Genomic DNA, 72,089 nt, shown 5'->3' on the forward strand with positions numbered 1-72,089 from the left:
AGTTCAATTCGAGCATTTTGAGAAGCTCTGTTATCCAACTGAAGTGGCCTATGTTGATCACGCATCCATTTGTCACACATACTTCTGTAACTGCCGTCGTGAAGAACTCCGATTTCCATTTCCTCCAGCACTTTGGCATTCAAAATAAAGAAGTTTGCAAAGTCGACTGCTGGACTCTTGTCGGCATTGTAATTCTTCAACACCACTTTTTTTAGATGGAGTTCAAGGCATTCAATTCGCTCGAGCGGGTCAAATTTCAGCACGTTATTCATAGCATTTTGGGGATGCGACTGGAAATAGCAAAAAATAAACGATATAACGTCAGGTGATAACAAATTAGCAACAAAATACTAGTTCACTAGATCACAAGTCTGAACCACTTTTGAATTTGACATTTGTAGCAACAGATATGAGTACTCACTATGACATGGAGCTTCTCCAAGCAGGGGAAGCACTTGAGAAAATCAATAACTGCATCCAGATTAGGGCCAATTGAGTCAAGAGCCAAAATCTTCAACGTGTACATCTTGGTTGTCAAGCTGACAGCAAACATTTTCTGGAGAAAAAACAAAACAAGTGTGTGATATATAAGAAATCATAGACTGCATATAGCATGTTGAATGCATGATTGTGCTGGCTGCTACCTGAAAGACTGTGGTTCCAAATTGGAGTGTGGATATGCCTTCCGACAAAAACCCCAATATCTGCAGTTTAGGAGCCCGGATCACTCGTATAGTCGCCGGACCATCATCTGGATAAACTGGTAGCAATCTATCTAGGCAAGGAGCATCCTCGATGACCAGCTCCCGGAAAGTGGTGACACCTTGCGTGCGAGGAGCATAGAAGCCGATGCTCCTGAGGGTCGGCGACCTGATGCAAAGGCGACCAAAGCCCATGTTGTGCAGCGAGACGCTTTGCAGAACGCGGCAGCCGGAGATGACGCTCTGCAGAGAGCCCTCCGAGATGCCGACATCGTATAGGATGAGCTGCTTGAGGTGCGGGAAGCTCGGCGGCCGGGCCAGGTCAGGGAATCGGCAGCCGCCGAGGCTGAGCACGCGCAGCGTCGGCGCGAAGCGGACCAGGGCGTGCTGCGGAAGCGGGTAGTGGTTATTACACAGGTTGGTGGCCTCGAGCTGGTGGAGGCCGGCGAGGGTCCCGGAGCGGAACCAGCCGTCGACCTCGTCGAGGCTCTCGGGGAGGAACATGAGCTGGATCGAGAAGCGGCGGGCCGGGCCGGGGTGATCGGCGAGGATCCTGGAGACCAGCGCGGCGCGCGAGTCCTTTTCGGAGAGGTGGTAGTCGGCGATGAGGTTGAGCGGCGCCATGGAGGAGCGCCAGAGTGGGCGCCAGCGGCGGGAGACGGCCTGCGTGCGCGCGCCGTCCTTGGTGGGGAGGAGCGAGACGACGGTGCCGAGCAGCTCGTCCGGGAGGCGGCTGATGAGGTCGAGGTGGGGATCGAGATCTTCGGCGCCGTCGCCTGGTGGCCCCTGTCGGTCGTCCTCCATGGCCGGCTGTCGGCGCGCGCGAGGGTTTCGGGGCCGAGGACTGTGGGGAATAGACTCGGATCGTCTTCGGGAGAGACGGAGGGCGTAAACGGACGGCAAGATGTGGCCCAGCACCGGCCCACTCCTCTCCTCCTTTCGCGCAAGGGGGACGATCGCCTTACCATGGCCCAGTGGCGTCGGCCCGTACGAGAATGCGGCCTTTTTTGCACTCTCTTGATCTTGTTTTTTCTTTCTTTTTCTACCTAGCACTCCAAGACGAGGGCTCCGAATCAGTTGCCAAATTCAGTTTCCAGCATTTTGGCACCGATGCCCTACATTGCCCAGCCGGTGCCGCAAAAGAAATTCTGGGCATCGAAGCAAGTAGGTGCTTCGATCCCAAATTCTTCAAAACAGGCACAAAGCACCTGGCAGCTAGATCAATTGGACTTTTTTATCAATTGTTTTGTACCGAGCAGTGCCTTCCACTGTGAAGTTGGTGACATTACTTTTTCTTTAGGCACCAGTGGTGATGTGGCATGTTTTTGATCAATATGGAACCGGTAACATAGGGGAAGGACTTATGTGTCAGAATCCCACGGGGTGCTCACGTGACGCTCGCTTCAGTCGATAGACTCGATCCTTCAACATACTCGATCGATAGTTCGGTCGTTCATTCAGCCTTTAACCTTTGACCTTTAACCACTTATCGATGACTCCGTTAACTGTTCTGAAGAAACTTCCAGAATTTCAAAAGTCCACGGGTTTCAAAAACATCACAAACATACAAAAGTTTGAAAATTCAAATAAAAAGTTCATCAATATGAAAAAAGTTCATGTATTCAAAAAGTTCACTAATTCAAAAAAAGTTACACAAAAAATGGAAAAAATTTGGAAGTCCATGTAACTTGGAAAAAATTCACAAATTTGAGAAAAGTTCACGAGACTTAGAAAAGTTTATAATTTGAAAATTGTTCACAACAATAAAAAATAATGAATTTTTTAAAAAAAATATCAAAAATACTGTAATTTGGAAAGAAAAAATCATGAAATTTTAAAAATGATCAAGAATTTGAGAAAATTTCACGCATTTCCAAAATATTTTGGATATGAAAAAAGTTCACACATTTGGAAAAATGGAAATAGAAATAAAAAAAGTGAAAAATAAAAAACAAAAACAAAAAGAAGAAACAAGAAAAAGGGAATGAAAAAAGTTCGTGAATTAAAAAAACTAGAAAACAGATCAAAAAAGTAACAAAAATAAAAAGGGAAGATGAAAAAGGAAAACCCAAGGAAAACACAAAGGAAAAAACTGAAAACACCGGGCCAAAAACTTGTAAAACTTTCTAAGAACGAGGCTCGAAAGAGCAAAACCGAGCAAAAAGTTATGAAATCTTATGGAAAACGAGAGCGTGCGAGACCTTTATATAGGTCAGCCCATACGAGACGTTCCATTGGCGTCGTGTACAATTAATTCATTATTTGGCGGATCCCGTGGCAGCCTCTACCTGGCGCGCTGCTTTAGGCGAGCCTTGGCGACGACGGCGTTGCCGGACGCATCCCCACCGGTGGCGGCGGCCTGTGGCGGCACAAGCGGACCAGCTGCTTCGGCTTGGTGCCACTGTCGGCGGGAACCACGGCAGGGACCGCTATGGGTTCGACGGGAGGAGTAGTGAGGCCGGCTAGCGAATCGGCGGCGTGTGGGATGTGGACGGGGGGCGGAAAACTTCTGCGGGGGCGGCTGGGTCTGCGCGTGGCCGAGTTTAGTTTTTGTGGCAGCTGCATGGTTGCTGAGAATATGCAGCAACGGGAGCATTTTTTGGGCATCATGGAAAAGAACTGAAAGATCCAGCTGATGGCTGGCTTGTAACTTGTAAGAGATACATGCAATCGAGAGACAAATAGTTTCATTCTTTTGATACAAGGAGAGAAACAAGAAATCAGGAGAGAGATAATTTCCTCTTTTTGGAGGGATACAAAGATAATTATGAGGATGTAGAAGAAATGCACCTTACATTGTGGAATTTTATCAAAAAACAAATACACCTTATATAAAGGAACGAAGGGAGTATTTGATTGATAAGCAGGGAGCAGGTGGGAAAAACACATGATGGAGCCCTGATCCAAGGATCAGGGACAAAAGACTAAAGAAAAAAGATACATGCAGTTTCTGCTAGTGGAGATAACTGCAGAAAACACACTCAAAACGTTGAACTGACTACTCCCTACTGTCCCCCATGGGGTGCTCAATACAGATCGCTCCAGCTTGCCTCCAGAGCTCAACACCTCTCTTAATAGCAACTAGTATATCTTCATGGCTGGCGACAGCAGTTCTAAAAGTGCATGCGTTTCTCTGCTTCCAAATTTCCCAGAGTATGATCAAGATCATAGTCCGGATCCCTTCCCTATGTTCAGGTTTGGTGGTCTCGATCATCTCTGTCACAATCTCCGTTGTGATTTTCTTTGTATTCCATCTGGCCGGTTCAAGGGCCTCGCATCCAACCCAAGCCGATGTTGCTCGCCATATAGCAAGGGAACCCAAGCCGATGTTACATTCCCAGAACAAGTAAGCCGAACTCTCCAAGTTTCTGAAACAGAAATGGCAGAAGTAGTTGTTGGGCCATCCCCTCCTTTGAAGGCGGTCATTGCACCATAGCCTGTTCCTGTGATGCAGTCAGGCGAAAATCTTGATGTGCCCTGGCGCCCATGCTTTCCAGAAGATGTGCCTGTAGTCCGACAAGCTGAGGCCCTGAAACTGTATCTTGTATGCAGATGTTGTGGAGTACTGCCCCATGGACTGGTGTTTTTGCCCGTAGGCGCCTAAACGACAGTTTTTATAACACAAAGGTGTTTTTTCATGACCGCGGTGGTGCTTTTCATCACCTGTTGGAGATGCTCTGACTGCTCGACGTTGCCAAACAGGGGCAACAAGCCAACAATGACACTCCACACCGGTGCGGTGTTGGCAAGGAAGGAATCGCAGGTGGACATATGATCGATTGACCGATCGTTTGCTTGAGCCTTGCACGCACCATTTTCGTTTCGGACGATTCCAGATCAATTCGCAGGCATGCATGCGCCGATCGAGCGCAGTTGGTTATGAGCCGTCGGTGAGTTGCGTGCCGCCGGAGAAAACAAGGACATGCGTACAAACGACGTAGTACGTGCAACTCACTGATGCTGATCAAGTGATAGAGCTGGAAAAACGTACGTACTCCGGCTCAAGATCATCAAGAGCTGGAAAAACGTACGTACTCCGGCTCAGATATCATCAAGAGCTGGAAAAACGTTCCGCCAGAACAGTTCCTTGGCGTAGCAGCAACGTGCACATGCATGCATGTTCGTTCATGGCAAATTGGCAATCGCACGTACGGTGGAGCGGACCGGAGCTCCTGCTGGCACAGTTCCTTGGCGTAGCAACAACGTGCATGCATGTTCGTTCATGGCAGTGGCACGTACGTACGGTGGAGCGGACCGGAGTTCCTGCAGGCAGGCACCGACTGACCATCTTCCCGGTCGAGGAGCTTCTGTCGTCCACGCTTCAACTTGTCAGATTCATGTTGTGTCAGAAGAGATATCGGCCTTTATCATTTTTCCGGAGAAAAGGGATCAAGAAAGGACTGGACGGGATCGGGCTGATCTGAGGCCAGCCAAGCAGCGCCGTTCATTGAGAAAGCGTCTGTGATCTTTTGCCGGAACCAAGTCGACGGTCACTCGACGGCACCGCTCTTGGATCGCTCAGGGCCTCCCACTTTCGGTGGATCTCCCAACAGTGCTACTCTTGGCCGAAAATGCGACCAAGTGCGCGCAGCGGTAGAAACTAAGGCCTAGCGAAAGGACGAGGAGAGCGACGAGACGTCGCATTGTATAGATGGCTTGGGAAGAGGCGGCTAAGAAAAAGCATGCAGGGACGCGATGTTTCTCAGCCCCAGCTCAAATCTCAGGTGAACAGTAAATTCGAAAAAAATGGAAAATAAATCAGAAATTTCTGATTTTTTTATAGAAAACATTAGCAAATTTTATGGACGCTTGCAAAATTTCATCATGAAACAACATTTGTGGAAATCGCGGCAAAAAAAAACAATCCTCCAAAAGTGCTGTTTTCAAAAGCATTTTGGAGTGATGATTGTGTTATTTTTGCCACGACTTTCATGAATGTTCTTTTATGAGGAAATTTTGCAAGCATGCAGAAAAATTGTCAATGTTTGCCACCCAAAAAAAATTGGAATCTTTTGAATATGTTTTTTAATTTACTGTTCATCCCAAGGTCATTTGAGCTGGGGAGTAGAATAGGACTTTCGGTTTGCGAAGATCTGTTTATATTTGACAAAACTTATATATGTACTGGTTTCTTTGACACCCTATATATGCATAAGTTCTCTATATGGGTAAATGTAAAAAATGTCATCCGAGAATTGAGAATCACTCCCGCATCTATTAATTAAGGAGAAAAGAGTTATTCGTTTTTTTGTGGAAAACTAGATGAAAACCATCACAAACTTTGTCAGGAAAGACAACCAAGCCACAACCCATGATGCAAACGGACTACTCCAAATTATGAGGCCACACGACACATCGATAGACAGACAAACGCCCCCAACACGCTACCCCTATAACCCGCCTGCGCATGAGACTCGACTTCGCAAGTGAGCCCACACAAACTGGTGGTAACTCGAGAAACAAACATCGGCAAAGGCAACGGACACAAGCATAACACGACGACGGGCCAAATACGAATTGTCATCTATCAAAAAACTGCGGACACCTTTCTTATATTGTCGCCTTCTTGCTGTTGCACTTGTCTGATTTCTACTTCTAAATGATGCCAGGAGGGCTACCACCACCTCTCTTCTTATCCTTGATGGCCTTGTCCTTCACGAGACAATCGATCATCTTGCTAGATCCAGGGTGTTAGTTTGCCATACGTGCGATAGAATTCCCACTCGTCATTTGGGATGATAGCATGTTGGATGCTTAAAAATAGAACTCATTTGGGATGACCGGACAAGGGTACAGCGATTAAGTTCCTGCTGTGTGAACCATCTATAGCTCAGTTGATTAGGTTCCTTCCTGTGCAATTTGTCGGCTTAGATTCTAATCCTAGACTTGACAGAAGTGTTTGTTCCTAGATTTTGTGGCAGAGGTATGGCCTGACAAAGATTGGAAGATCGGGTGGGAAAATAAAGATTAAATTTGTTTACTTAGTTGTTGTTTTTTCAGATCTTTGTTATCCTTTTAATTGCACACAACATTTTTTTGGAATACTAGTAATACTTCTAGTACAAAAGATGTAGTTCTTTTCCTGAGGAAGTACTACTGTGCAAGAAACTTAAATATGTTTGCTTGGATGGGCACCCACGACTACAGGTGACTGTTGTGACCTAAGTCTCGAGATTTATTGGATTAGTCTCTCAGAGGTGCTCATATAGGATGTTTGTACGTTAGTTCATAATGCGATAGTGTATGCGTGTGTGTAAATATTTATGTGCGTCTGTAACTTGTTTTTTAGTGAGGGAAAAAATACCCTTCATGAAAGAACATCATTTTCCGTTAGAAACAACAACAACAACAACAACAACAACAACAACAACAACAGATTCGCAAAACAAAAATAAAACAATAACAACAACAACAAGACCTATTTTACGGCTCTAGACAAGGCTCGAAACCTAAAACTCTTGCTCTCAGCGTTTGAGCAAATGTCGGGTCTCAAAATTAACTTCCATAAAAGTGAACTTTTCTGCTTTGGAGAAGCTGTTGAGGCGGCTGCCGATTATGCTGACCTCTTTGGTTGCGCACATGGCCAATTCCTGATTAAATATTTGGGAATACCGATCCACTATCGGCGTCTCACCATTGCGGAGTGGAAGCATGTAGAGGAGCGTCTAGAGAAACGATTGAGCAGTTGGAAAGGCAAGCTGCTCTCAGTTGGAGGACGGCTGGTTTTGATTAACTCCGTTCTCACAAATATGGTTCTCTATATGCTTTCTTTCTTCCAACTCCCAAAAGGGGTCCTGCAAAGATTGGATTATTTTAGATCCAGATTTTTTTGGCAAGGAGATGGAGAAAAGAAAAAATATCGGTTGGCCAAATGGAGCATGGTTTGTAGGCCAAAAGACCAAGGCGGCCTTGGAATTCATGACCTACAGGCCAAGAATGAGGCCTTGCTCAGTAAATGGTTGTTCAAACTTCTTACTGAGGATGGTGTTTGGCAAACCATGTTGCGCAACAAGTATCTAGGCCAAAAGGCGGTGTCTCAGGCATATTGGAAACCTGGTGACTCGCACTTCTGGGCTGGCCTAATGGCGGCAAAGAAACATCTCTTTCGCTTTGGGTCTTTCGTGATAAAAGACGGGTCGGAGATTCGATTCTGGGAAGACATCTGGCTAGGCAATGCCAGTCTCAGAGAACAATATCCAGCCTTATATAACATTGCTCGCGATAAGAACAACACTATTGGCACGTGCTCAGTTCATCCCCGCCGAACATTTCGTTTAGGCGGGATTTGATTGGCCCCAGACTTCTGTCATGGCATAATCTTTTGTCCCGGTTGGATTCGATTAACCTGACACAAGGTCGGGATGTGTTTCGCTGGAACCTTACTACATCAGGGTCTTTTACAGTAGACTCTATGTACCGTGCGCTCACACATTCTGAGGTGCCAGTGAGTAATAACAAAAAAATTGGAAGTCCAAGATTCCACTAAAAGTGAAAATTTTCATGTGGTATCTTCGTAAGGGAGTTGTGTTGACCAAAAACAACCTCGCACGACGCAACTGGCCAGGGAGTAAGAAGTGTTGTTTTTGTACTCATGATGAGACAATCAAACACCTCTTTTTCTAATGCAAGTTTGCACGTTCTACGTGGTCAATCATCCAAATAGCGTCAAATTTATATCCGCCCACAAGTGTTGCCAATATATTTGGTCACTGGTTGGACAGTATTCCAAATAGGTTTAAAGCGCTTATAAGGGTGGGAGCGTACGCCTTAATTTGGTCGCTCTGGCTATGTAGAAACGATTTGGTTTTTAATGGAAAAAATGCTTCTCCTTTGCAGGTTATTTTCCGTTGTACGCAATCGCTTCATACGTGGTTTATGCTACAATGATCGGAGCACCAATCGCTGTTCAAGGCGGTGTGTACGCGGTTGAAGCAGGTGGCTACGGAGGTTTTTCCAAACATGGGTGGCAGCATAACCTCCGGATCGATCCACCACCACCTTCGACATAGGCATAGTGTCGGTCTATAGGACTTTACTGTTGCCAATATGTCGGTTTATATTTCATGTTTTTTGTCAGACTTTTGGATTTGGCTGTGTGCATCCCAGTTATGCAGAGGCCGGGTGTTACTCATAATGTTTTGTATCCCCTTGATGCTACATTCTGAGATAATAAAATCGCCCTTTATCGAAAAAAAACCTAATTTACGAGAAACACAAGAGGATTAGCTACAAGTTGACTTCTCTGTCTTCCATCCTCCAATAAAAAGAGGAAACAACGTTTGTTTTCTGTAACACCACATCCGCGCTCGTTGCATAGATAAATCGTCGGTGTGTGACACGGTCAACATTATCTTTTAGCAATCGTCGGTGTGCGACAAGATAATCCAAGAAGATGCAGGGAGGGATAATTTTTCTGCCCGCCTTATCTGCCCAACAAAGCACAACAATATTTACATAAGTTGGTCAATTGTTGGATCTGTCCACAAGTTGCTGCGCGCATGCATGCTTCTTCCTTGTGCTAACCGTGGGGTTAATTTCACGGAAGAGCCTGTGCCATTTGGCAGCGGAAAGATTAATTAATCAAACAAAATGCACGCAGTTGCTGCAACCTCGCTTATTTTTTTTTTTTGGTTGCTCTGGATCGTGCGTAGGGCATTCCACTTTGGCGTCGCACCAGCGGCCTGGGCCGGAAACACGACAAGTGCCCAGGCGCCGCAGAAGATGGGCTGGAAGCTAGCGTTGCTGTCGTACGTACACCGTCGATGGCTACGTGGTGCATCGATGATGAGCGGAAAACAACAGCCGAACAAGTGGACGGCGAGGAGGGCAACGCGACGGATTTGCTTTGATCGTGACCGGCCTGTCGATGGGGGTAAAATGGGAAGAGATGCTCTTTATTCACGTGATGTGATAGGCATGTGTACGAGCCATCCTACGGTGCAGAATTCAGATGTGGTACTGGTACTTTTTATTTAGGGGAGATGAGGTACTGGTACTTTGAGTCGAAGCATTCTTCTACTTTTTTTTCTTTTTTTTTGGGTGGAGTCGAAGCATTCGGATAAATAATCCGAATTTCTTTGGTTTCAAAAAAAATAAAAATTCTTTGCGTGGCGAGCATTCAGATAATCAATGCTATTGTGTTTTCTTCGAAGGGGACAAAGTATATTCCACTCTGATTCGCAGCTTGTATATCATATTTGTATACTAGTTGGAGGGGCGTGCACGGGTATTTGAATATCAGCTCCTACAAGTTGACTCTCGCCTAGCCTTTATCCAATGCGAGAGAGCGTCCGGCTTCTATAACATGGTGCTTGTATTTTTCTACCACTAGTATATTGGCTGCTACTCCTGCATAGTTAACGCTGATTCTTTGGTTCATCCGGAAAATTTATAAAAACAAGTGTGGATTCATTTGGTGTGCGAATGTGCGATAAAGATATTGAGGAGGGAGCACGCATGATTTGGCCACCTTATCTTCTATCTGCTCAAACAAAGTACGCCCACTAACTAGTAGTATAATAATATAATAACACAAAAAAAAAATCGAGTCTAATCCATCAGCTGGTCAATTATTCGATGCCTTGCTTGTCCTCTCTGCCTTCCTTTCCTCCCCGTCCCCGGGTTCACACCGCGATGGCCGACCGTCACTCACCGCAGATTCTCGGACGTGCTATCTGTGCCTGCCGGATGAGCACGACGGGGTAGCCTTCTGGCGTGCACGCGAGCGACGGGGTGCGCGGAGCAGAAAGCCCGCCCCAAGCAGCAACGTATCTCCATCTCACTCCGCGCACACGCCATCGTGCCTCCTCATCCTCGCTTGAAAGTTGAAACGGTGCGGCTGCAGGTCCCTGGCGGGTGGGGCCGGCAGCCCACCTGGGGCCAGGAGCGACTCGCGTCTGGCTCGGACGAGGAGGCTCCCACTTCCACGAGCTGCTCATGTGCACGCCATATCTACGAGCTGCTCGGATGCAAGCCACATCAATCATCCATCACCGTGACTCCGTGAGATAGTGATTGATTGTGCACATTGCTCTCTCATTCCATTTTCCCATTTTTGCTATCACGTTCCCACGAACGAATGCGAAAGTCGTGGAGGCTAATGGTTGCGTCAAGGAGACGGCCGGGCCTTGAGAAAATGCGTACATCCGGTTGTACGTATCTCTACAAACTGCGTGGCCATGGTGCGCCATGAGCCTAACTCGATGCCGCGCTTATGTTTTACAACGGTGGGTTAATTAAATTGTCTTAACCGGGACCAACAAGTCATTAGATGTCACGAGAGGACGCCATCGACGACAATTTGAAACATCGAGAGGTCAACCTAGAGAAAATAGATGAAAGGAAATACAAGTAGCCCCTTCGGTGTTGATGCCTAAAGCGATTGTCGCGTGATCTTTGTCAGTTAGACCACAACACCGTCGTGTGCCGAGATGGAAGCAACATTCTCGTCGACTCCTCCTACAAATCAACATATAGCATCTTGCGAAACCAACGCCTGCGCTTCCGACGGACACAGAAGCAACTCCGCCGCGAGGCAAAGGGCACAAGGGCATTAAAGAAAAAACCTAACAAACTAGGCCAAGGCTTTCCAATAATACGTACAGTATTGATGCCTCCTCACCCCTTAACCCTGGTCGAAACTGGCGAAATCGACCGGGAAATATGAGGAGGGGCATGGCATTTTTCTCATGGGTGAGAGTCACTTCATGGTTCTTGATAGGAATAATCACTTGACTTTGTGTGGATAAACCTATCACCGACCACTACACATCCTCCTACTATCGGTCCAGGTGAACCATGGAAACCAGCAAACCAACAATATATAAAGCAGAGTAGATGCAACTTCCAACATATAGTAGTACCGATCTATGCCGAAGGCAATGGTCCTTGCAAAAGGAATTATGGAACCAAATTACTTACTTGGACGCAAAGCAACCCAGCAGGCGAATTCCTTCGCCGTTGCCGTCCCTGTCACAGGGCAATTCAGAATTGGGAATTCAGAGATCACCTGCAACAAGCTTCAAAATAAAATAAAATAAAAGAGATCACCCGCAACAAGAAAGTCTCACCGCACGCCACGTATCCCCCTCCTCGGTGCTCGCCTCCCTCACGCACGCACCACTTCCCGGGGTAAAGCTAGCGGTTTCGCTTTCGCGTCCCTATCCTCATCCGACGGCGATCCGCGCACCGACCAGCCATCCGACGGCCCGGGCGAGCGCGCAGCGCCTCCCGACGGCCCGAACCGCTTTATATATACGGCTCGCATCGGGTCCGTGGTGCCGCACACGTCACTTGGCTCGGCTCCGCTCTCTCTCCTTCATCCTCCTCCGGTTTCTGGTGAGCTCTCCCCTCTCCCCCAGTGCGCTTCTCGTGGACTCCGCTCCACTGTGTTCTCAAATTTAGAGGTGTGATTCTCGTGTGCGGGTTTGGCGGTCGCTGGGTCGCGGTATGGATCTGCTTCCTCCCGTGCGTTCGAGGACTCGATCTGGCCTTTTTCGCCGATTTCATTTGTCTCTTCTAAGCGGCGGTTCTGGTCTGGATTGTGCTCGTTACTGGCGGTTAGATTTCGTTTTTGTTTGTGCAGGCAGTGGATTCTACTACGTTGCTTCTCGTGTTATGTGGCCTTATCTGCCTCCGATTTCGCTGGAATTTTTCGATTTCGTCCGTTCCCCTCTCAGTCGCTCAGAACCCTCGATTTAGTCCTCGCTAGTAGGTTTCTGTGGGATTTCCGCGCCTAAATTCCCACTCGGCTGTGGTTTTTGTGGGATTCAGTTGCGGTAGTACTATCAGTCAACTAGTAGTAGTTGGGAGCGTGCTCTGCTACTTTCCCCACTAGGATTTACCCTCTTCCATTCGACTAAACCCTGCGATTCGCCGCAGATCGCGACCATGGGAACCCGCGGGCTCGCCCTGCTGCTCCTCGCGGCGGTGCTGCTGCAGACCCTCCTCCCGGCGTCCCACGCGGAGGGCCTGGTGCGGATCGCGCTGAAGAAGCGCCCCATCGACCGGAACAGCCGCGTCGCCACGAGCCTCTCCGACCGCGAGGACCTCCTCGGCGGCGGCGGCGCCAACACCCTCCGCTCCGAGGAGGAGGGCGACATCGTGTCCCTCAAGAACTACATGAACGCGCAGTACTTCGGGGAGATCGGCGTCGGCACGCCGCCCCAGAAGTTCACCGTCATCTTCGACACCGGCAGCTCCAACCTCTGGGTGCCCTCCGCCAAGTGCTACTTCTCGGTGCGTCTGTGACGCCGTTTTTGTTTTTAGGATTAGGAGGATTTGGCTGTCTCTGTGCAGGGGATTGACTTTTTTTTCCGGGTGCTTTGTTGGTGCAGATTGCGTGCTACCTCCACGCACGCTACAAGGCCGGGGCGTCCAGCACCTACAAGAAGAATGGTTAGCGTCTGGAAGCTTCTCTCACCACCATGCTAGTGCTTGTGCTTTATACTAGTTGATTGATAGACATGCTCTGTTCCTGTCTGTTTTGCTTGCTGTCAAAGATAGTGTGTGTTGTACACCCCCCTCTGTGATTTGTGCACTTCACATGCATTTTCCCCATCACCCACCAACCGTAACATGCTAGTTGTATGTGCTGCAGTCATTCTCATGCTTGATTTCATATCGGCCTAGTTCCAGGTAGTGCCTTAGCTTACCCCATGTGTCAAGTTTCAGGTACCAGGTAGTGTCTTAGCTTATCCAGGTAGTGCCTAGTTCCAGGTAGTGTCTTTGCTTATCCCATGTGTCAAGTTCCAGATACAGGTAGTGTTTTAGTGAATCCAGGTAGTGTCTCAGTGAATCCAGGTAGTGCCTAGTTCCAGGCAGTCTTGAGATATTCCTGTCTGTTAAGCCAAAATTGAAGAGTTGTGTGCTAAGGTTTCTTTCCAAAAATATTTTCTGTGGAAGTCAGATGTGTATTGATGAACAATCGTAGACCGTTCATGGTTGAACGTGATGATGTTCAGTTCATGTTAGGTGCAACATCCTTGAAAAGGATGCAGCAAAATAACTGATGTTGATGTAGTGCCCATTGGTGTAGTCAGACATAGTGATGGAGATGTTGGAACAGTAGCTGTCTTCGTTGAGCATATTAAATAGCATTTGCAAGTTGCAACTTCAGTCACATGTTATGAAGGAAATGATCATGTTAAGTTTTTCAGTTTTTTGTTCTACAAGAAACGATTCATGTTCAGTCTTCTTTTTTTTTGTGCTATCAAACCTTTCAATCTTTTTTTGCTCATTTTTCCTGTTCTTTTGCTTTGGAAAATTCATCTCTCTGTTAGGTGGCCTTGTTCTTTTGTGACAATGTTGTTTTCTCTTGTTATCTCACCAGGAAAGCCTGCTGCCATTCAGTACGGCACTGGTTCAATTGCTGGATATTTCAGTGAGGATAGTGTTACAGTGGGTGATCTAGTTGTGAAAGATCAGGTTTGTGTCTCTTTTTAATTTTCTGAGTTGATTTTGTTGATTATCTCTGATTGTATGCATCACATTATTATTTTTTCTTGTTATTATCTTATTTGGTTACCATATTAGGAGTTCATTGAAGCTACAAAGGAGCCAGGTGTTACTTTCTTGGTTGCAAAGTTCGATGGTATTCTTGGGCTTGGGTTTAAGGAAATATCTGTTGGCAAAGCAGTACCTGTGTGGTAAGATAATCTGACCATTAGGATTATCTTTATTCATCTCTTACGCATAGTTCAATTGCTGTAAGAACAATATGTTATTTTGCATATAGTGCTTTCGGTCATGCAGTGCTATTACAATTCTTTCACTGGTAGCTGCAAGGGCATTGGCTCTTAGTAGTTCATATGTGCAGAACATAGCATATATAATTGTCAGTATCCTAAATATTGACCTGATGAGGAAATTAATAACCTCCCTTTATTTAGTTGTAGCAGTTTAAATGATACTCTGCTGGGCTTCTTGTTGTGTGTTCATGTTTGCTGCATCGGTCATGGTAGCTTTGCTTCTAGCAAAACAAATACTGTATATACTTAAGTATTTCCGTTCATGACTTAATGTATGTGGAACTGTCCTACAGTTTGGTTCATGCATTTACTTGTTCTGTTTCTCTCATACATGTCACAATTAGCCTTGCACACTCTTACGGATTGTAGCATACTATTCATGATCCCTAATGATACATAAACATTGCAGGTATAATATGGTAGAGCAAGGTCTGATCAGTGATCCTGTTTTCTCATTCTGGTTGAACCGACATGCTGATGATGAAGGAGAGGGTGGTGAAATTATTTTTGGAGGAATGGATCCTAAACACTACGTGGGTGAACACACATATGTCCCAGTCACCCAGAAGGGATATTGGCAGGTTAGTTTTGTTCTTGTGTAATTTGAGTAATATTTGATCGTCTAGCTTATAAATGCACACTTACTTGCTGCAGTTTGACATGGGTGATGTCCTGGTTGGAGGGAAGTCCACAGGTACTGAGCGGTTATCTTCGTGTTGAAATCTTAATGTGTTTAAATCTGGATTATCTTATGCGTGTTCACACCTATGTCATTATCAGGATTCTGTGCTGGCGGTTGTGCTGCAATTGCTGATTCTGGAACTTCACTGCTTGCTGGCCCCACGGTATGTTGTGATCTTCATATTATTGTTTATCTTCAGAGTGGCGAGTGACATCCACTTTTTCAGTTGAAATTGCTGTTATGTATGGCATTATCTACTAAATATTGCAACATTTTTATCTAATTGATTTATTATTTTGGGGCAATTATCTTAGTAATGATCAAATTCACAATATTTTTGTCTGATCTTCCAGATTTGTAGGCTAGACACAGGCTATGTGCTTAAGAAATGTGATGATATAGCACCTGCACCTTTTACTTGCAAATCACAATATCGGAAGAACATTTTGCTTGATTCCAGTAGTATCATTGTACAAACTTTAAGCTTACATTAGTCAGACACATGGGAAGGGTCGATTTCAGAAATCTTTTAGATTCCAAGCTTAATTTTAAGAACTAGAGCTTACACTAGGATGGTTTATTGTTAATCTTTGTGCAAGATTCAATCTGGATCACACTGTTTATCACTGGTTCTCTCTTCTTTGCTCCATGTTGACACGTTCCTATTCACCAATGTAGGCCATCATTACTGAAATTAACGAGAAGATTGGTGCTGCTGGGGTAGTCAGCCAAGAGTGCAAAACAATTGTTTCTCAGTATGGACAACAGATCCTCGACCTGTTGCTAGCAGAGGTTTGTATGTTCCCATACTGCCTGGTGAATTATATTATCTCTTAAAGGAGAGGACTAAACCTGCTCTGGTTTCATGTTACAGACACAGCCCAAAAAGGTCTGCTCCCAGGTTGGTCTGTGCACCTTTGATGGGACTCGTGGTGTTAGGTGAGAACTGCAAATTCCATTTCTGAATTTACGGAACAGAGTATCTACTATTTGTCTATTAGCTAGTTGTGATGTTAGTTGTTACTAAATACAAGTATTGATTAACTACTGCGACTGAGTTCGTTACAGTTGACTGATACGTGGAACATTCCCAAGGCATTCTTTCATTATGCTGTTATCGCAGCTCGCATTGTTCTTCTTACTTCCATGGCTCATTTTCCCATTGTTCATTTATGTGAACACAGTGCTGGAATTCGGAGCGTGGTCGATGATGAGCCTGTGAAATCGAATGGCCTCCGTACCGATCCCATGTGCAGTGCCTGTGAGATGGCTGTTGTGTGGATGCAGAACCAACTTGCACAGAACAAGACCCAGGATCTCATACTAGATTACGTTAACCAGGTGAGCTTAGTGACATTCGGTGAAGTTCGTTCGACACTTCTGTGGTGGCACTCTGCTTAACTGTATAAATTTTGCAGCTGTGCAACCGTCTCCCAAGTCCCATGGGAGAGTCAGCCGTGGACTGTGCGAGCCTTGGATCCATGCCTGACATTGAGTTCACCATTGGTGGCAAGAAGTTTGCGCTGAAACCAGAAGAGGTGCGACTTCTTGTTCATGGTTTTCCTCTTCTATTTGGTTCCTTCTGTGCAATCAGATTTCCTAACAAACCTACCGACCATCTGTTTTTCTTCTTCCTTGCACACCGAATTAGCTTACCTGCTGAGCTTTTAGCCTCGTGGTTGATTTTTGTTCTCTTTGATTGTGCAGTATATCCTGAAGGTCGGTGAAGGAGCCGCTGCCCAGTGCATCAGTGGATTCACAGCCATGGACATCCCCCCTCCCCGTGGTCCTCTCTGGTAAATCTATCTACGCGCTCCTGATTCTCGTTCCAGCACATATCAGTTATCCTGCACCTGACCAAATCCTACCGAGGATGCATGCTAGAAACAAGTTCACCAGTTACCTTCTTGCCGCTTGACCTCTGCTTCTGGCGCTGATACATACATCTCTCAACTGCAGGATCCTGGGAGACGTCTTCATGGGCCCCTACCACACCGTCTTCGACTACGGCAAGCTGCGGGTCGGCTTCGCCAAGGCGGCCTGAAGGGGTGATCGAGCGAGCGCCCCATCGTGGAGGCGAACACTTGCGCCGGGAAAGAGCTTAGCTTTTTTACTCTGAATTTGACCGGTGATGTGTGTGTATATATGCTACATGCTGCTTTTCAAAAGACCCTGACATGACTAAGGGTGGTTCCTAAGATGGCTGAGACTGTTTCTGGATGTTTGTTCCGACAATGTTGTTGAATTAGTATGTGATAAACAACGTTTACCTTCTACTAGTAACCTGTGGTTTATCACGCCAGAAGCTTAGCGGCTTGTCATATTTGGTCTCCGTGCTATGAAATCTTTGGTCCCGGAGCAGCCGTACTTGGATGAACTGAGATAATTTGACCCAGAATCTTTGGTCCCGGCTAGGCTGAATCAAATCGGACTGAAAATGTTTGACCCAGAAAGACATACCGGGCCCAAACGAGATGGCCGAATTTTGGCCTGAAATTTACTTCTCTAGCAGAGATTCAGAACCTTGTGGTTGAGGCCGCCGGCCGCCGAGGTGACGGCGAGTGCTGAAAAACCTCCCACAAGTGATAAAACTCCTTGATGTCGCACAGTAAGGCCATGCCGCATGTCAATCCATCTACCCATCTGTCATTGATGCAAGACCTCTCTCATCGATTTAGATGTCTTGAACGAAACAGAATATGTTTGGGGCCAAGTCCTTCACTCTAATACCCTCAAGCCAAGGGGAGTTCTAGTACCTTGCCTTCTGCCAATGGGGACTGAGGTAGCCGCTACGAACATGTGTCTACCTTTGTCGTTGCAGGGGTTGCCAAGGCCAATCCAAGAATTGGTATCGTCTGTCCATGCAAACGAAAGCCATCGTATTCAAAGCGTGGTGGCAAAATTTTGCAAGTTAAGAATTTTAAGGCATTTAAGGTCCTTAGGCTGGCAAACCTTTTCCCAGTTGATCTTGCATTTGGCACTTGAAGCCTTGTCACTAGCCACATAGCATGTCACTTGATCCCATTTCGGAAAAGCTTGACAGAATTTGGTAAGCAGTGGTTGGGAGCTAACCCTCAAGCATATTAAATTCTACCAGGCTAGCCGTTCAACTATAAAGCTGGCATTTTTAGGATCTTGTAAGGCACCCAACCTGAAGAGTATCTTGTTGTAAGAATGTTTTTACAATGGCATCTTTTTTGAGACAGTTCTTTTTTTGTTTATAGTGGCATTAAACTGGTTGCACACACTACCCAGAACTTCCAAGCATTCGAGGACATGAGAGCGACCTATTTTTCACCAAGGGCGCTTTTATTAAATTGTAATGTAGCATCAAGGGATAAAAAGCATAACACGCGTACACCTAGTCTTTGTATAACTAGAATGCACACAACCAATACATACTTACACACACAACGATAAAAGGACGACAACACCGTTTATACTCTAGGAAACACAAAATGTCAAGAGCGAGAAAGATATATATAGATAGAGGGCCCACATGTCAAGTGACATGGTTTCCTAGTCGGTATCATGTGGGTCTGATTTTTATTTTAATCATGGAGATGGGATTTTTTTTTATCATCATGCAACACCCGCGTAGAAATCCTGAATTGTAATCCGAGCTGCAACTGGAATCCTCACTGCTTGTCGGTCGTTCTGCCAAGTAACACTGCCAAACGTGTAGTCCCCTTGCAAGTTCCACATAGGTGACAACTTCACGTCATATTTCCGGACTTTGTTCGCATCATCGAACACAAGAACAGGCGGGCAAACCTCCATCTTGACACCGGCAGGGCTCTGGACTACAACATGATACATAGAATGGACCTCGCCGACATTGGTCACCGTCCTCGTGACGGTGATCGGACCCCTCAAATCAGGAACCGAGATGGACGACATGTTGAGGTTATATGCTGGTAGCATAGCAGTGTTGTTGCATATCGCAAGCGTCGATGGCCCCTTCTTGATGATGGCGCATCGGAAGAATTTGTTATAATCTTGTGGCTCGATGTCGTAAATTAGGCCTGGATGAGCTGCCCCGCCAGGGTTGATGTTCCCACCTCCATAGTCGAACGGGTCGGCGACCTTCCGCGGCAGTCCTTCCGCCGATATGGGCATGCCACGTTCATCGGTTATATGGGCTTCATTGTACCATGGAAGCAAAACCAACAAAACACAAGTAAGTAAACATCACAAGAGGATGATCTAGTCTATCTAGGAATTGCATGTTCTACCGGTGGTGATGATGGCTGATTTTATTGCAGCAGGAGACCAATCTGAATGGAGAGCTTTGAGCAGCGCGACGATTCCTGCTACGTGTGGGGTTGCCATGGACGTCCCTGACATAGTTGCATAGGAATCTCCCACTGCTGCTAAGATGTTGGCTCCGGGCGCAGCTATGTCAGGCTTGATGAAGTCCGGGTAATCAGTCAACGGGCCTCTGGAGGAGAATGACGCCACTTTAGGGGCCAACACCTTCTTGCCAGTGACGGTGCTTGATGGTTCAATCTTTGCCTGTGGAGAGCTGGTTATTGCAAAAAAAAAAGAACAAAAGAATCATATCAAGAGGTTCAGGCGGTCCAGTTCGTTAAATTTTGTAAAATGAAATTCAATGTCGGGTACGCTGTAGGTACCTTGAGTCGCGGGTGTACTGGCATATCCTCCTGGATATGTAGGCGTCAACGATAACGCAGGCGATGCCCGAGCAGTAATCCACCGTCGAACTGATCGTGTCTGTTGTGTACTGCGCGAAGATGAGCCCGGATCCCCCGGCTTGCTCCACGTTCTGCGCCGTAAGGGCGAAATCCTCCGCCCGATCGCTTGAGCACACGACGATAGCCCCTTTCACGTCCATGCCATCAAATTCGCCATGGATCGGCGCACAACTAAATCCACAAAAGAAAAAGCAAGTTCAAGCATGAGTAAGATTGTAAAACGTAGGTTTTGGGGGAACTGGCTCAACCCTCAAAGGGGTGGCCTATCACACACACACACACACATATAAGTTTGAGGCACCTAGGTGTCCAGGCTCCTTGCCTTTCCACCACTCGATCACATTTAGATGTGTGCTGTTGTAACGGGTATTGTTGTTAACGGGTTATTCCATTACAAATTTCCGATCAAATTAATTGTGGCATAAATATTTATTGAATGCCATAAATATACCCTGCAAAAAGAAGAGCCATAAATATGACTCCATGCACCATACATGGCAAGAGTCCTTTCGTGGGAAAGAAAAAAGTAGCATGCATGGCAACATTGCATGTTGATAGACATAACAGGAGATAGAAATTAGAAATTAATATGATACTCCGTAGGAATGTAGGAAAAATTATTCGTAGTTAGTACGGTATGCACGATTCGTATTTTGACTGAATTACCAAAATGTACACAAGCGTATCTTAAGTATGTGTATATTTTTATTGGATGAATACCCGGCTATGTGTACATTTTGATTAGGTATAACACCCATACATGAATATTTTCGTTAGGTATAATACTCAACTGCATACTTCAAATATCTATGGATACACAAAATTGAAAGTACTCGATATTTTTTAGGTATGGGCGTACTCATCGTATTTTCCTATAACTACATACCCCGACGTGAAATGCATGAGTACATACCCCAAAAATACGTAGGTATTATAACTACTTATTTTTGAAGTACATAGGCGCAAATAATTGTATATGATACCCAATAATTGGTATCGTCTAATAATATGTACCCAACACATAAATATTTTCATTAGGTATACCAACACCCATAAATATTTTCATTAGGTATAATACCCAACAATTGGTATAATACCCACCAACTGGTATATTATCATTAGGTATATTCCGGAATATTATTGTTAGGTATAATACCACGAGTACGTGTGTATTTTTTGTTACATAAAATATTGTAGGTATGCGTATATTTTTATTAAGTATAATACTAACACCAACTTGTACATATTTTAATTAGATACCCATCAACTGGTATCACGGTCTAATAATATGTACACATGGGTATCAGGTATGTGTGTATGAACAAATATTTTTATTACGTAAAAGGAAATTAGGAACACGTACATGTACATGTCTTAAGTTCAAGTAGAAAAAATGATTCAAAATTGATCAGATGGTTGCCGAATCTAATTTATTTGAATTGTATGCGTAGAAAGTGTCACTGTAGAAAGAATGCGAGTAAACTAGGAAAAAAATCAAACGCTTAATGCTATCTCGTATATATGGAAAGTCTTGCATGGAGTAAATTAGGAAACAAATCAATAATGATGCACGTCACTTACATCCAAATGCTTAACGGGTTGACCCAAACAAGGTGCCCCAGTTAATATACATATATATATATATATATATATATATATATATATATATATATATATATATATATATATATATATATATATATATATAATTGGGGCACCTAGGTGCCTGGGCACCTTGTTCGGGTCCAACCCGCTAATGCATTTCCTGCTTAGAAATAATCACTACTACCCTTCCAAATAATTTGCTTTCCTTTTCTATGTGCATGCACTTGTATCCTCCACGATCATCAATTGTAGATGATTCCTGCATGATTTATTCTACATATTGGAACATATACCTACAAATGTACATACCCTACGATTCATTGAAGGTATTTTTATATACCCTACAATTTATTCCAAATAATTTGCATGCACGTATATATCCTATGATTTATTCTAGGTATTAGATACATGCAGATATATATACCCTATAATTTATTCCAAATAATTTGCATGCACGTATATACCCTATAATTTATTCTATGTATTAGAAACCTACATACGTAGTTCGATATATTTGTAAGTGGATACTTAAGTTTTTTTAAAATAACAGTGCATCTCAACATTTTTGTGTGAATACCTCGACGTGAAATTTATTGGTACATACTCGTAAATGTCATTACCATTTTATAAGTGGATACAAATACGTAAACTAAATACCTCGACAAATGATATGCTATGTTCATATAAATGAATACCTATACAACATACCACGATAGACATGTATCAAATGTGATGATACTGATGAATGATACCAAAAAATACATATTATCCTCACATAATTTCTGGGTATATACCCTAAAAACAACTAGGTAGAGTACAAGGAGAAACAAGTTTTTTCTTATACCATAGCGGAGGCAGAAAATCACAATATCCACTATACGCACACCTAAATCTGTTTAAAAGGCATGTTAGTAATACTACTATTATGCACAAAAAACATTAGGCAATTTTTAATAATTTCCTTCTATGCATTAATTACTACAGAAATTTTTTCTTGTTTCACACGTACATTCATGAATAAATTAGGCAGTTTCTTGTTTTCTAAGCAAGTATTTGGTGTGTGCATGCTAATTAATACCTCCGTCCAAATTAGAGTAAGTGGCCGCTAATTAACATGCATTTAATTGAAATTAATTAGTAAAATGCAATAACTCTCCGCCTTTAATACTGCAAACGGGTATACCCGTTAGTGTCTATACCCAACACAATGGCACACATCTTAAAGTAATCCGAAGATAGAGAAGTAAGGAGCCTGGGCACCTAGGTGTCCCAAACAGCCCATATATATATATATATATATATATATATATATATATATATATATATATATATAAATATAAAAATAATGATGACATACAAGTCCAATACCAATAAGGTATGGTTTACACAGTAGGGCTACAATACGAAGTCTAACACCCTCCCTCAATCTCAACTCACTCCTGAAGTATCTGTTGGAAATATGCCCTAGAGGCAATAATAAAAATGGTTATTATTATATTTCCTTGTTCATGATAATTGTCTATCGTTCATGCTATAATTGTGTTATCCGGAAATCGTAATACATGTGTGAACACATAGACCATAACATGTCCCTAGTGAGCCTCTAGTTGACTAGCTCGTTGATCAATAGATGGTTACGGTTTCCTGACCATGGACATTGGATGTCATTGATAACGGGATCACATCATTAGGAGAATGATGTGATGGACAAGACCCAATCCTAAGCATAGCACTAGATCGTGTAGTTCGTTTGCTGAGGCTTTTCTAATGTCAAGTATCATTTCCTTAGACCATGAGATCGTGCAACTCCCGGATACCGTAGGAATGCTTTGGGTGTGCCAAACGTCACAACGTAACTGGGTGGCTATAAAGGTGCACTACAGGTATCTCCGAAAGTGTCTGTTGGGTTGGCTCGGATCGAGACTGGGATTTGTCACTCCGTATGACGGAGAGATATCTCTGGGCCCACTCGGTATTGCATCATCATAATGAGCTCAATGTGACTAAGTAGTTAGTCACGGGATCATGCATTACGGAACGAGTAAAGTGACTTGCCGGTAACGAGATTGAACGAGGTATTGGGATATCGACGATCGAATCTCGGGCAAGTAATGTACCGATTGACAAAGGGAATTGTATACGGGATTACTTGAATCCTTGACATCGTGGTTCATCCGATGAGATCATCGAGGAGCATGTGGGAGCCAACATGGGTATCCAGATCCCGCTGTTGGTTATTGACCGGAGAGTCGTCTCGGTCATGTCTGCGTGTCTCCCGAACCCGTAGGGTCTACACACTTAAGGTTCGGTAACGCTAGGGTTGTAGAGATATTAGTATGCGGTAACCCGAAAGTTGTTCGGAGTCCCGGATGAGATCCCGGACATCACGAGGAGTTCCGGAATGGCCCGGAGGTGAAGATATGTATATAGGAAGTCCAGTTTCGGCCACCGGGAAAGTTTCGGGGTCACCGGTATTGTACCGGGACCACCGGAAGGGTCCCGGGGGTCCACCGGGTGGGGCCACCTATCCCGGAGGGCCCCATGGGCTGAAGTGGGAAGGGAACCAGCCCCTGGTGGGCTGGTGCGCCCCCCATGGGCCTCCCCCTGCGCCTAGGGTTGGAAACCCTGGGGGTGGGGGGCGCCCCACCTGACTTGGGGGGCAAGTCCCCCCTTGGCCGCCGCCCCCCCTTTGAGATGGGATCTCCAGGGGCCGGCGCCCCCCAGGGCCCCTATATAAAGGGGGGGGAGGGAGGGCTGTGCACGCAAGCCCCTGGAGACTCCCTCTCCCTCTCGCTGAGCTTGGCGAAGCCCTGCCGAGATCCCTGCTGCTTCCACCACCACGCCGTCGTGCTGCTGGATCTCCATCAACCTCTCCTTCCCCCTTGCTGGATCAAGGAGGAGACGTCTCTCCCAACCGTACGTGTGTTGAACGCGGAGGTGCCGTCCGTTCGGCACTAGGATCATCGGTGATTTGGATCACGACGAGTACGACTCCATCAACCCCGTTCTCTTGAACGCTTCCACTCGCGATCTACAAGGGTATGTAGATGCACTCATATCTCTCGTTGCTAGATGACTCCATAGATTGATCTTGGTGATGCGTAGAAAATTTTAAATTTCTGCTACGATCCCCAACAGTGGCATCATGAGCTAGGTCTATGCGTAGTTTCTATGCACGAGTAGAACACAAGTTGTTGTGGGCGTTGATTTTGTCAATTTACTTACCGTTACTAGTCTTATCTTGATTCGGCGACATCGTGGGATGAAGCGGCCCGGACCGACCTTACACGTACGCTTACGCGAGACAGGTTCCACCGACTGACATGCACTAGTTGCATAAGGTGGCTAGCGGTCGTCTGTCTCTCCCACTTTAGTCGGATCAGATTCGATGAAAAGGGTCCTTATGAAGGGTAAATAGAAATTGGCATATCACGTTGTGGTTTTGGTGTAGGTAAGAATCGTTCCTGCTAGAAACCTATAGCAGCCACATAAAAGTTTGCAGCAACAATTAGAGGACGTCTAACTTGTTTTTGCAGCAAGTGTCATGTGATGTGATATGACCAGAAGGATGTGATGAATGATATATGTGATGTATGAGATTGATCATGTTCTTGTAATAGGAATCACGACTTGCATGTCGATGAGTATGACAACCGGCAGGAGCCTAGGAGTTGTCTTAATTTATTTATGACCTGCGTGTCAACTGAAACGCCATGTAATTACTTTACTTTATTGCTAACCGTTAGCCATAGTAGTAGAAGTAATAATTGGCGAGACAACTTCATGAAGACACGATGATGGAGATCATGATGATGGAGATCATGGTGTCATGCCGGTGACGATGATGAACATGGCGCCCCGAAGATGGAGATCAAAAGGAGCAAAATGATATTGGCCATATCATGTCACTATTTGATTGCATGTGATGTTTATCATGTTTTACATCTTATTTGCTTAGAACGACGGTAGCATAAATAAGATGATTCCTCGCTAAAATTTCAAGAAAGTGTTCCCCCTAACTGTGCACCGTTGCGAAGGTTCGTTGTTCCGAAGCACCACGTGATGATCGGGTGTGATAGGTTCTAACGTTCGCATACAACGGGTGTAAGCCAGATTTACACACGCAATACACTTAGGTTGACTTGACGAGCCTAGCATGTACAAACATGGCCTCGGAACACAAGAGACCGAAAGGTCGAGCATGAGTCGTATAGCAGATACGATCAACATAAAGATGTTCACCGATGATGACTAGTCCGTCTCACGTGATGATCGGACACGGCCTAGTTGACCCGGATCATGTAACACTTAGATGACTAGAGGGATGTCTGTCTGAGTGAGAGTTCGTTAATAATTTGATTAGATGAACTTTATTATCATGAACTTAGTCTAAAAATCTTTACAATATGTCTTGTAGATCAAATGGCCCACGCTAATGTTGCCCTCAACTTCAACGCGTTCCTAGAGAAAACCAAGCTGAAAGACGATGGCAGCAACTACACGGATTGGGTCCGTAACCTGAGGATTATCCTCATAGCTGCCAAGAAAGCATATGTCCTTGAAGCACCGCTAGGTGATGCACCTGTTTTCCCAGCAACTCAAGACGTTCTGAACGCCTGGCAGTCGCGTAGTGATGATTACTCCCTGGTTAAGTGCGGCATGCTTTACAGCTTAGAACTGGGGCTCCAAAAGCGTTTTGAGCAGCACGGAGCATATGAGATGTTCCAAGAGCTGAAAATGGTTTTCCAAGCTCATGCCCGGGTCGAGAGATATGAAGTCTCCGACAAGTTCTATAGTTGTAAGATGGAGGAGAATAGTTCCGTCAGCGAACACATACTCAAAATGTCTGGGTTGCATAACCGCTTGTCTCAGCTGGGAGTTAATCTTCCGGATGACGCGGTCATTGACAGAATCCTTCAGTCACGCCCACCTAGCTACAAGAGCTTTGTGATGAACTTCAATATGCAGGGGATGGAAAAGACCATTCCTGAGGTATATTCAATGCTGAAATCAGCGGAGGTGGAGATCAAAAAGGAACATCAAGTGTTGATGGTGAATAAAACCACTAAGTTCAAGAAAGACAAGGGTAAGAAGAACTTCAAGAAAGACGGCAAGGGAGTTGCCGCACCCGGTAAGCAAGCTGCTGGGAAGAAGACAAAGAATGGACCTAAGCCCGAGACTGAGTGCTTTTATTGCAAGGGAAACGGTCACTGGAAGCGGAACTGCCCTAAATACTTAGCGGATAAGAAGGCCGGCAATACCAAAGGTATATGTGATATACATGTTATTGATGTGTACCTAACCAACGCTCGTAGTAGCTCCTGGGTATTTGATATCGGTGCGGTTGCTCATATTTGTAACTCAAAGCAGGAGCTGCGGAATAAGCGGAGACTGGCGAAGGACGAGGTGACGATGCGCGTCGGGAATGGTTCCAAGGTCGATGTGATCGCCGTCGGCACGCTACCTCTACATTTACCTACGGGATTAGTTTTAAACCTCAATAATTGTTATTTAGTGCCAGCTTTGAGCATGAACATTGTATCTGGATCTCGTTTAATGCGAGATGGCTACTCATTTAAATCCGAGAATAATGGTTGTTCTATTTATATGAGAGATATGTTTTATGGTCATGCCCCACTGGTCAATGGTTTATTCTTAATGAATCTCGAACGTGACGTTACACATATTCATAGTGTGAATGCCAAGAAATGTAAGGTTGATAATGATAGTCCCACATACTTGTGGCACTGCCGCCTTGGTCACATTGGTGTTAAACGCATGAAGAAACTCCATGCAGATGGACTTTTGGAGTCTCTTGATTATGAATCATTTGACACGTTCGAACCATGCCTCATGGGCAAAATGACCAAGACTCCGTTCTCCGAACAATGGAGCGAGCAACCAACTTATTGGAAATCATACATACTGATGTGTGCGGTCCAATGAGCGTTGAGGCTCGCGGTGGCTATCGTTATGTTCTCACCCTCACTGATGACTTGAGTAGATATGGGTATGTCTACTTAATGAAACACAATTCTGAGACCTTTGAAAAGTTCAAGGAATTTCAGAGTGAGGTTGAGAATCAACGTGACAGGAAAATAAAGTTCTTACGATCAGATCGTGGAGGGGAATATTTGAGTCACGAATTTGGCACACACTTAAGGAAATGTGGAATTGTTTCACAACTCAAGCCGCCTGGAACACCTCAGCGTAATGGTGTGTCCGAACGTCGTAATCGCACTCTATTGGATATGGTGCGATCTATGATGTCTCTTACCGATCTACCGTTATCATTCTGGGGTTATGCTTTAGAGACTGCCGCATTCACTTTAAATAGGGCTACGTCGAAATCCGTTGAGACGACACCGTATGAATTATGGTTTGGAAAGAAACCTAAGCTGTCGTTTCTTAAAGTTTGGGGATGCGATGCTTATGTCAAGAAACTTCAACCTGAAAAGCTCGAACCCAAGTCGGAAAAATGCGTCTTCATAGGATACCCTAAGGAAACCATTGGGTATACCTTCTACCTCAGATCCGAAGGCAAGATCTTCGTTGCCAAGAACGGGTCCTTTCTAGAGAAAGAGTTTCTCTCGAAAGAAGTAAGTGGGAGGAAAGTGGAACTTGATGAGATGACCCCTCTCGAACCGGAAAGTAGCGCAGCACAAGAAAATGTTTCTGTGGTGCCTGCACCGACTAGAGAGGAAGTTAATGACAACGATCATGATCAAGTTACCACTGAACTTCGTAGGTCCACAAGGACACGTTCCGCACCAGAGTGGTACGGCAACCCTGTCTTGGAAATCATGTTGTTGGACAACGGTGAACCTTCGAACTATGAAGAAGCAATGGCGGGTCCAGATTCCAACAAATGGCTTGAATCCATGCAATCCGAGATAGGATCCATGTATGAAAACAAAGTGTGGACTTTGACAGACTTGCCCGATGATCGACGAGCGATAGAAAATAAATGGATCTTTAAGAAGAAGACGGACGCGGATGGAAATGTTACCATCTATAAAGCTCGACTTGTCGCTAAGGGTTATCGACAAGTTCAAGGAGTTGACTATGATGAGACCTTCTCACCCGTAGCGAAGCAGAAGTCCGTCCGAATCATGTTAGCAATTGCCGCATTCTACGATTATGAAATATGGCAAATGGACGTCAAAACGGCATTCCTTAACGGCTTCCTTAAGGAAGAATTGTATATGATGCAGCCGGAAGGTTTTGTCGATCCTAAGAATGCTGACAAAGTATGCAAGCTCCAACGCTCAATCTATGGGTTGGTGCAGGCATCTCAGAGTTGGAACATTCGCTTTGATGAGATGATCAAAGCGTTTGGGTTTACACAGACTTATGGAGAAGCCTGTGTTTACAAGAAAGTGAGTGGGAGCTCTGTAGCATTTCTCATATTATATGTGGATGACATACTATTGATGGGAAATGATATAGAATTCTTGGAAAGTATAAAGGCCTACTTGAATAAGTGTTTTTCAATGAAGGATCTTGGAGAAGCTGCTTGCATATTAGGCATCAAGATCTATAGAGATAGATCGAGACGCCTCATAGGTCTTTCACAAAGCACATACCTTGACAAGATATTGAAGAAGTTCAATATGGATCAGTCCAAGAAGGGGTTCTTGCCTGTATTGCAAGGTGTGAGATTGAGCACGGCTCAATGCCCGACCACGGCAGAAGATAGAGAAAAGATGAGTGTCGTCCCCTATGCCTCGGCCATAGGGTCTATTATGTATGCCATGCTGTGTACCAGACCTGATGTAAACCTTGCCCTGAGTTTGGTAGGAAGGTACCAAAGTAATCTCGGCATGGAACACTGGACAGCGGTCAAGAACATCCTGAAGTACCTGAAAAGGACTAAGGATATGTTTCTCGTTTATGGAGGTGACGAAGAGCTCGTCGTAAAGGGTTACGTCGATGCTAGCTTCGACACAGGTCTGGATGACTCTAAGTCACAAACAGGATACATGTATATTTTGAATGGTGGGGCAGTCAGCTGGTGCAGTTGCAAGCAAAGCGTCGTGGCGGGATCTACATGTGAAGCGGAGTACATGGCAGCCTCGGAGGCAGCACATGAAGCAATCTGGATGAAGGAGTTCATTGCCGACCTAGGAGTTATTCCCAATGCATCGGGGCCGATGACTCTCTTCTGTGACAACACTGGAGCTATTGCCCTTGCCAAGGAGCCCAGGTTTCACAAGAAGACCAGGCACATCAAGCGTCGCTTCAACTCCATTCGTGAAAATGTTCAAAATGGAGACATAGATATTTGTAAAGTACATACGGATTTGAATGTCGCAGATCCGTTGACTAAACCTCTTCCACGGGCAAAACATGATCAACACCAGAACTCTATGGGTGTACGATTCATCACAATGTAACTAGATTATTGACTCTAGTGCAAGTGGGAGACTGTTGGAAATATGCCCTAGAGGTAATAATAAAAATGGTTATTATTATATTTCCTTGTTCATGATAATTGTCTATCGTTCATGCTATAATTGTGTTATCCGGAAATCGTAATACATGTGTGAACACATAGACCATAACATGTCCCTAGTGAGCCTCTAGTTGACTAGCTCGTTGATCAATAGATGGTTACGGTTTCCTGACCATGGACATTGGATGTCATTGATAACGGGATCACATCATTAGGAGAATGATGTGATGGACAAGACCCAATCCTAAGCATAGCACTAGATCGTGTAGTTCGTTTGCTGAGGCTTTTCTAATGTCAAGTATCATTTCCTTAGACCATGAGATCGTGCAACTCCCGGATACCGTAGGAATGCTTTGGGTGTGCCAAACGTCACAACGTAACTGGGTGGCTATAAAGGTGCACTACAGGTATCTCCGAAAGTGTCTGTTGGGTTGGCTCGGATCGAGACTGAGATTTGTCACTCCGTATGACGGAGAGGTATCTCTGGGCCCACTCGGTATTGCATCATCATAATGAGCTCAATGTGACTAAGTAGTTAGTCACGGGATCATGCATTACGGAACGAGTAAAGTGACTTGCCGGTAACGAGATTGAACGAGGTATTGGGATACCGACGATCGAATCTCGGGCAAGTAACGTACCGATTGACAAAAGGGAATTGTATACGGGATTACTTGAATCCTTGACATCGTGGTTCATCCGATGAGATCATCGAGGAGCATGTGGGGGCCAACATGGGTATCCAGATCCCGCTGTTGGTTATTGACCGGAGAGTCGTCTCGGTCATGTCTGCGTGTCTCCCGAACCCGTAGGGTCTACACACTTAAGGTTCGGTAACGCTAGGGTTGTAGAGATATTAGTATGCGGTAACCCGAAAGTTGTTCGGAGTCCCGGATGAGATCCCGGACATCACGAGGAGTTCCGGAATGGTCCGGAGGTGAAGATTTGTATATAGGAAGTCTAGTTTCGGCCACCGGGAAAGTTTCGGGGTCACCGGTATTGTACCGGGACCACCGGAAGGGTCCCGGGGGTCCACCGGGTGGGGCCACCTATCCCGGAGGGCCCCATGGGCTGAAGTGGGAAGGGAACCAGCCCCTGGTGGGCTGGTGTGCCCCCCCATGGCCCCCCCTGCGCCTAGGGTTGGAAACCCTGGGGGTGGGGGGCGCCCCACCTGACTTGGGGGGCAAGTCCCCCCTTGGCCGCCGCCCCCCCTTTGAGATGGGATCTCCAGGGGCCGGCGCCCCCCAGGGCCCCTATATAAAGGGGGGGGGGAGGGAGGGCTGTGCACCCAAGCCCCTGGCGCCTCCCTCTCCCCCCGTAACACCTCTCCCTCTCGCTGAGCTTGGCGAAGCCCTGCCGAGATCCCCGCTGCTTCCACCACCACGCCGTCGTGCTGCTGGATCTCCATCAACCTCTCCTTCCCCCTTGCTGGATCAAGAAGGAGGAGACGTCTCTCCCAACCGTACGTGTGTTGAACGCGGAGGTGCCATCCGTTCGGCGCTAGGATCATCGGTGATTTGGATCACGACGAGTACGACTCCATCAACCCCGTTCTCTTGAACGCTTCCGCTCGCGATCTACAAGGGTATGTAGATGCACTCATCTCTCTCGTTGCTAGATGACTCCATAGATTTATCTTGGTGATGCGTAGAAAATTTTAAATTTCTGCTACGATCCCCAACAGTATCTATGAGGTTGAGATTGCGCCTACAAACCTCAAACATGGGAGAAGGTAGAGGCTTGGTGAAGATGTCCGCAAGTTGATCTTTTGAAGAGATAAACCTGACTTGTAGTAGCTTCTGTGCAACACGTTCCCTCACAAAATGATAGTCAATCTCAATGTGTTTGGTCCGTGCATGGAACACCGGGTTTGACGACAGAAACATAGCACCGATGTTGTCACACCAAAGGACCGAAGGATGTGGCTGAGCAACTCCTAGCTCTTGAAGTAGGGACTCAATCCATATAAGTTCAGCAGTTGCATTGGCAACCGACTTGTACTCAGCTTCTGTGCTGATGCGGGAAACAGTGGCTTGCTTGCGTGCACTCCAGGCGATCAGATTAGGACCCAAGAACACAACATGTCCCCCCGTGGATCGCCTGTCATCTGGACACCCAACCCAATCAGCATCAGAGAATGCAGAAAGAACTCCGGAGGAACTAGGGCGCAGGTGAAGACCAAAGGAGACAGTGAGATGCACATAACGCAGTATGCGCTTCATAGCAGACCAGTGTACATCAGTGGGAGCATGAAGATACTGGCACACCCTGTTAACCGCAAAGGAGAGATCAGGACGCGTGATCGTCAGATACTACAGGCCACCAACAATACTCCTGTACTCAGTAGCATCCTCAGGAGAGAGAAGAGCACCATCAGCAGCAGAAAGGGTGTCAGTGGAGGACATGGGCGTAGGCGATGGCTTGCACTTGAGCATACCAGCACGGCGCAAGAGATCAAGAGAGTACTTCTTCTGGGTGAGAGCCAAACTGCCACGAGACTGATGAGCGACCTCAATACCCAGGAAGAAATGAAGCTGTCCCAAATCCTTAACTGCAAAATCACGACCAAGTGCAGTCACAAGAGCATCAGCAGCCGTCGGAGATGAGCTCACCAGGACAATATCATCCACATACACAAGGAGGTACATGGTCACACTCGGTCGCTGAAACAAGAACAGTGAAGTATCAGCCGTCGAAGGAATGAACCCATGAGTGCGTAGAGCTGAAGCCAGGCGAGCATGCCAGGCACGGGGAGCCTGCTTCAGTCCATATATGGCCTTCGTCAGATGACAGAGATGATGAGGCTGAGTGTGATCAACAAATCCAGGTGGCTGCCGCATGTAAACCTCTTCTTCAAGCAATCCATGAAGAAAAGCGTTCTGCACATCAAGCTGGCGGAGAGACCATCCGCGAGAAACTGCCAGAGACAGAAGAAGTCGAATAGTGGTAGGCTTGACAACTGGGCTGAATGTATCCTCATAGTCCAGGCCCTGACGCTGTTTAAAGCCCTTAGCCACGAGGCGCGCTTTGTAGCGCTCAATGGAACCATCTGCATGTTTCTTCACCTTGAACACCCACTTCGAATCAATGATGTTGACGCGAGACGGAGGGGGAACAAGTGTCCAGGTCTTATTCTTCATAAGAGCATGATATTCTTGTTCCATAGCAGCCCTCCGGTGTGGAATACTCATAGCGGCTTGATAACTGCGTGGTTCGGCGGTTGGATCATCCACAGCATGAGCCAGGCAAGCAGCAAGATAGGTGACCGTGCCATCGGTGCGCTCCTTGGGACGAACAATGCCACTGCGGCTGCGAGTGTGTGGACGCCGCGGGGGAGCAAACACCGAGGCCGGCGGGATGTCCGGAGCAGGTGAGGCTGGTCCAGGGGACTCCAGCGAAGAAGGACCGGGTGACGTCGGGCCGGGCGACGACGGACCAGGCGACAGCAGGCCAGGCGACGTAGGCCCCGGCGGCGTGTGAGCCGCTGTAGACCCGGGCGAAGTAGGCACCAAGGACGCCCGCGCGGATGGCGAGGGCGATGATGGAGGGGAGTCCGGGCAAGGAGGTGGCGACGGAGACTGCTCAGAGGAGGCCGTCGCAGGCTCTGGCCCGGTCGCAGTAGCCAGCATGGGCTCCGGCCCAGGCGCGGTTGGAGATGGGGCGCCCGGTGCGGGGTCGAGGGCGGGAGGCGGTGCATGTACCGGCCGATCGGCGTGCACCATAGGCGACGTAGCGGGTCCGTCAGGGAGGAGTTCCAGCCGAGCTCCACGTCCAATTCCTGCACCATGATTAGGTAACAACACAGGCGAATATGCAACATCTTCAAATTGGCCAGGCATAAGAGGAGATGAATGCATAGAAGGTGTTGTGGTGGATGCCTGAGGCATGGCTGAGGCATGGCAGAAAAGGGGAAGACGGTCTCATCAAAAACAACATCCCGAGATATGTAGACTCGATTGGTTGGGACATGGAGACACTTGTAGCCTTTATGGAGAGAACTATACCCTAAGAACACACACTTTTTGGAGCGAAACTCAAGTTTGCGATCATTATAAGGACGAAGATGAGGCCAGCAGGCACACCCGAACACCTTAAAAAAGGTATAGTCAGGAGTTTCACCTAAGAGAAGCTCAATCGGAGTTTTCATATTAAGAACACGCGTAGGTAATCTGTTAATGAGAAAACACGCGGTAGCAAAAGCATCACTCCAAAAACGAAAGGGTACAGAAGCATGAGCAAGAAGTGTGAGGCCGGTCTCAACTATATGGCGATGTTTGCGCTCAACAGCGCCATTCTGCTGATGTGTATGCGGGCATGATAAACGATGAGAGATCCCAAGCTTATTAAAGAAGGTGTTGAGGTTGCGATATTCGCCCCCCCAATCTGATTGAACATGGATAATTTTATGCTTGAGTAGACGTTCAACATGCAATTGAAACTGTATGAATATATCAAACACATCAGATTTGCGCTTAAGAAGATAAAGCCAAGTGAAGCGACTATAGGCATCAACAAAACTGACATAATAGTTGTGACCACTAACAGATGTTTGTGCCGGACCCCACACATCAGAAAACACAATTTCAAGAGGGTTCTTTACTTCTCTAGTAGATGAAACAAAAGGTAGCTGATGACTCTTGCCTTGCTGACAGGCATCACACACGGACATCTCTTTATTGCTAGACACTAATGGCAGCTCATGACGGTGGATTATGTGGCGAACGATGGGTGTGGCGGGGTGACCAAAGCGAGAGTGCCACTTGGAAGGCGACACATGAACACCGCTGAAGACGCACGGGGCAGATGGATCCTCCAAACAGTACAAGCCTTGGCTCAACCGACCACTAAGCAGAACGTCCCGGGTTGCTCGATCCTTAACAAAAGATTAAAAGGGTGAAATTCACATAGGACATGATTATCAAGGGTGAGCTTAGGGACAGATAAAAGATTACGAGTTACCGAGGGTACCCGTAAAACATTACGAAGATGGAGCTGCCTAGAGGGATGACTAGTTAAAAGAGATGCTTGGACAATATGAGAGATGGGCATACCTACACCATTGGCTGTGTGAACCTGATCGTGCCCGTAGTAGGGCTGGTAGGTGGAGAGTTTGTTGAGCTCGTTCGTCATGTGATCCGTGGCGCCGGTGTCCATGTACCAGGCTGGATCAACAGGGTAGGATGGTGTGTATCCCTGCTCGACGCGCGGGTCCTTGCCCTTGGCAGCGATGTGGGCAGACGGAGCGGCAACGATGTGGGCAGCCGGGGCGGCGGCGGGAGGACCAAAGTCTGCCATGGCAAACTGGCGCTCGTTGCCCTTGCCGTCGTTGCCGATGCCAAGGAAGCTCCTCTGAAAGCGGCGGTGACACTTGGAGGCGACATGGCGTTCACGACCACATAGCTGGCACACCACCCTAGTGTTAGAGCCCCCACCCAGGGTCGATCCAGGGGGCGGGGCTGCCTTGCCAGGTGACGGGGCAGGTGGGCGCTGGCCACGAGAGGCCCAGAAGGTCGCCGGCTGGGCGGTGATGGTGGCGGAGGAGCGACGAGCCTCGACGCGTTGCTCGGTGAAGAGGAGGCGTGAGTAGAGCTCGTGAGGAGGCATCGCTGGCTTGGCGTAGTGGACGGTCTCGGCGAGATTGTCGTAGTCGGCGTCGAGGCCTTTGATGACGAAGCCGGCGAACTCCTCGTCGCTAAGCGGCCGATCAATAGAGGTGAGCGTGTCCGCCAGCACCTTCATCTTGTTGAAGTAGGTCGTAGCGGAGGAGTCCAGCTTCTTGATGTCGGCGAGTTCGCTGCGAAGGGCCATCGAGCGGGAGGTAGAGACCTGGGCAAAGGCGTGCTCCAGGGTCGTCCAGGCATCCATGGAGGTGGTGGCGAAGAGACAAAGGCCAGCGACCCCGTCGCCGAGGGAACCCTGGATGGCAGAGAGGATCGCCTGGTCCTGCTGCACCCACATACGGTGTTCCGGGTTGATGGCCGGGCCGTGGACGGTAGGGATGACCTGCGGAGGACACGGTAGCGAACCATCAACAAACCCGAGGAGAGACCGGCTGCGTAGCAGCGGTAGGACCTTGGCGCGCCAGAACAAGTAGTTGTCCGGCGTGAGTCGGATGGCGATCAAGTTGTCGAAGTGGAACGGCCCGGTGGGCGTGATTGCGCCAGCAGCAGGGACGATTGGCGGCGGAGCCGCGACAGGATCCACGACCGCGACCGATGCCGCGGGTGGCGGCGCGGGGACGATCGGGATCACGGCCGCGGGTGGCTCCGCGGGCAGCGTCTCCCCCGAGGTCGCCGGGATGACGGCGAGTGTCGAGGAGGATCCAGAGGAGGCCACGCGGGCGGCGGCGACGCGATTGGTGCTGAGGCCGTCCCTGGCGGTGACGGTGGGATCAGCGCTGAAAACAGGGAGCCGACGGCGGTGGTGCCGAAGAACTGAGGCACGGACGGAGCTAGGGGGCGAGGTGGGAGGTTGAGAAGGGCGGCAAGCGACGCGGGGATAGACCCGGAGTTGGCGGCGCCCGAAGCGGAAACGGTCATGGCGCCGGCGGTGGCAGCCCTAGGGTTTAGGGTTTTGGTGTGGCGGTGGCGGTGGGTGGGGTGGAGGTGGAGGACCTAGGTTAGACTCGATACCATGTAAAACGTAGGTTTTGGGGGAACTGGATATATATAATGATGACATACAAGTCCAATATCAATAAGGTATGGTTTACACAGTAGGGTTACAATACGAAGCCTAACAAAGATATTCATGGATGGTGCAAAGATCGGGAGTTTTTACTTACGATGGTACACATTTAAGCTCTTTGAAACTGCTGGTCCTTGATGACACGAGTTGTTGTTCTTTACTTGGTAATAGAGAGATTGTCCCACCATCTGCTGCTTGTTTCCCCATGTGATCACCGTCGGGAACGAGCGGTCGATCTTGCTTGCCGCCACGGTGATGACCCATGGTGCAGTGTTCTTGACGGTCTGTGGCCTGGGCCCTTCGTTTGAGGCGGCGTACACCACGGTAATCCCTTTTTGGACAGCGTGCAAGGCGCCGAATGAGTTCTCGTCCGATTCACCGAGGGACAGCGACAATACGTCCACCCCGTCGTGGATCGCGTCGTCCATGGCGGCCAGAAGGAGTGCCGTGGAGCTGGCGCCATCATCACGCCAGATGATCTTGTACATCGCGATGCGAGCGCGCGGCGCACCTCCCTGTGCGACCCCCGCGGCGAGGCCATGGAAGCTTGCCGCCTCCTCCTCGACGCCTACGGCTGAGCCCGCTGCGATGGACGCACAATGTGTGCCATGGTCGGTGTGGTCACGTGGCGACAGCGAGTCAGGTCCGGAGGCCTCCCCAGCAATGTAGAAAAAATGATCTTTCGGCTGCAGTTATTGATGCCCCAGTCCGGCCCTGTCTGGCACTCCCCTTTCCACCTTGATGGCACCGGCCCATACCCTACATCGCTGAAGCTCCTCGACTCCGGCCAGATCCCTAAATCCATTAACCAATTAGCATTGTTTCAACGGCCGACAGACCCAAATTAAGTTGAAATGAGAACAGTTAAAATGTACTCCTTTCATTTCATATTACTTGTCCTTGATTTACTACAAAGTTATATCAAATTAGCGATAATTAATATGAAACGGAGGGAGTAGTTTAAAAAGAAAGAGAAAACAACCCTTGACCTTTGCACAGAGTGATGCACCCAACCACATTCATAACCAATTAAAATATACGGACCGGAGTCAACCACACCGATGATTACATCCTCTCCGCAGTTGCTCATGTGGAGCAGCTCACTGGGCGGCGCGTGTGAGTGGGAGGACGAGCAGTTGAGCCCAAGGAAGTCCCAGCTCCGCGTGGTGGTCGTCCTGATCCTCCTGCTCGGCTCCACGCTGATAACTCCAGGAAACTCTGCACGCCGGCGTACATGGATCTTAGTCTCTTAGAGCAAACCGTACATTGATCTTAGAGCAAACCAGTATCTTTGATAGCAACCAGTGAGCTAGCTAGGAACTAAAGCAAATGTGTGATGACCTGCAAGTCTTTTGGCTTGGTCTCGGGTGAGCATGGCGGCGAAGCCCGAGAAGCCGTGCTTGTAGTGGAGGACCATGGAGGCCACAGATTCCTCCTTGCTAGAAAAGCTCAAAGTAGTGGGTGAGTGGTACTAGCACGAATTAACCAAAGGCCGTTTAATTTAATTGATTTCGTTGTTTCCACAAAGTAGCTATGATAATAATCAAGGTACCTTTGGAGGACACTAGAGACTGGGGCGCCACCTGGTGGCGCCACCTGGGCGGGTTGGGCGCACTTATCTTACCTTCGTACATTCAACTGTCATGTTTGGTACTCGGTATCACTCAGGTATATCAATATGGAGGTATATGATATAACATTAGGATCTATTAGTAGCACATCGATCAAACATGCATGTTAGTTGTTAATGTGTTGACCAATGTTTTAAATAGCCGGCTATAGCTCCGCTATATAGCCTTTTCAGCAGGGTGCTGCTAAATGGTCCGATGTACAAATAGCCCGCTATAGCCTGCTATAGCCCGCTATAGCTGATTTTGAGGTCTGTCGCTATTTGACAATAGCCCGCTATTTAAAACATTGATGTTGACAGTGCAGATAAGAGACCGTTTTGAACCTACCACCACCTCTGGGTATAGAAATATACACATCACGCAACCAAAATGACCATTACATAATTTAACAAACGTTGGACATGTAATAGTATTATATCTAAAGATCTTCTAGATATTTCTGAAGTAGAGAGAGCATTATATATATTGGATTGGAAGCCCGCAAAACACCAATGTCATGAACAATGAGGCTGTGCATCCTGATGTGCCAGCAATTAGAAGGAACCACACTGAGATGGCTGGAGCAAAGGCGTTCATGTGCAGACTTATCTAGCTTACGCACGTCCATGGGTGTAGGTTGATCCTTGATGGTACTTATATACAACAAAAGTGATTTCCAAACATGTGAATATTCTATCTTTGCTGACTTTAACCCATTACCATTGGTAAACACGAATGCTGAATAGAATTTGTACTTTGTCATAATTAAGCTATACAAATGAACAAGAAGCAGTACAAAGTTCAGTAATGAACCCAAATAACTGAATCAAAGGCTAATGGTATACAAAAATGGATAGTGTGAGCTGATGCAACATAAATATTTCAAACTTAAATGCAAATATTTTGAATAAGAAAGCTTTGACTGTCTATTTACAAGAAGGTCTAAGATACTTCGAATAAGACCCTGACCGGTTCAGTTGTAACACTAACCAGTAGAAGAAAGGCTCCCTGCTTTCGCATCTCGGCCCTTCTGACCTGAAATCACACAAACTATTAGCCCTATTTCACAAATGAATATGGCATGAGAGAATTTCTCGAAGAACAAAAGAATTTCTGCAGGAAACATCCATTTTCTAATTAGAAAGTCATAGAATGGTCAACAAAATGATACATCCCATACAAAAATTACAAAATTGGCAAACAATCAAACATACTTGGTAATCAAATACTGTGACAGCCTAATCATGATATAGAAGTGCGAGCAAATCTTTACTTATGCATAGATAAACCAGTGTATCGTGAGCCCCCAAAATCGAAATGCATACCTGTACAGTTAATAGCTTACCTTCTCATAGTTGTCGGCTCACTGGGACAACTTCGAGTAGAAGGGAGATGCTATTTACAAATGCTCAGACATTTGCAGCCGAACTCCAAGCCATTCATCAGATTGGATACTGAAAATTGATCAAGTGAATTTGACCATGAGCTAAAAGGCAAGATATACATAAATGTAGTAAATCATGTATATGTAAGGAAAGTAGATACTAAAAAAGTTTTTAGTAATACTAGTAAATATGCCCGTGCGTTGCAATGGGAGAAACATATCTCTGCATGCCTTCTATCTGTTGGGAATCGTAGCATAATTTTAAAATTTTCCTACGTTCACCAAGATGCATCTATGGAGTATACTAGCAACGAGGGAAAGGAGTGCATCTACATACCCTTGTAGATCGCGAGCGGAAGCATTCCAATGAACGTGGATGACGGAGTCGTACTCGCCGTGATCCAAATCACCGATGACCGAGTGCCGAACGGACGGCACCTCCGCGTTCAACACACGTACGGTGCAGCGACGTCTCCTCCTTCTTGATCCAGCAAGGGGGAAGGAGAGGTTGATGGAGATCCAGCAGCACGACGGCGTGGTGGTGGATGTAGCGGGTCTCGTGCAGGGCTTCGCCGAGCTTCTACGAGAGAGAGAGAGGTGTTGCAGGGGAGGAGGGAGGCGCCCAAGACTGTTGTATGCTGCCCTCCCTCCCCCCCTTTATATAGGCCCCCTGGGGGGGGGGGGGGCGCCGGCCCTGGAGATCAGATCCAAGGGGGGGGGGCAAGTGGGGGGGAAGGGGTGCCTTGCCCCCCAAGGCAAGGGGGAACTCCCCCCTAGGGTTCCCAACCCTAGGCGCATGGGGGGAGGCCCAAGGGGGGCGCCCCAGCCCACTAGGGGCTGGTTCCCTTCCACTTTCAGCCCACGGGGCCCTCCGGGACAGGTGGCCCCACCCGGTGGACCCCCGGGACCCTTCCGGTGGTCCCGGTACAATACCGATAACCCCCGAAACTTTCCCGGTGGCCGAAACTGGACTTCCTATATATAATTCTTCACCTCCGGACCATTCCGGAACCTCTCGTGACGTCCGGGATCTCATCCGGGACTCCAAACAACTTTCGGGTTTCCGCATACATATATCTCTACAACCCTAGCGTCACCGGACCTTAAGTGTGTAGACCCTACGGGTTCGGGAGCATGCAGACATGACCGAGACGCCTCTCCGGTCAATAACCAACAGCGGGATCTGGATACCCATGTTGGCTCCCACATGTTCCACGATGATCTCATCGGATGAACCACGGTGTCGAGGATTCAATCAATCCCGTATACAATTCCCTTTGTCAATCGGTATGTTACTTGCCCGAGATTCGATCGTCGGTATCCCAATACCTTGTTCAATCTCGTTACCGGCAAGTCTCTTTACTCGTACCGCAATGCATGATCCCGTGACTAACGCCTTAGTCACATTGAGCTCATTATGATGATGCATTACCGAGTGGGCCCAGAGATACCTCTCCGTCATACGGAGTGACAAATCCCAGTCTCGATCCGTGCCAACCCAACAGACACTTTCGGAGATACCCGTAGTGCACCTTTATAGTCACCCAGTTACGTTGTGACGTTTGGCACACCCAAAGCACTCCTACGGTATCCGGGAGTTGCACGATCTCATGGTCTAAGGAAAAGATACTTGACATTGGAAAAGCTCTAGCAAACGAAACTACACGATCTTTTATGCTATGCTTAGGATTGGGTCTTGTCCATCACATCATTCTCCTAATGATGTGATCCCGTTATCAATGACATCCAATGTCCATAGTCAGGAAACCGTGACTATCTGTTGATCAACGAGCTAGTCAACTAGAGGCTTACTAGGGACAGGTTGTGGTCTATGTATTCACACATGTATCACGATTTCCGGACAATACAATTATAGCATGAATAATAGACAATTACCATGAACAAAGAAATATAATAATAACCATTTATTATTGCCTCTAGGGCATATTTCCAACAGTCTCCCACTTGCACTAGAGTCAATAATCTAGTTACATTGTGATGAATCGAACACCCATTGCGTCCTGGTGTTGATCATGTTTTGCCCTAGGGAGAGGTTTAGTCAACGGATCTGCTACATTCAGGTCCGTGTGTACTTTACAAATATCTATGTCTCCATTTTGAACACTTTCACGAATGGAGTTGAAGCGACGCTTGATATGCCTGGTCTTCCTGTGAAACCTGGGCTCCTTCGCAAGGGCAATAGCTCCAGTGTTGTCACAGAAGAGAGTCATTGGGCCCGACGCATTGGGAATCACCCCTAGGTCGGTAATGAACTCCTTCATCCAGACTGCTTCCTGTGCTGCCTCTGAGGCTGCCATGTACTCCGCTTCACATGTAGATCCCGCCACGACGCTTTGCTTGCAACTGCACCAGCTTACTGCTCCTCTATTCAAAATATACACGTATCCGGTCTGTGACTTCGAGTCATCCAGATCTATGTCGAAGCTAGCGTCGACGTAACCCTTTACGACGAGCTCTTCGTCACCTCCATAAACGAGAAACATATCCTTAGTCCTATTCAGGTACTTCAGGATATTCTTGACCGCTGTCCAGTGTTCCTTGCCGGGATTACTTTGGTACCTTCCTACCAAACTTACGACAAGGTTTATATCAGGTCTGGTACACAGCATGGCATACATTATAGACCCTATGGACGAGGCATAGGGGATGACACTCATCTGTTCTATATCTTCTGCCGTGGTCGGGCATTGAGCCGTGCTCAATTGCACACCTTGCAATACAGGCAAGAACCCCTTCTTGGACTGATCCATACTGAACTTCTTCAATATCTTGTCAAGGTATGTACTCTGTGAAAGACCAATGAGGCGTCTTGATCTATCTCTATAGATCTTGATGCCTAATATATAAGCAGCTTCTCCAAGGTCCTTCATTGAAAAACACTTATTCAAATAGGCCTTTATACTTTCCAAGAATTCTATATCATTTCCCATCAATAATATGTCATCCACATATAATATGAGAAATGCTACAGAGCTCCCACTCACTTTCTTGTAAACACAGGCTTCTCCATAAGTCTGTGTAAACCCAAACGCTTTGATCATCTCATCAAAGCGAATGTTCCAACTCCGAGATGCTTGCACCAGCCCATAGATTGAGCGCTGGAGCTTGCACACTTTGTTAGCATTCTTAGGATCGACAAAACCTTCCGGCTGCATCATATACAACTCTTCCTTAAGGAAGCCATTAAGGAATGCCGTTTTGACGTCCATCTGCCATATCTCATAATCATAGTATGCGGCAATTGCTAACATGATTCGGACGGACTTCAGCTTCGCTACGGGTGAGAAAGTCTCATCGTAGTCAACCCCTTGAACTTGTCGATAACCCTTAGCGACAAGTCGAGCTTTGTAGATGGTCACATTACCATCTGCGTCCGTCTTCTTCTTAAAGATCCATTTGTTTTCTATGGCTCGCCGCTCATCGGGCAAGTCAGTCAAAGTCCATACTTTGTTCTCATACATGGATTCTATCTCGGATTTCATGGCTTCTAGCCATTTGTCGGAATCCGGGCCCGCCATCGCTTCTTCATAGTTCGAAGGTTCACCGTTGTCTAACAACATGATTTCCAGGACAGGGTTGCCGTACCACTCTGGTGCGGAACGTGTCCTTGTGGACCTACGAAGTTCATCAACTTGATCTGAAGCTTCATGATCATCATCATTAACTTCCTCCCCAGTCGGTGTAGGCACCAAAGGAACATTTTCCCGCGCTGCGCTACTTTCCGGTTCGGAAGGGGTAACTATCACCTCATCAAGTTCCACTTTCCTCCCACTCAATTCTTTCGAGAGAAACTCCTTCTCTAGAAAGGACCCGTTCTTGGCAACGAAGATCTTGCCTTCGGATCTGAGGTAGAAGGTATACCCAATAGTTTCCTTAGGGTATCCTATGAAGACGCATTTTTTCCGATTTGGGTTCGAGCTTTTCAGGTTGAAGTTTCTTGACATAAGCATCGCATCCCCAAACTTTTAGAAACGGCAGCTTAGGTTTCTTCCCAAACCATAATTCATACGGTGTCGTCTCAACGGATTTAGACGGTGCCTTATTTAAAGTGAATGCGGCAGTCTCTAAAGCATAACCCCAAAATGAGAGCGGTAAATCGGTAAGAGACATCATAGATCGCACCATATCCAATAGAGTGCGATTACGACGTTCGGACACACCATTTCTCTGAGGTGTTCCAGGCGGCGTGAGTTGTGAAACTATTCCACATTTCCTTAAGTGTGTACCAAATTCGTGACTTAAATATTCTCCACCACGATCTGATCGTACGAATTTTATTTTCCTATCACGTTGATTCTCAACCTCACTCTGAAATTCCTTGAACTTTTCAAAGGTTTCAGACTTGTGTTTCATTAGGTAGACATACCCATATCTACTTAAATCATCAGTGAGAGTGAGAACATAACGATATCCTCCGCGAGCCCCAACACTCATTGGACCGCACACATCGGTATGTATGATTTCCAATAAGTTGGTTGCTCGCTCCATTGTTCCGGAGAACGGAGTCTTGGTCATCTTACCCATGAGACATGGTTCGCACGTGTCAAATGATTCCTAATCAAGAGACTCCAAAAGTCCATCTGCATGGAGCTTCTTCATGCGCTTGACACCAATGTGACCAAGGCGGCAGTGCCACAAGTATGTGGGACTATCGTTATCAACTTTACATCTTTTGGTATTCACACTATGAACATGTGTAACATCACGTTCGAGATTCATCAAAAATAAACCATTGACCAGCGGGGCATGACCATAAAACACATCTCTCAAATAAATAGAACAACCATTATTCTCAGATTTAAATGAGTAGCCATCTCGAATTAAACGAGATCCAGATACAATGTTCATGCTCAAAGCTGGCACTAAATAACAATTATTGAGGTTTAAAACTAATCCCGTGGGTAGATGCAGAGGTAGCGTGCCAACGGCGATCACATCGACCTTGGAACCATTCCCGACGCGCATCATCACCTCGTCCTTTGCCAGTCTCCGTTTATTCCGTAGTTCCTGCTTTGAGTTACAAATATGAGCAACTGCACCGGTATCAAATACCCAGGAGCTACTACGAGTACTGGTAAGGTACACATCAATTACTTGTATATCACATATACCTTGGGTGTTGCCGGCCTTCTTCTTGTCTGCTAAATATTTGGGGCAGTTTCGCTTCCAGTGACCACTTCCCTTGCAATAAAAGCACTCAGTCTCGGGCTTGGGTCCATTCTTTGACTTCTTCCCGGTAACTGGCTTACCGGGCGCGGCAACTCCCTTGCCGTCCTTCTTGAAGTTCTTCTTACCCTTGCCCTTCTTGAACTTAGTGGTTTTATTCACCATCAACACTTGATGTTCTTTTCTGATCTCTACCTCAGCTGATTTCAGCATTGAATATACCTCGGGAATGGTCTTTTCCATCCCCTGCATATTGTAGTTCATCACAAAGCTCTTGTAGCTTGGTGGAAGCGACTTGAGGATTCTGTCAATGACCGCGTCATCCGGGAGATTAACTCCCAGCTGAGACAAGCGGTTGTGCAACCCAGACATTCTGAGTATGTGCTCACTAACAGAACTGTTCTCCTCCATTTTACAGCTGAAGAACTTGTCGGAGACATCATATCTCTCGACCCGGGCATGAGCTTGAAAAACCAGTTTCAGCTCCTCGAACATCTCATATGCTCCATGTTTCTCAAAACGCTTTTGGAGACCCGGTTCTAAGCTGTAAAGCATGCCGCACTGAACGAGGGAATAATCATCAGCACGCTGCTGCCAAGCGTTCATAACGTCTTGGTTCTCAGGGATTGGTGCTTCACCTAGCGGTGCTTCTAAGACATAATCTTTCTTGGCTGCTATGAGGATGATCCTCAGGTTCCGGACCCAGTCCGTATAGTTGCTGCCATCATCTTTCAGCTTGGTTTTCTCTAGGAACGCGTTGAAATTGAGGACAACGTGGGCCATTTGATCTACAATACATAGTGTAAAGATTTAGACTAAGTTCATGATAATTAAGTTCATATAATAAAATTATTTAATGAACTCCCACTCAGATAGACATCCCTCTAGTCATCTAAGTGAAACATGATCCGAATTCGACTAGGCCGTGTCCGATCATCACGTGAGACGGACTAGTCAAGATCGGTGAACATCTCCATGTTGATCGTATCTTCTATACGACTCATGCTCGACCTTTCGGTCCTCCGTGTTCCGAGGCCATGTCTGTACATGCTAGGCTCGTCAAGTGAACCTAAGTGTATTGCGTGTGTTTCGAGGCCATGTCTGTACATGCTAGGCTCGTCAACACCCGTTGTATTCGAACGTTAGAATCTATCACACCCGATCATCACGTGGTGCTTCGAAACAACGAACCTTCGCAACGGTGGTTAGGGTGAACACTTTCTTGAAATTATTATAAGGGATCATCCTATTTGCTACCGTCGTTCTAAGCAAATAAGATGCAAAAACATGATAAACATCACATGCAATCAAATAGTGACATGATATGGCCAATATCATCATGCTCCTTTGATCTCCATCTTCGGGGCACCATGATCATCTTTGTCACCGGCATGACACCATGATCTCCATCATCATGGTCTCCATCATTGTGTCTTCATGAAGTCGTCACGCCAACGATTACTTCTACTTCTATGGCTAACACGTTTAGCAACAAAGTAAAGTAAATTACATGGCGTTATTCAATGACACGCAGGTCATGCAAAATAATAAAGACAACTCCTATGGCTCCTGCCGGTTGTCATACTCATCGACATGCAAGTCGTGATTCCTATTACAAGAATATGATCAATCTCATACATCACATATATCATTCATCACATCTTCTAGCCATATCACATCACATAGCACTTGCTGCAAAAACAAGTTAGACGTCCTCTAATTGTTGTTGCAAGTTTTTACGTGGTTTGTAGGTTTCTAGCAAGAACGTTTTCTTACCTACGTATGACCACAACGTGATTTGCCAATTTCTATTTACCCTTCATAAGGACCCTTTTCATCGAATCCGTTCCGACTAAAGTAGGAGAGACAGACACCCGCTAGCCACCTTATGCAACTACTGCATGTCAGTCGGTGGAACCTGTCTCACGTAAGCGTACGTGTAAGGTCGGTCTGGGCCGCTTCATCCTACAATGCCGCCGAAACAAGAAACGACTAGTAGCGGCAAGAAGAATTGGCAAACTCAACGCCCACAACTGCTTTGTGTTCTACTCGTGCATAGTAACTACGCATAGACCTGGCTCATGATGCCACTGTTGGGAATCGTAGCATAATTTTAAAATTTTCCTACATTCACCAAGATGCATCTATGGAGTATACTAGCAACGAGGGAAAGGAGTGCATCTACATACCCTTGTAGATCGCGAGCGGAAGCGTTCCAATGAACGTGAATGACGGAGTCGTACTCGCCGTGATCCAAATCACCGATGACCGAGTGCCGAACGGACGGCACCTCCGCGTTCAACACACGTACGGTGCAGCGACGTCTCCTCCTTCTTGATCCAGCAAGGGGGAAGGAGAGGTTGATGGAGATCCAGCAGCACGACGGCGTGGTGGTGGATGTAGCGGGTCTCGTGCAGGGCTTCGCCGAGCTTCTACGAGAGAGAGAGAGAGAGAGAGGTGTTGCAGGGGAGGAGGGAGGCGCCCAAGACTGTTGTATGCTGCCCTCCCTCCCCCCCTTTATATAGGCCCCCTGGGGGGGGGGGGCGCCGGCCCTGGAGATCAGATCCAAGGGGGGGGGGGGGGGGGGCGGCGGCCAAGTGGGGGGGAAGGGGTGCCTTGCCCCCAAGGCAAGGGGGAACTCCCCCCCTAGGGTTCCCAACCCTAGGCGCATGGGGGGAGGCCCAAGGGGGGTGCCCCAGCCCACTAGGGGCTGGTTCCCTTCCACTTTCAGCCCACGGGGCCGTCCGGGACAGGTGGCCCCACCCGGTGGACCCCCGGGACCCTTTCGGTGGTCCCGGTACAATACCGATAACCCCCGAAACTTTCCCGGTGGCCGAAACTGGACTTCCTATATATAATTCTTCACCTCCGGACCATTCCGGAACCTCTCGTGACGTCCGGGATCTCATCCGGGACTCCGAACAACTTTCGGGTTTCCGCATACATATATCTCTACAACCCTAGCGTCACCGGACCTTAAGTGTGTAGACCCTACGGGTTCGGGAGGCATGCAGACATGACCGAGACGCCTCTCCGGTCAATAACCAACAGCGGGATCTGGATACCCATGTTGGCTCCCACATGTTCCACGATGATCTCATCGGATGAACCACGGTGTCAAGGATTCAATCAATCCCGTATACAATTCCCTTTGTCAATCGGTATGTTACTTGCCCGAGATTCGATCGTCGGTATCCCAATACCTTGTTCAATCTCGTTACCGGCAAGTCTCTTTACTCGTACCGCAATGCATGATCCCGTGACTAACGCCTTAGTCACATTGAGCTCATTATGATGATGCATTACCGAGTGGGCCCAGAGATACCTCTCCGTCATACGGAGTGACAAATCCCAGTCTCGATCCGTGCCAACCCAACAGACACTTTCGGAGATACCCGTAGTGCACCTTTATAGTCACCCAGTTACGTTGTGACGTTTGGCACACCCAAAGCACTCCTACGGTATCCGGGAGTTGCACGATCTCATGGTCTAAGGAAAAGATAATTGACATTGGAAAAGCTCTAGCAGACGAAACTACACGATCTTTTATGCTATGCTTAGGATTGGGTCTTGTCCATCACATCATTCTCCTAATGATGTGATCCCGTTATCAATGACATCCAATGTCCATAGTCAGGAAACCGTGACTATCTGTTGATCAACGAGCTAGTCAACTAGAGGCTTACTAGGGACAGGTTGTGGTCTATGTATTCACACATGTATCACGATTTCCGGACAATACAATTATAGCATGAATAATAGACAATTACCATGAACAAAGAAATATAATAATAACCATTTATTATTGCCTCTAGGGCATATTTCCAACACTATCCTCCTAGCGACCCATTCATGTTACCACTTGAATCCCGAGGCGATGAGCTTGATCATCATAATTTAGCATGCCGCTTAGCGAACCCCTTCTGAACTTGCTTAAAAAACATAGCATGAAGGGCAACTTAGCAAACATAAACATAAATTTGTGCGAAAACGATACTTAAGCATACATGTTAAATATAGCAGTTGCAACATACTGCACATCTTTGGACCTTGCTTCATGTCTTTAATCACCATCGGGTCAGAGCAATATATAAGTATGGTAGTGCACATGTTACCTTGTAAATGCTGGATTAAAATGAACCAACTATATCACCGATCCTGCCGCACAGTGGTGAGTGAGTGTGATATGTCGTTATAGTATGCAAGTACACTCAAGCGTCTACATTGAGTGTTGTAGGCTACAGGATAGGCTTTTAGTAAAGAACAGATCTTGCTGGTATAAAAGAAGCACATACTTCATTATCTGCTTCTTTATTAGTACCGAAATGCAAGAACACGAGTTACCGATTCAATTGGCTTATTCAACATGAGGAAAATAAGAGCACAAGCTATGCAACGTGTTCTTATATCCATGCTGTCCCTTGCCCTTACAGATACCTCAAGTCACGTTGTTGTGTCCATTGACAGGCCCATGCCAATAAATTTTCAAAGCATGTCTATGCTGAAAAAACAAATATTTTCAAATCAAAAGAATTGATAAAATGGAAAAAAATAATTACACATTTATTGTTCCAGGGCAACTCCTTGTTTCTGAATTAAGTACCGGTCCAATTGCCAAAAGTTAACTTTCGTAATTATTTGTATAATAATGAGAAGTAAACAAATGATATTTTTTTGAGGACTGTCACTTAAAATGTAAAATACCCCAATAAAAAGAACTCACACCAAAGTTTCAGTGGAGTGCAATTGAAAAAATAGTGAAATTACTAAAATTACTACCAAAAAATTGTGCTAGGTCGATTGCCATAAATCATTATCCGATTCACCTAGCCGATGAATGGTTCGTTTCATCAGATCAAATTATTTCCACATACTTTCAAGTGTGTAGGACACCATAAGTTTTTTCCTGTTAATTAAAGTGCACAACGGCTGAATGCATAATTGAACATATATTAAAGCCTAGAAGGTCCTTGATGGGTCATAATCAGACTAATCTACACGGACTGGAAACATAATTACTGCAGATAATAGAACATCTCCAGGCAAGACCAGAGGATCTCAATCTATTCCCTATCGGCTAAAATCTCAAAGGGTGAGATTATTGCAGAAAAGACAACAAAAAGGAAGCGTACCATCATGACACATGGGTTATGTCAGAAGTACATAACATTGTGCATCACGTCCATCTTTCTGTTGAAGTAAGAGAAAATTGACAGAAGAACTTAACATTACACGGGCAACACGGTTCCTGACTTTATCTGCACAGATTTCTCATATGAGTAAAATTTATCTGATTCCAAACCATGTATTCAACAGAGCAGAGCACAGATCATGGATTTAAGGAATGGAGTTACAACATGATGTAATCATGCATAAATATAGGAAAGCCCACATTTGTACTCCTTGAAAAAATTAATTAACAATTGCATTTGACCATGTCTATATACAAGTCTATTTTTCTTGAAACGGGTGTACAAATCATATTACAATGTCAAGTACAGCAATTACCTTTAGAATAGCAACCATGTCCTCTCTGTACTGTAGTTCTTCTGTAAATAGCGACAACAAATACACTACGATGACAATAGCCATGTCACGCTTAGCGCTAAGTGCTACTACAACTAATTGACTCATGCCCAAACACCTGTCATGTATAAACATACATACAGGACTCACCGCTGCAACTGAATGCTTGCCACTAATCACAAATAGTCTTCGGCCTTAATGCAGATGGAGGTACATCATTAATTGTTCTCTCACTAAATCAAAGCTTACTTCCAATAAGATGGAGGTGCAGCATGCCGAGAGGGAGGGGAGGAGAGGAAGCGCTAGTCACCTGGTCAGTAAAGTTGGGTATGCACTTACTTCTTGTTCCAGGTTGCATGGTCTCTGTCCTGTTGGTGAATTGCACACCTTGGGAGCAGAAATATTATAGAGCAGCTATGTAGTAATTCAATAAAAAATAAAAAATATGTGCCATAACGAGAATAATAATCATACAACAATCAATAATATTCTCAAAACTCCTCAAAACTAACTACTGTCAGCGGCTTGTATCGAGTTGCAGAAGGCCCGTTTTAGAATTGCTGGAAGATGAAACATATCAAGTCTTATACATTAAAACATGGAACCATAAACATCATTTACTCAGGTATGTTGGCTAGAAGTTTTCTCCACACACTCAAACACAACCCTTGCAAGCTCGTGTATCCTTTCTTGAGATTCAGTATCGTCGCTTAGGTTTGCCTATCGGACAACAGCTCCTTCCACTGTCCTTGTTCGAACAACAAAAATACAGAAACCAGTGACCACACCCTATCCTCGCTTAGTCATGTACTCAGGTTTAGTCAGTAAGGAAATGACAAGTTAAAAGCGTACTGTGTATGATTGTCCTTCAACAATGTTAACGCACTGATCCTTGTATCTTTCTTTAGCAACATTGAAATCCTCCCGAACCTTTAGGAGTTCAGACTTGTGTAACAAGCAGGCCAATTATAGGAGAAAGAAATATAATGAATATGCAACCGGAGAAACAATATATCTAAATCTCATACCAAAACATGGAAATATGACGTAACTTACAAAGCTTATTTTTCCGATTCTCCCAAAAGTAGGAGCGTTAACAACACATACCTGAATAACACATCGAATAAGGACAACAGACCACAGAGAAGTCAGATGAAAAACAAATTGAATTTACTGGCCTTAATACGTGCATGGAGCTTCTTAAGAATCAGAGTGCCCCAATGCTCCGCTTTCTGGATCTACTGCAACAATCAATGGAGGCTTTTGCTTCTGTTATATTGTAGTCACTACAGCTGCGAAGACTACCGTGACACAAATATTATTACATTAGCCAAGGTTTCAAGATTAGAACAAAAAAGTACATTCGGTTATTCAAGACACAAATTATTAGTTTTGGGACTCTCCTTGGATCATGTGGATGGAATAAGATAGGCATGACACACAATGAAGTAATTCTCAGTTAAATATTCAAGTAAATTTTAGGTAAAAAAGGACACTTAATCTTCATATATAAACTAGAAGGAAATAGCATGATGTATACATGCAAAATTACGGTCATACGTTTCTTAGTTAGCAAAATAAGCAATGCAATTCGGAGTCCAGTAATCAATCAAAGGACGAACTGGGTCAATGCATGCAAACATGATTAAGAATATTATAAATCCTCCTAACCCAGGATCAGAACTAATGGCACCACAAAAGATGATTAATTAATTAATTAGAACATGGCAGCTCCAAAACATCCAACTTTTGACAACGGCTGTTGCAACTCCATCCGGTTGCCCACGCATAGATACTGCATTGCAACTACATTACCCCTAACGATTTTAATTACGGCGGCCACCAGCCGTCCAGAGATCGAAGTAACACTGCGGCATGTTGTCCAAATCCAAATGGCATAAGTAACACTGCAGCATAAATAAATCATTACGTCTATGTAAAAAGAATGAGAAAAAAGTTTTTTCTGGAGTAAATATGACATACAAATATCACGCTTCAATTTGACATTGTCCATGTATTCTCAATTATTACTCAGAGCATTTAAGGAGTCATCACCAAGCATCCCCCGCCATACCGAGAACACATAGAGAGCACGCAAAATAACACAAAGTATGTACTGTATGTTCAGTAATATAAATGCTAGTACCATTACTTCACCCTGCCACTAAAAATTACTCCATATGTGACCACTTCCAGGAAGTAGATGGCTCATATTCAGCTATAAATTGGCAAACTGGAGCAAAGCTATAATGACTATGGTTTGCAGGCCAAAAGAAGACTCACATCATCTGATGTAGGTAAGTAGGTTACAGCAACTGGCAACAACCCAACATGTTCAGTACTCTATTGACTAATATAACCCAATCCTTGGCAATTTAAACATCTGCCATATAAACATCTACTGGCTATTGTCTTGTGCTGCAGCAAACAAAGCCCTCCTTGCACCTGTTTGTCTAGAGACCTTTACACCATAGCATGGTTCAGTATAAGTATATAATGTCAGGTAATGGCTCCAAAGTGTTCAAGAGACCCACACGAGACAAATCGAGTGGCGGAGAGAGCTAGTACCTATGGAGACGGCGTCCTTCTTGAGGTCTATGACGAAGATCTCTTCGCCGACGCAACTGAAAACAGACACAAATCACCTCAAGCCATCTTCTTATATGTACATGCAGACCCATACTCCTCCTTGTGTTCTGCTCATCAAATAGAGGCCACACCTTTGATTTCAGCATCTTATCAAATTGTTGCAAAGAATTAACCATGAAAGATGAACTGAACAGAAAAAAATCAAAGAATATACAGAGAGGAGCTGGTACACCTGTGGAAGCACGGGTGGGATCAGAGCGAGCACCATGAGCACAGTCGTCGGGGTCGCGTCTGCCGATGTCTGTTCCCACGCAGCCGAGGGCTCCATCCAACCCTCGACCGAGGAGGGCGTAGAGCCGCGCGCCTGTCCACCAGCCCATTCGATCCCGTGGCGGAGGAGGCACCGACGACCACATCAACATCGTCTGGGTTGTGCTCGTCGTACTGCGGATCCCTCGGGAGAGACCTCGCGGCGCCGCCACCTTGCTGTCGGGCCGTTGGGAGGCGCAGCGACGCACCTTGCTACGAGGAAGCCACCAAGACGAGAAGATCCGTCGGAAAAGCCAGCCTTCTTGCGGTGGCCAACGCCGGAGGAGTGATGGGGCAGCAGCGGTGGCGAACGACGGAGGGGCGGCGGCGGCAACCCTCGATGGGGAGTGGAAAACGAGAGAGGGAGGTCGCGTGATAGGCTGTGAAAATAAGGCAACTGAGGGAGGTGTTATCTGGGTAGATACCTGTGACAGTAAAATCTGTGCGGTGGCATAGCCGAACGGGCGCCCTTTGCGCCACCGTTAATGGGTTTAATTGGTGAGCATGTCATGGTGGGAGGCGATCACATCATCCGGGTGCCCGTGCTTCACGTCGCCTAGGTAGGCTATGTAAAGCTAGAGAGGCACACATGCAGATATAAATTCATGGTTAATTAATTAGATAGGAATTAACATGCACCACTGCTTAAATAAACTAGAATCGTACGTGTAGAGTATGCGTGCAACCGTGCATTCACACGGATGCACACATGTGCTATATCTGAGCATTTGCGTTTATACTGTGTTCAAAAACATGCATGTAGAGTCCGAGCAAGTTTTTCTTTTGAAAAGAGAATATATTAATATCAAGTATTAGATATCAACTACACCCAGTCTCTGCACCAAGAAAATGCCTAAAAACAACCAGAATGCAGATAACCAAAAAAAAAGGAAAAAAAGAGAAAAAAGTCCGAGCATGCTTACCTTGCCAGACTCTCCCCCTTGGGCTCCTCTGAGTAACAGCGTGCAGGAGCAAAGCAGCAAGAGCACCCGAGCAGCCACCCGTGCGTGCTGTGAGGAAGAACACATTTGCTGCAATATCATGTTGTTTCACCCAGTGCCAATGCCGGCGCTATGCAGGGCGCTAGCTAGCTATATAGGAGAATGTATCCAGTGCAACCTACAGAACTGGTGCACCACCCACTTATGGGCTGTTTGATAGAAGAGGAATGGACAAGATCCAGCTACAGGCACATTTACAGAAGGTCCCTAGCACATTTGTATAGTGGTCCACATAGTATACAGAATACAGTAAAAATGGGACACTCCTTGCTGGGCTAGCTCGCTCTCCCGTGAGTAACCCATCTCTGTATTTTTTAGAGAATAACTCATCTCTATTGACACTAATAATTTGTTTAAACAGTTCATTACAGATAGCTTCATGTCATGGCCAGTTTCATTGCATAAGTACTACTTTTTTTTGCAAGGACATGTACCAAATATTTTCTAGGCACTCTTTTTGCGGACGAATTTTCCAGGCACATTATTATTGTATAAATGCGGAGTATTATATATAAACATATTTAACAACCCGAAACATGACATTTTATCAACTGGATCAACATCTTAGCTTTCATGATGCATTAGTGATATAATTCCAGGGCTTGACGGTTCATGATGCAAACATATGGCTTGACACAGACCTATACTTGCAGAAACACGTGAAATATTTTTAAAACAAATGGATAACATGATGCATATATTTGGCATTACAAATTCATTGATTAAATTCATACCATGGCTTTATTTGTTGTTGAAAACACCAACATAAATAACAAGAATGATGTTTGCTCAGAGAGGCAAAGCAAAGGATGCTATGCTGGGATTGCGAAGATGATGTGTTGGGTTCGCTAATTCAATGGTACTATAAGGATCGTATCCTATGCAAAAAAAAGGTGCACTAGGAGCACTAGCACCTTAAGTTCTCATTGCATCCAACATGCATACTATTTTTTTCAAATACATCTGCTAACGACATTCCAGACACATTACTATAAATGCAGATCATTCAACAACCGGAAACATGAAAATATTATCAACTGAATCAGCAATGTAGTTTTAATGATGCATTAATAATACAATTCCAGGGCCTAACGGTTCATATTTGATGTGAAACCAATTGGCATTGACACAGAACTATAGTTGCAACAATACCTTGCATTTTAATGAAATAAATAACATCATGCATATATTTGGCATCACAAATGCATTGCTTGACTACATATCATGAAATTTTGGTTTTTGTCGAAAGCAGCAAAAGAAATAGCAGGAATGATGTTTGCTCAAGGAGAGAGACGTCAAATATATGCTTTGGGTAGATGATGTGTTGAGTTCACTCAATTCGATGGTACTATAGCGATCATTTGTAAACGTAGCATAGCCCATCTTGTTGGTGGATCTTGAATGTCCATTCCCCATCGAATGACCTATGAGTTGTTGCTGCAGCAGATGCACATATTCCCTTGTTGCACATGATACATTCTCACAACTGGTGCACCAGGAGCACCACCAACTTAGGGGGCATTGGATTAGAATCAAAGGGGGCATATTTACAAAATAAACAACATGGTGCAGCAGCCCAACCTGCAGTTGGATACATTCTTCCACACGAGAGTGTATCTATGCAACGATACAACTGGTGCACGAGGAGCACGAACAACTTATGTGCCGTTGGATTTTATAATGAATGAGCAAAATCCAAGACAGAGGTGGTGTGATGGCATATTTGCAAAATAAACCCCATAGTTCATTTGAATCAAGCGAACTCACGGAACAACATCCCCAAACCCAGTCATTTCTCTACCTCGCCGTCTCTGGTTGTACCCCATGAGGTAGGGTTAAAGAAATTCGTCGATGTTGTCTCTATCCCTCTCAAAAAATAGTAATAACACAATAATGTTTGTTGTTACACAATAATACAAAAGCAACGCAACAATTATAATTCTCCTAAACATATTGCCCGACTTTTGTATACGCAGCTATTCTCCGCACATACATTTCGAGACAAGAGACAAATTCCTTTCAAATGATTTTTTCCCTAGAAATGAGCCGGCACCACAAGATGCAAGAGCACAAACAAATATAAAACCATCTAATTGCAGATTTACATCCAGCAATAAATCAACTACCTAATACGGTTGGATAAGATTATTGTACTCCCCTTCATTTTTATTTACTCTGCATATTAGATTTGACTGAAATCAAACTTCATAAAATTTGACCAAGTTTATAGAAAAAAATTGAACATTTACAATAACAAATCTATATGATGTGACACTATATTCAATAATGAATCTAATGGTATTGATTTGTTATTATATATGTTAATATTTTTGTCTATAAACTTTGTCAAAGTTTATAGAGTTTAACTTTGACTAAAGCTAATATGCGGAGTAAAAAAACTAGAGGGAGTATATATAATGCAGAGTATTCAGTAACATTGATGAAGAAATATGTACAAGATCATCGTCTTTACCTCTAAAATCATTCTGAGTGTTTGGTTTGAAGAGCTTGTTCTCACTTGCTGACGTTCATTCAAGTTTTTTGTTTGCATCCTTATAATTTCCTGTTTACTCTTTTTAGCTGATAGGCTACAAGATAATTGAAATTCTTGTAGCATATTAGCTTAAAGGAGTGAACAAAAGGACCCTATACCCAGTCTTCCTCATCGATTCCTCATCCCCCGCCGTTACTTGAGGTCGCCGCCAGCGAAGCCTTGCAACCACATTATGTACCAGATCATGGTCTTTACCCCTAAAATCATTCGAGTGTTTGATTTGCTGATGTTCATCTATTGATGCAGAGGTCCGGGGTTTCAACCTTCTTTTAGAAAAAACTTGCCGACGTTCATTCAAAAATATGAACATTTACAATAGCAAATCTATAGATACGAAAGTGTATTCAATAATGAATCTAATGGTATTGATTTGTTATTATATATGTTAATATTTTTGTCTATAAACTTTGTCAAAGTTTATAGAGTTTGAGTTTGACTAAAGCTAATATGCGGAGTAAAAAACCCGGAGGGAGTATATATAATGCCGAGAATTCAGTAACATTGACGAAGAAATATTTACAAGATCATCGTCTTTACCTCTAAAATCATTCCGAGTGTTTGGTTTGAAGAGCTTGTTCTCACTTGCTGACATTCATTCAAGTTTTTTGTTTGCATCCTTATAATTTCCTGTTTACTCTTTTTAGCTGATATGCTACAAGATAATTGAAATTCTTGTAGCATATCAGCTTAAAGGAGTGAACAAAAGGACCCTATACCCAGTCTTCCTCATCGATTCCTCATCCCTCGCCGTTGCTCTAGGTCGCCGCCAGCGAAGCCTTGCGACCACATTATGTACCAGATCATGGTCTTTACCCCTAAAATCATTTCGAGTGTTTGATTTGCTGATGTTCATCTATTGATGTAGAGGTCCATGTTGGGGAACGTAGTAACTTCAAAAAAAAATCCTACGCACACGCAAGATCATGGTGATGTTGGAAATATGCCCTAGAGGCAATAATAAATGGTTATTATTATATTTCTGTGTTCATGATAATAGTCTATTATTCATGCTATAAGTGTATTGTCCGGAAATCGTAATACATGTGTGAATACATAGACCACAACCTGTCCCTAGTAAGCCTCTAGTTGACTAGCTCGTTGATCAACAGATAGTCATGGTTTCCTGACTATGGACATAGGATGTCATTGATAACGGGGTCACATCATTAGGAGAATGATGTGATGGACAAGACCCAACTTAAGCATAGCATAAAAGATCGTGTAGTTTCGTTTGCTAGAGCTTTTCCAATGTCAAGTATCTTTTCCTTAGACCATGAGATCGTGCAACTCCCGGATACCGTAGGAGTGCTTTGGGTGTGCCAAACGTCACAACGTAACTGGGTGACTATAAAGGTGCACTACGGGTATCTCCGAAAGTGTCTGTTGGGTTGGCACGGATCGAGACTGGGATTTGTCACTCCGTATGACGGAGAGGTATCTCTGGGCCCACTCGGTAATGCATCATCATAATGAGCTCAATGTGACTAAGGCGTTAGTCACGGGATCATGCATTGCGGTACGAGTAAAGAGACTTGCCGGTAACGAGATTGAACAAGGTATTGGGATACCGACGATCGAATCTCGGGCAAGTAACATACCGATTGACAAAGGGAATTGCATACGGATTGATTGAATCCTCGACACCGTGGTTCACCCGATGATATCATCGTGGAACATGTGGGAGCCAACATGGGTATCCAGATCCCGCTGTTGGTTATTGACCGGAGAGGCGTCTCGGTCATGTCTGCATGTCTCCCGAACCCGTAGGGTCTACACACTTAAGGTCCGGTGACGCTAGGGTTGTAGAGATATATGTATGCGGAAACCCGAAAGTTGTTCGGAGTCCCGGATGAGATCCCGGACGTCACGAGAGGTTCCGCAATGGTCCGGAGGTGAAGAATTATATATAGGAAGTCCAGTTTCGGCCACCGGGAAAGTTTCGGGGGTTATCAGTATTGTACCGGGACCACCGGAAGGGTCCCGGGGGTCCACCTGTCCCGGAGGGCCCCGTGGGCTGAAAGTGGAAGGGAACCAGCCCCTAGTGGGCTGGGGCGCCCCCCCTTGGGCCTCCCCCCATGCGCCTAGGGTTGGGAACCCTAAGGGGGGGGGGGAGTTCCCCCTTGCCTTGGGGGGCAAGGCACCCCTTCCCCCCTTGTGGCCGCCGCCCCCCCTTGGATCTCATCTCCAGGGCTGGCGCACCCCCCAGGGGCCTATATAAAGGGGGGGGGGGAGGGAGGGCAGCACACAACAGCCTTGGGCGCCTTCCTCCTCCCCTGCAACACCTCTCTCTCTCTCTCTCTCTCTCTCTCTCGTAGAAGCTCGGCGTAGCCCTGCGGAGACCCGCTACATCCACCACCACGCCGTCGTGCTGCTGGATCTCCATCAACCTCTCCTTCCCCCTTGCTGGATCAAGAAGGAGGAGACGTCGCTGCACCGTACGTGTGTTGAACGCGGAGGTGCCGTCCGTTCGGCACTCGGTCATCGATGATTTGGATCACGGCGAGTACGGCTCCGTCATCCACGTTCATTGGAACGCTTCCGCTCGCGATCTACAAGGGTATGTAGATGCACTCCTTTCCCCTCGTTGCTAGTATACTCCATAGATGCATCTTGGTGAACGTAGGAAAATTTTAAAATTATGCTATGATTCCCAACAGTGGCATCATGAGCCAGGCCTATGCGTAGTTACTATGCACGAGTAGAACACAAAGCAGTTGTGGGCGTTGAGTTTGCCAATTCTTCTTGCCGCTACTAGTCGTTTCTTGTTTCGGCGGCATTGTAGGATGAAGCGGCCCGGACCGACCTTACACGTACGCTTACGTGAGACAGGTTCCACCGACTGACATGCACTAGTTGCATAAGGTGGCTAGCGGGTGTCTGTCTCTCCTACTTTAGTCGGAACAGATTCGATGAAAAGGGTCCTTATGAAGGGTAAATAGAAATTGGCAAATCACGTTGTGGTCATACGTAGGTAAGAAAACGTTCTTGCTAGAAACCTACAAACCACGTAAAAACTTGCAACAACAATTAGAGGACGTCTAACTTGTTTTTGCAGCAAGTGCTATGTGATGTGATATGGCCAGAAGATGTGATGAATGATATATGTGATGTATGAGATTGATCATATTCTTGTAATAGGAATCACGACCTGCATGTCGATGAGTATGACAACCGGCAGGACCTATAGGAGTTGTCTTTATTATTTTGTATGACCTGCGTGTCATTGAATAACGCCATGTAAATTACTTTACTTTATTGCTAAACGCGTTAGCCATAGAAGTAGAAGTAATCGTTGGCGTGACGACTTCATGAAGACACAATGATGGAGATCATGATGATGGAGATATGGTGTCATGCCGGTGACAAAGATGATCATGGTGCCCCGAAGATGGAGATCAAAGGAGCATGATGATATTGGCCATATCATGTCACTATTTGATTGCATGTGATGTTTATCATGTTTTTGCATCTTATTTGCTTAGAACGACGGTAGCAAGTAGGATGATCCTTATAATAATTTCAAGAAAGTGTTCACCCTAACTGTGCACCGTTGCAAAGGTTCGTCGTTTCGAAGCACCACGTGATGATCGGGTGTGATAGATTCTTACGTTCGCATACAACGGGTGTTGACGAGCCTAGCATGTACAGACATGGCCTCGGAACACACACAATACACTTAGGTTGATTTGACGAGCCTAGCATGTACAGACATGGCCTCGGAACACGGAGGACCGAAAGGTCGAGCATGAGTCGTATAGAAGATACGATCAACATGGAGATGTTCACCGATCTTGACTAGTCCGTCTCACGTGATGATCGGACACGGCCTAGTTGACTCGGATCATGTTTCACTTAGATGACTAGAGGGATGTCTATCTGAGTGGGAGTTCATTAAATAATTTGATTAGATGAACTCAATTATCATGAACTTAGTCTAAAATATTTACACTATGTCTTGTAGATCAAATGGCCAACGTTGTCCTCAATTTCAACGCGTTCCTAGAGAAAACCAAGCTGAAAGATGATGGCAGCAATTATACGGACTGGGTCCGGAACCTGAGGCTCATCCTCATAGTAGCCAAGAAAGATTATGTCCTAGAAGCACCGCTAGGTGAAGCACCAATCCCTGAGAACCAAGACGTTATGAACGCTTGGCAGTAGCGTGCTGATGATTACTCCCTCGTTCAGTGCGGCATGCTTTACAGCTTAGAACCGGGTCTCCAAAAGCGTTTTGAGAAACATGGAGCATATGAGATGTTCGAGGAGCTGAAACTGGTTTTTCAAGCTCATGCCCGGGTCGAGAGATATGATGTCTCCGACAAGTTCTTCAGCTGTAAAATGGAGGAGAACAGTTCTGTTAGTGAGCACATACTCAGAATGTCTGGGTTGCACAACCGCTTGTCTCAGCTGGGAGTTAATCTCCCGGATGACGCGGTTATTGACAGAATCCTCCAGTCGCTTCCACCAAGCTACAAGAGCTTTGTGATGAACTACAATATGCAGGGGATGGAAAAGACCATTCCCGAGGTATATTCAATGCTGAAATCAGCTGAGGTAGAGATCAGAAAAGAACATCAAGTGTTGATGGTGAATAAAACCACTAAGTTCAAGAAGGGCAAGGGTAAGAAGAACTTCAAGAAGGACGGCAAGGGACTTGCCGCGCCCGGTAAGCCAGTTACCGGGAAGAAGTCAAAGAATGGACCCAAGCCCGAGACTGAGTGCTTTTATTGCAAGGGAAGTGGTCACTGGAAGCGGAACTGCCCCAAATATTTAGCGGATAAGAAGAAGGCCGGCAACACCCAAGGTATATGTGATATACAAGTAATTGATGTGTACCTTACCAGTACTCGTAGTAGCTCCTGGGTATTTGATACCGGTGCGGTTGCTCATATTTGTAACTCAAAGCAGGAACTACGGAATAAACGGAGACTGGCAAAGGACGAGGTGACGATGCGCGTCGGGAATGGTTCCAAGGTCGATGTGATCGCCGTTGGCACGCTACCTCTGCATCTACCCACGGGATTAGTTTTAAACCTCAATAATTGTTATTTAGTGCCAGCTTTGAGCATGAACATTGTATCCGGATCTCGTTTAATTCGAGATGTCTACTCATTTAAATCTGAGAATAATGGTTGTTCTATTTATTTGAGAGATATGTTTTATGGTCATGCCCCGCTGGTCAATGGTTTATTTTTGATGAATCTCGAACGTGATGTTACACATATTCATAGTGTGAATACCAAAAGATGTAAAGTTGATAACGATAGTCCCACATACTTGTGGCACTGCCGCCTTGGTCACATTGGTGTCAAGCGCATGAAGAAGCTCCATGCAGATGGACTTTTGGAGTCTCTTGATTAGGAATCATTTGACACGTGCGAACCATGCCTCATGGGTAAGATGACCAAGACTCCGTTCTCCGGAACAATGGAGCGAGCAACCAACTTATTGGAAATCATACATACCGATGTGTGTGGTCCAATGAGTGTTGAGGCTCGCGGAGGATATCGTTATGTTCTCACTCTCACTGATGATTTAAGTAGATATGGGTATGTCTACCTAATGAAACACAAGTCTAAAACCTTTGAAAAGTTCAAAGAATTTCAGAGTGAGGTTGAAAATCAACGTGACAGGAGAATAAAATTCCTACGATCAGATCGTGGTGGAGAATATTTAAGTCACGAGTTTGGTGCACACTTAAGGAAATGTGGAATAGTTTCACAACTCACGCCGCCTGGAACACCTCAGAGAAATGGTGTGTCCGAACGTCGTAATCGCACTCTATTGGATATGGTGCGATCTATGATGTCTCTTACCGATTTACCGCTCTCATTTTGGGGCTATGCTTTAGAGACTGCCGCATTCACTTTAAATAGGGCTCCGTCGAAATCCGTTGAGACGACACCGTATGAATTATGGTTTGGGAAGAAACCTAAGCTGTCGTTTCTAAAAGTTTGGGGATGCGATGCTTATGTCAAGAAACTTCAACCTGAAAAGCTCGAACCCAAATCGGAAAAATGCGTCTTCATAGGATACCCTAAGGAAACTATTGGGTATACCTTCTACCTCAGATCCGAAGGCAAGATCTTCGTTGCCAAGAACGGGTCCTTTCTAGAGAAGGAGTTTCTCTCGAAAGAATTGAGTGGGAGGAAAGTGGAACTTGATGAGGTGATAGTCACCCCTTCCGAACCGGAAAGTAGCGCAGCGCGGGAAAATGTTCCTGTGGTGCCTACACCGACTGGGGAGGAAGTTAATGATGATGATCATGAAACTTCAGATCAAGTTACTGAACTTCGTAGGTCCACAAGGACACGTTCCGCACCAGAGTGGTACGGCAACCCTGTCCTGGAAATCATGTTGTTAGACAACGGTGAACCTTCGAACTATGAAGAAGCGATGGCGGGCCCGGATTCCGACAAATGGCTAGAAGCCATGAAATCCGAGATAGAATCCATGTATGAGAACAAAGTATGGACTTTGACTGACTTGCCCGATGAGCGGCGAGCCATAGAAAACAAATGGATCTTTAGGAAGAAGACGGACGCAGATGGTAATGTGACCATCTACAAAGCTCGACTTGTCGCTAAGGGTTATCGACAAGTTCAAGCGGTTGACTACGATGAGACTTTCTCACCCGTAGCGAAGCTGAAGTCCGTCCGAATCATGTTAGCAATTGCCGCATACTATGATTATGAGATATGGCAAATGGACGTCAAAACGGCATTCCTTAACGGCTTCCTTAAGGAAGAGTTGTATATGATGCAGCCGGAAGGTTTTGTCGATCCTAAGAATGCTAACAAAGTATGCAAGCTCCAACGCTCAATTTATGGGCTGGTGCAAGCATCTCGGAGTTGGAACATTCGCTTTGATGAGATGATCAAAGCGTTTGGGTTTACACAGACTTATGGAGAAGCCTGTGTTTACAAGAAAGTGAGTGGGAGCTCTGTAGCATTTCTCATATTATATGTGGATGACATACTATTGATGGGAAATGATATAGAATTCTTGGAAAGTATAAAGGCCTATTTGAATAAGTGTTTTTCAATGAAGGACCTTGGAGAAGCTGCTTATATATTAGGCATCAAGATCTATAAGGATAGATCAAGACGCCTCATTGGTCTTTCACAGAGTACATACCTTGACAAGATATTGAAGAAGTTCAATATGGATCAGTCCAAGAAGGGGTTCTTGCCTGTATTGCAAGGTGTGCAATTGAGCACGGCTCAATGCCCGACCACGGCACAAGATATAGAAGAGATGAGTGTCATCCCCTATGCCTCGGCCATAGGGTCTATTATGTATGCCATGCTGTGTACTAGACCTGATGTAAATCTTGCCGTAAGTTTGGTAGGAAGGTACCAAAGTAATCCCGGCAAGGAACACTGGACAGCGGTCAAGAATATCCCGAAGTACCTGAAGAGGACTAAGGATATGTTTCTCGTTTATGGAGGTGACGAAGAGCTTGTCGTAAAGGGTTACGTCGACGCTAGCTTCGACACAGATCTGGATGACTCGAAGTCACAGACCGGATACGTGTATATTTTGAATAGAGGAGCAGTAAGCTGGTGCAGTTGCAAGCAAAGCGTCGTGGCGGGATCTACATGTGAAGCGGAGTACATGGCAGCCTCAGAGGCAGCACAGGAAGCAGTCTGGATGAAGGAGTTCATTACCGACCTAGGGGTGATTCCCAATGCGTCGGGCCCAATGACTCTCTTCTGTGACAACACTGGAGCTATTGCCCTTGCGAAGGAGCCCAGGTTTCACAGGAAGACCAGGCATATCAAGCGTCGCTTCAACTCCATTCGTGAAAGTGTTCAAAATGGAGACATAGATATTTGTAAAGTACACACGGACCTGAATGTAGCAGATCCGTTGACTAAACCTCTCCCTAGGGCAAAACATGATCAACACCAGGACGCAATGGGTGTTCGATTCATCACAATGTAACTAGATTATTGGCTCTAGTGCAAGTGGGAGACTGTTGGAAATATGCCCTAAAGGCAATAATAAATGGTTATTATTATATTTCTGTGTTCACGATAATAGTCTATTATTCATGCTATAAGTGTATTGTCCGGAAATCGTAATACATGTGTGAATACATAGACCACAACCTGTCCCTAGTAAGCCTCTAGTTGACTAGCTCGTTGATCAACAGATAGTCATGGTTTCCTGACTATGGACATAGGATGTCATTGATAACGGGGTCACATCATTAGGAGAATGATGTGATGGACAAGACCCAACTTAAGCATAGCATAAAAGATCGTGTAGTTTCGTTTGCTAGAGCTTTTCCAATGTCAAGTATCTTTTCCTTAGACCATGAGATCGTGCAACTCCCGGATACCGTAGGAGTGCTTTGGGTGTGCCAAACGTCACAACGTAACTGGGTGACTATAAAGGTGCACTACGGGTATCTCCGAAAGTGTCTGTTGGGTTGGCACGGATCGAGACTGGGATTTGTCACTCCGTATGACGGAGAGGTATCTCTGGGCCCACTCGGTAATGCATCATCATAATGAGCTCAATGTGACTAAGGCGTTAGTCACGGGATCATGCATTGCGGTACGAGTAAAGAGACTTGCCGGTAACGAGATTGAACAAGGTATTGGGATACCGACGATCGAATCTCGGGCAAGTAACATACCGATTGACAAAGGGAATTGCATACGGATTGATTGAATCCTCGACACCGTGGTTCACCCGATGATATCATCGTGGAACATGTGGGAGCCAACATGGGTATCCAGATCCCGCTGTTGGTTATTGACCGGAGAGGCGTCTCGGTCATGTCTGCATGTCTCCCGAACCCGTAGGGTCTACACACTTAAGGTCCGGTGACGCTAGGGTTGTAGAGATATATGTATGCGGAAACCCGAAAGTTTTTCGGAGTCCCGGATGAGATCCCGGACGTCACGAGAGGTTCCGCAATGGTCCGGAGGTGAAGAATTATATATAGGAAGTCCAGTTTCGGCCACCGGGAAAGTTTCGGGGGTTATCAGTATTGTACCGGGACCACCGGAAGGGTCCCGGGGGTCCACCGGGTGGGGCCACCTGTCCCGGAGGGCCCCGTGGGCTGAAAGTGGAAGGGAACCAGCCCCTAGTGGGCTGGGGCGCCCCCCTTGGGCCTCCCCCCATGCGCCTAGGGTTGGGAACCCTAAGGGGGGGGGGGAGTTCCCCCTTGCCTTGGGGGGCAAGGCACCCCTTCCCCCCTTGTGGCCGCCGCCCCCCCCTTGGATCTCATCTCCAGGGCTGGCGCACCCCCCAGGGGCCTATATAAAGGGGGGGGGAGGGAGGGCAGCACACAACAGCCTTGGGCGCCTTCCTCCTCCCCTGCAACACCTCTCTCTCTCTCTCTCTCTCTCTCTCGTAGAAGCTCGGCGTAGCCCTGCGGAGACCCGCTACATCCACCACCACGCCGTCGTGCTGCTGGATCTCCATCAACCTCTCCTTCCCCCTTGCTGGATCAAGAAGGAGGAGACGTCGCTGCACCGTACGTGTGTTGAACGCGGAGGTGCCGTCCGTTCGGCACTCGGTCATCGGTGATTTGGATCACGGCGAGTACGACTCCGTCATCCACGTTCATTGGAACGCTTCCGCTCGCGATCTACAAGGGTATGTAGATGCACTCCTTTCCCCTCGTTGCTAGTATACTCCATAGATGCATCTTGGTGAACGTAGGAAAATTTTAAAATTATGCTACGATTCCCAACAGGTGATGCATAGCAACGAGAGGGGAGAGTGTTGTCCACGTACCCTCGTAGACCGACAGCGGAAGCGTTATCACAACGCGGTTGATGTAGTCGTACGTCTTCATGATCCGACCGATCAAGTACCGAACGCACGGCACCTCCGAGTTCTACACACGTTCAGCTCGATGACGTCCCTCGAACTCCGATCCAGCCGAGTGTTGAGGGAGAGTTTCGTCAGCACGACGGCGTGGTGACGATGATGATGTTCTACCGACGCAGGGCTTCGCCTAAGCACCGCTACGATATTATCGAGGTGTAATATGGTGGAGGGGGGCACCGCACATGGCTAAGAGATCAATCATCAATTGTTGTGTCTCTAGGGTGCCCCCTTGCCCCCGTATATAAAGGATCAAAGGGGGGAGGTGCGGCCAGCCTTGGGGTGCGCCAGGAAGAGTCCTACTCCCACCGGGAGTAGGACTCCCCCCTTTTCCTAGTTGGATTAGGACTTGGGAGGGGGGAAAGAGGAGAGGGAGAAGAAGGAAGGGGGGCGCCGCCCCCTTCTCCTTGCCCTATTCGGACTAGGGGGGAGGGGCGCGCGGCCCAGCCCTAGCCGCCTCTCCTCTCTACCACCCAGGCCCATTAAGGCCCATTATGTTGCCGGGGGGTTCCGGTAACCTCCCGGTACTCCGGTAAAATCCCGATTTCACCCGGAACACTTCCGATATCCAAACATAGGCTTCCAATATATCAATCTTCATGTCTCGACCATTTCGAGACTCCTCGTCATGTCCGTGATCACATCCGGGACTCTGAACAACCTTCGGTACATCAAAACATATAAACTCTTAATATAACTGTCATCGAAACGTTAAGCGTGCGGACTCTACGGGTTCGAGAACTATGTAGACATGACCGAGACATGTCTCCGGTCAATAACCAATAGCGGAACCTGGATGCTCATATTGGCTCCCATATATTCTACGAAGATCTTTATCGGTCAGACCGCATAACAACATACGTTGTTCCCTTTGTCATCGGTATGTTACTTGCCTGAGATTCGATCGTCGGTATCTCAATACCTAGTTCAATCTCGTTACCGGCAAGTCTCTTTACTCGTTCTGTAATACATCATCTCGCAACAAACTCATTAGTTGCAATGCTTGCAAGGCTTAAGTGATGTGTATTACCGAGAGGGCCCAGAGATACCTCTCCGACAATCGGAGTGACAAATCCTAATCTCGAAATACGCCAACCCAACAAGTACCTTCGGAGACACCTGTAGAGCACCTTTATAATCACCCAGTTACGTTGTGACGTTTGGTAGCACACAAAGTGTTCCTCCGGTTAACGGGAGTTGCATAATCTCATAGTCATAGGAACATTTATAAGTCATGAAGAAAGCAATAACAACATACTAAACGATCGAGTGCTAAGCTAACGGAATGGGTCAAGTCAATCACATCATTCTCCTAATGATGTGATCTCGTTAATCAAATGACAACTCATGTCAATGGCTAGGAAACATAACCATCTTTGATCAACGAGCTAGTCAAGTAGAGGCATACTAGTGACACTTTGTTTGTCTATGTATTCACACAAGTATTATGTTTCCGGTTAATACAATTCTAGCATGAATAATAAACATTTATCATGATATAAGAAAATAAATAATAACTTTATTATTGCCTCTAGGGCATATTTCCTTCACCCTATACCAAGGATCAAACCCTAGCCGCCAGTCTTCCTCGCCGATTCCCCACCCATCGCCCTCGCTCGAGGTCGCCGCCGGTAGAGCCTCTTGCGACCACCAAGGGCGGCGGCGGCGGCGAGGCACCACCATTGAGCTCGGTTTCGGCCATCTCGAGATCCTATTTTGATCCTGGCCGCAGGGGCCTCCCGTTGCCTTCTCCGTCGCCCCTGCCATTGCCCTCAACAATGGATGTTGCCCTTGACCCTATTCCGCACAAATAAGTGCTATGATAGAAAATAGTAGGAACATTTTGCAAATGTTCCATCGGCCCACCTCTCAGCTGGATCTTGTCATAAGTGGCTCGCGCGCATCAGGTGTATCCATGCTCATTGTTGTGCCGTATTCTCGTGTTCCGCGTTCAGCCTGTCATGTCACTATCGGCGTGCTCCACGCCTCTCTCGTCATCGTCCTCCCGCTGTCCGTCGATGTTGAGCACGAGAAACAAACTGCCAAAGCGTGCAGCATGCCGGATACTCATAATTAGTGTACGAGATTCTGATTTGGAAACCAGCACACACATGGGGGTGCGGTTAAAGCCAAGCTTCTCAGGTTCACGGGTCGGCCACCATTCGCCGGCCTCTTGCCGAGAAATCATGTGCCGCCGCCGCCGCCGCAGCAGCACCGTGAGCGTGAGATAGACGAGCACCGGCGTGCTCATAGCTCGTCAAGCAAACCAAGATGGACATCCAGCTTGCGGCAGAAACAATAAGCTTGTGTTCCGCTATATCAGCTTACAATGCATTTGCCATCTTTCTCATTCATTCGTAGCTGAGTCTCTCAACACCTCGATGTTCTCCGGCCGGCCGTGTCGGTGGTGACGACGCCGTACGACGGTCCCGCTCTGTGTGCCGGTGGCGGTGCCACTTTTCTAGACGATGCGCCCTGGAGCGCACATGATGCTCTTGTATTGTACGTGCCTGTTCGGAGAGCACAGAAATCATGTGACGCCGCTGACGGCTATGTCGGAGTATATAGTACTCATACCATACGGTACGTGGTGGACAATATATTTTTAGGTCAACAATTTATTCTTTAGAAATGGAGGCAAATATTTGCCTCATCTATTAATTAAGAGGAGAATAAAGTTTGTTACAATCGACCCCAATAAATGGCATGAATTATTAATCTCGCGACACAAGAGACCCTAGTTTTTTCGCCTCGGCGGTGATCCAAAGATTTGCCTCCGTCATGATGATGCTGAGCAAGATGGTTGAGGGCACACTCTTGTTGCGAAAGACTCCTTTTGTTTCATATAGTCCACGACAAAAGCTTGGTAAGCGAAGCCATGGCCTTCCTTTGTGTGGCGTCCAGGACGGCACAACTTTCTCACCAATTTTTTATGAAGCCCTCCAAGTGCCAAGATGTGACGTCCAAATCTTCAAGCCGTAGCTTCTCTATGACCAAACCCTAAAGCCTCAAGGTGTAATGACACTTGAAAAAGAGGTGTGTGCCGCACTCTTGCACTCTCTTGTAGAAGGGGCAAAGCCCACAATTTGCTCATCCCCACTTATCCAACCTATCGGCGGTCCAAATACGATCTTGGATAGCCAACCATGTGAAGAACTTAACCTTTGACGGTGCCCAAGCCTTCCACACCATTTGGTCCATAGGGGAGGTCATGCCAAGAAATTGTGCCTTGTAGGGGGATGCCGCCGAGTAGTGCTCATTGTTAGGAATAAGCCACACATGAGTATGTGCTCGTGTGTGTGATCTGTGTGCATGGGTGTGCGTGTGTGCTCGTGGTATGCGTGGCGTGGTGGTCAGCACGTGAGCTAGCTAGATGGGCATGCATGCATGTATTAGGTGGTGTTTGGTTATCTAGTCCTAGGACTTTTTCTAGTCCCTAGGACTTTTTGAAAAAGACTCTCAAGGAGGTGCTTCTAAGGACTTTTAGCAAAAAGTCCCAAAAAAGTCCCACCCTGTTTGGTTTACTAGGGAATTTTTCTAGTCCCAACACAAAAAAGTCCCTGGAACCAAACACCCCCTTAGTTGCGGTGTTTAGCAAGTTGTTAGCAGCGGCCGGTGGAGATGGCCGCGTCAAGCGCGTAGCGCGCGTAGCGTGCATGGCCGGGCTGATCGTTTGCATGCAGCGGATAGCTAGCTGGAGAAACGTGGGCGTTGCGTTTGCTGTAGGACTACAAAGCTGCCGCCGTGGGTGTGTGTTTGTATTGAGTTGAGCACCATGTAGATATTGCAAAGAGAAAAAAGATTCGGGCGTTCGTGCGCCGGCCCGAGAAACTTGTGTCCACTGTGTTCATCTCCTTCCTTCTTTCTTGTTCGAGCGAGTGAGGAGAGGGAGAGGTAGCTAGGGTTGCCGTTTGGCAACAACACTCATTTGCTGTATGCTTCCACACAATGTCATCCTCGGCACTCTTGTCAAGTTTTATGACGTGCACTAATCACCAAGGAGTGAAGAATTGTCGGATGTGTTCAATGGAGACAACAGTAGGAGGTTTGATCTTTAAAATCCACGCTCTGTTCTTTAGGGCCTCACGCACCATCCAATTCTTTCTCGAGGATGCCTCAAAGATGAGCGGAACAATTTCCTTGGGCTTGCATCCAAGTAGCCAAGGAGCGTCCCAAAATGAGGTTCTTGCCCCGTTCTCAATTGTGATGGTTATGGAGGCGTAAAAAAAATTTAGGTCCTCCTCATCGTACGGATTTCCCATCCCTACCCACATCTTCCTTGGTTCCTTCCACTGAAAGCAAGGTTATCTCAATCACAAGGTGCGCGCCAACTTTTCCGTGTTGAGCACCCCTAGCCCACCATACTCACGTGGATGCGAAATGATATCCCAATTTACTTTGCATTTTGCTACGCTGTCAAAGGAAAGGCAAAATAACAGCGTCTATGTTTGAATGCGGAAAGGATTGGATTATTATTGTTGTAAAAAATAAATACTAGAAATTCCTATTGATATGGTGACAAGAGAAAAAAAACAAAGGAAAATAACCAATGGGGTCCATGGTCATTAATTGTTTATTTTAGTTTTCTTCTCTCTCTTTTTGCAAAAGAAAGTTTTTTCTCTCTCAGATAAACTCTGTTTTTGATAAATAATTAAAAGCAAAAAAGGGAAACATCACCTTGAAGCGCGTGCTTGCTTGTACATCCTTCGCTCTATGCACTTTGTTCTGATCAATAACTAAGATGCCGTCCTTTTCATCACCTCTTTGTGCCTCTCAACTCGCCATCTCACTCCAACGATGTTTTGTTCTCATCATGCTTTACCCTGCATAAGATTGGCATCAGAACCAACAATAGTTGTATATGACAACAAATGTTAGTGCATCAAGCGGCATAATCCCACAAGGGATCTGCTAGGGGTAACACTTCCAGCAAAACACATGGCACATGATAAATTAATATCAAATAATTATAGTTATATATTTACCCAGTCACTTATGCTACTAGACAACTATGGTCAACAAGGAAATCACATGGTTAGTGCTACGTATTACAGAATGATTATTGAATTCTATCAGGCTAGACGGTCTGATATAAATTGTAACAATCTTATGATCTTGTAAGGCACCCAACTTGAAGAGCATCTTGTTGCAAGAATGCTTATACCATTGCATTGAACTGGTTGCATGAACTAGCCAGAACTTTCAAGCACTCGAGGATATGAGAGTGACGAATTATAATCAATTTCCCAAAGTTGTCCAATTTGAGTAAGGATCCATGAAGAAGTTGAAGGAGTAAATTCCAAATAAACCACTCGGAGTTTGACCATACGCTCAGACGACACTCAAGTTTCTCTTATCCCAAATATAACACTATATTTTTGCACTAGGCACATATTTTCCACTTCCATGATCTGACAGTTGGTTGATCATCAAATGGTTATTGAAAAAAAATATGGTTTTGGCCTCAGTAAATCATTTCAAATCATT

At 46.1% G+C, this 72,089-nt stretch overlaps 2 protein-coding genes and 1 pseudogene across 2 annotated transcripts in view; 1 reads left to right on the forward strand and 2 right to left on the reverse strand.

The window, feature by feature from the left end:
• The window catches only part of LOC123176913 (FBD-associated F-box protein At4g10400-like), a 1,661-nt gene extending 127 nt beyond the window's left edge, over window positions 1-1,534 (reverse strand). The window contains exons 1-3 of the mRNA XM_044590925.1: window positions 645-1,534; window positions 422-556; window positions 1-290 (exon numbers count right to left, since the gene is read on the reverse strand). The exon at window positions 1-290 is cut by the window's left edge and continues 127 nt beyond it. Of these exons, the coding sequence (XP_044446860.1) occupies window positions 1-290; window positions 422-556; window positions 645-1,505 (1,286 nt within the window). The 5' untranslated portion in view covers window positions 1,506-1,534. The remainder of the gene's footprint in view (window positions 291-421; window positions 557-644) is intronic.
• A 10,331-nt stretch (window positions 1,535-11,865) lies between these two features.
• Window positions 11,866-17,410, forward strand: LOC123183165 (phytepsin). Its single transcript, XM_044595916.1, has 14 exons — window positions 11,866-12,038; window positions 12,582-12,938; window positions 13,037-13,097; window positions 14,032-14,126; window positions 14,235-14,347; window positions 14,859-15,030; window positions 15,104-15,143; window positions 15,230-15,294; window positions 15,810-15,923; window positions 16,006-16,070; window positions 16,316-16,472; window positions 16,550-16,669; window positions 16,839-16,927; window positions 17,091-17,410. The coding sequence occupies exons 2-14, from the start codon at window positions 12,591-12,593 to the stop codon at window positions 17,173-17,175; spliced, it is 1,524 nt and encodes a 507-aa protein (XP_044451851.1). The 5' UTR covers window positions 11,866-12,038; window positions 12,582-12,590; the 3' UTR covers window positions 17,176-17,410.
• Window positions 17,411-18,713: 1,303 nt separating this feature from the next.
• LOC123183166 (subtilisin-like protease SBT3.8) lies at window positions 18,714-54,348 on the reverse strand (annotated as a pseudogene).
• Window positions 54,349-72,089: the final 17,741 nt, after the last annotated feature.

The sequence above is a fragment of the Triticum aestivum genome, chromosome 1D (assembly GCF_018294505.1).
Source record: "Triticum aestivum cultivar Chinese Spring chromosome 1D, IWGSC CS RefSeq v2.1, whole genome shotgun sequence".
NCBI lineage: Eukaryota > Viridiplantae > Streptophyta > Magnoliopsida > Poales > Poaceae > Triticum > Triticum aestivum.

Coding starts and splice junctions, on each gene's coding strand:
- LOC123183165 (XM_044595916.1), top strand. CDS start 12,591: ATGGGAACCCGCGGGCTCGCCCTGCTGCTCCTCGCGGCGGTGCTGCTG. Junction 12,939..13,036: donor CCGCCAAGTGCTACTTCTCG/GTGCGTCTGTGA, acceptor TTGTTGGTGCAG/ATTGCGTGCTACCTCCACGC. Junction 15,031..15,103: donor CCCAGAAGGGATATTGGCAG/GTTAGTTTTGTT, acceptor TACTTGCTGCAG/TTTGACATGGGTGATGTCCT.